Below are 60,787 nucleotides of genomic sequence, written 5' to 3'. Positions count from 1 at the left end.
ATCCAACCATATATACCCAATTCTGTATAAAAAGGCACAACTCCATTAACCCATTCAGAGTCTCGTACATTTCAAACAATTAAAGCCCGCATTGAATTCATACACAATCTTTTTTTTTCTTTTGAATTCCTACACAATCAAATAGTTGGTCTCAAATACAAATTACTTTCCTAATTCCTTATGAGACTTTACCATTGAGACACTACTAATTTAATCATGGAAGGCTTATGGACTAAAATTTCACCTCTTACATGCTTAGGAATTATGAATGAAGAACTTAATGGAGACTTGGTCCATCTATCTAGCACATTTTGTGACATGCTGTCTCAATTCTCAAACCATATATGCTTTCTCCTATGAACATATAAAATTTGAATTTGGCTTTTCCCTTCACGTTCAAGAAAGAAAACAAATTGTAGTTGTTTGGCTGCATCCAAATCAGCCAGGACAGATAATTAGAAATACAATAACAATGGATTATCCACCACCACGAGTTCAAACGGGTGAACGGGTGAACAAAAAAAGGTCGAGGTAAATTGTCCACTAATTGTTCAAGCCACAAATTTACCTGTGAAGGACTTGCAATTTCTTTATCTGTTTCACGTAAGATAGCTGGTGCTAGCACCTGTAACACATTGATTACAAGTTGTAACAATGCTACTGCTATGAAGGATCATTCTTCTTATCCTCGTTTCATCCCTGATTTTTCTGCAGGTGCAACACTTATTCCACCACTTGATGAAGTGCTGCCTACTGTAAAGCCACAGATGGAGGATAGTGTTACAAAAAGATTTGTGTTTGATGCTCCTAGAATTGCTCACCTCAAAACAATAGCCAAAAGGGCAGATGTATTGCATCCTAGTCGTGTTGAAGCTGTTTTTGCACTGACCTGGAAATGTGCAATTCGGGCATCAGGACATCAGAAAAAGGCTATCTGCTGTAAGACAACTAATTAGTACCTCCAATCCATTGCCTGAACATACCATTGGAAACTTCGAAATGTCCGAATATGAAGGCAATGATATCATGGATCTTCAGGGATTAGTGGTTTTGATGAGAAAAGGTCTGAATGAATTTGTTAACAAGTTGCAAGATCATCATGATTAGGCTGCCATAGCCATTTTGCGGTCCAAAAAAAAAACATTAAACAAGTTGATCCAAGATGATAAAGATTATTACTCATCAATTAGTTGGTGCAAGTTTCCAGGATGGGTAGGTCCTATATTGCATCCAATCCACTGTACTAATGGATATGGATGATGGGCATGGAATAGAAGCCTGGATGAGCTTAAGGGAAAAAGACATGGCAGTGTTTGATAGGGACCAAGAATTGTTGGCCTTTGCCAAGGTTCAGGAACATGCATATATCTATCCAGCTTGCCATTCATCCCATCAACTCTTGAATTCCCTTTCGCACATAAAAAAGAATGGGGTTGGATTTTGCTGCTTTTTTTGGCTCTATTCCTTATTTTATTTTAAGACAAGTGCAGAAATACATTTGATGGGTGCATAGGCACATATGCCAAAATCTTAAGAAAATTTTCAAAGCACCACCACAAGTGAATGTAGATTATAGATTTATTGTAATTTGTAAAAATGAAAGTTAACAGAAAGTTATTTTAGAACGTAAATATGTGGTCAAAGCTTGAGGTGTATAAATGTAGCATGATGTAAATTTGAAAAAAAAAAGGAAAAAGAAAATATAGTTTTCATGATCTTCTAAATCTGAAAATGGATGAAATTGAAAAGAAGATAATTGATTTGTAATTGACTAATTATATGATAAAAGAATATTTGGATTCTATATTTTCCTAATGTGGAGAGTGCAAGCCTAGATTTTCGGTAGGGATGAATCACAAAAATAAAATAGAATTTTAAAAGACAATTAGGGTGCGTTTGATAAAACTGAAATCTGAAAACTGGTCTAAAATTTGAAATCTGAAGTTTGAATCCATTAAGTCATTAAATTATTAAGTATTAAACCTAATACATTTGAGTACATATCACATTCAATGATAAGTGAATAGCTTATTACTTAATTTTGGAAGTAAATTTTGTCTAGAAAATTCAGTACCATTTAATCAATTCAGATGCTCAATTTTTTATTATAAAAATTTCTGAATATGTTAAGATCTGAACTCATTAACTTTAAGTGTTGAATTGGGTTATCAAATAGGGCCTTAGTGCCTAATCTCATCGATAAACGAAAAGTAATTGAGAGACAATTTTCAACTTATATTTTGATAAAGAATAATTAAGAAAAAAATCTAATGGATAATTTGTCCAATTCATTGGGATACATAATTTTGGCCTCATTTTTTCATATATGGATACCATAATTAAAAGAAAGTATCTAAAAAATACGTGTCACTTGCTATTGAAAATGTGGGAAACAAAGAATGGCAATGAAAAGAAAGGAAAGTGTATATTCTACCACGATTTAATAAAACAAGGATTCTACATATATGATAAAGATCTATACCAAGGTAATCATAAAAATTTCATACTATGTTTGCTAAAATTGATGCACAGATCAATGATTGTCTAAGGCACTATGGATAGTATTATTAGTGCATATTATCAATTGCTTTTTTCCATTTTCTTTTTTTTCCCTTATGGACATGCTTTGTATTTGATTTTTGGAAAAGTTGTCACACGATGTTCTCAACTGTTTTTCCTTTTAGTTTTTTTACCTTTTTAAATCTTAAAAAAAAAAAGAAACAAAAACTCAAATACCGAAATTGTATGAGAGTTGTATTTATGATTTTGATTTTGAACTTTTCTAAAATTAGCTTTTGTTACTCTAATCTCTGAAACAGTTTGACATTGATTGATCTGTCTTCGGAGAAGCATAATTGATTAAATTGAGCAGAATCATATAAAAAAAAAAAAATCAAATCATCGTAGTGCATCTACAACATGTTACTAAAACGTACTCGTTGCAAAAGTCCAAATAATTTACGAATAGAATAGGTAATAGTGTTTAGTTATACATATTTATACTAATATAGTTAACTATCAATTATGGTTGCGAATTATTTATAAATAATTATTTATTTATACACTTTATTTTGGTGAATTTTTTAATTTCTATTATCAAAAATATAAAACCAATTCTTTTGAAAATGATACAAACTTACTCAAAATTTTAATAATATTTTCTCATTAGTTGTACACGTATTAGTGTATGCTCTGAACACTAGTACATATTATTAGTGTATGCTCCAAATTGAAGCAAAAAAAAAAATTTGAGGGCCATTATAAAGATTTGAAATTTTCAATTAAAGGACTCGTTTGACATACTTTTATATGGTCACTCCCCATTCAAAAGGAATTCATAAGCGAGTCGGTCAAATTTCATCACCACCCTCTCTGTATGTATATGCCACACCGACTTCAAAGAAGAGCAAGAAATCTCGAAGGTTTCTTGGGAACCTTCTTGGCTTAGAACATAGGAAAACACTGCCTCTAAGTTAATACCTCTGAGCAATGGCTGCTGATCCAAGTTCAACTTCTTCTGCTGTTCCAGGTCACGGAGACATGTGAGTTTCTGTTAATTTATAGCTTTCTTTATTGTGTTGTCATCTGAAGCTGAGTTTTTTTTTTGTGGTTTTTTGTTTACGTGTTTGCATGTAATTCTTGTGGTGCAATCCTTTTGTGTCTGTGGAAAACCACATATTAGTTTTTAGGTGAAATGTTTTTTTTTCCCCTTTTTGATACTGGAAAGATAGATGTTCGTTTGCAGTTGTTGTTTGATGTTTTTGAATTTGATTATGATGTTTCATGGTGTACAGAGGGAACCCTTTTGGTGGTATTGTTTCTGTTGTTAGATTCTGGCATGGTTTCTCCTCCAAACTTGAACCTTTTCTTTTGGGTTGGAAGTCTGGGTTTAACTTCTGGGATCAGGTTTTTCTTTAAGCGTTCTTTTCAGAAAAATTTTTAGAAAATTAGTGGTGTAGCAATTTTTTGGATAAGGGTGTACATGCAGATTGAAAAAAGTTGGTTGAAAAACGTGTGTTTCGAAGAATTGACTAAAATTTGTTTTGTTTTGGGTGACACCTATAAGGTTTGGTTTCTGGTTTTGAAATTAGAATGCAGAATATACAAACTTGAAATTAGAATGCAGAATATACAAACCAATTTATGTTAAAATTAGAATGCAGGATAAGTTAAACTAGCTTATAACAAGAGATACAGGGGAATAGTGCTCGCAAGCATGTTAAACGATCAGAGGATTTTTAGTCCCAAGTTAAATTTTTTATCTATTGGTGTCAATGTGCTGAGGACTGCTAAGTTTCTAATGTGATTTCTACACTTGTACTCTGCAAAAACGATGTTAAAAATCTCTGTCACCTCTTATATGCTCAAGCACATGTCTATGGTTGTACAAACATGCCAGATTGCTTAGTGAAAATAGTGTGTTTCTCTTTTGTATGTATCCATTTTGTTTTTGGCTTCTTTTTTTGGGTACATGTCTCATTTATTCTTTTTCCATGTCATGATGTATAAGCTTGATGATTTGTGCTTCAGCTTTGTTAAAGATGACATGAGTTTGTGGTTTCATACTCAAAAAACAATTGGTTTACAAAATTTAGGAAAAGTAATAAAAAGGATTACTCTACTGCAATTCTGGAGCGAAAGAAGTCCCCTAACAGACTTATTGTTGATGAGGCCACAAATGATGATAATTCAGTGGTTACGATGCATCCTTCCAAGATGGAAGAACTGCAACTCTTCCGAGGTGATACCATTTTGATTAAGGTAGATTCCTTCTTGGACACTTCTAGAAAAGGTTTGGAATAATTTGCTTTGATTTCAGCATTTACAAAATTATGTTTCTGAACAGGGAAAGAAGCGGAAAAACACAGTGTGCATTGTTCTTGTTGATGAACAATGTGAAGAAGAGAAAATCCGAATGAACAAAGTTGTTCGAGCTAATCTCAGGGTCCGTTTATCTGATGTTGTTTCAGTCCACCAGTGCCCTGATATCAAGTATGGAAAGCGTGTCCACATCCTTCCATTTGATGACTCAGTTGAGGGCCTCACGGGAAACCTGTTTGATGCGTATTTGAAGCGTAAGTCTATAGTTGCATTTGTGGTTGGAATTTTTCCATGATACCTCTAGAGGATAACTTAAACCTGATTCTATTTTTTTACGATAGGACTAAGTTTATAACATTACCTTTGTTTTTTATGCACCAGCATACTTTCTTGAAGCCTATAGACCTGTCAGGAAGGGTGATTGTTTCCAAGTTAGAGGCATGCGTAGTGTTGAATTTAAGGTGGTAGAGACAGATCCTAGTGAATATTGTGTTGTTGCACCTGATACAGAGATATTTTGCGAGGGAGAGCCTGTCAGGCGTGAAGATGAGGAGAAACTGGATGAAGTCGGATATGATGATGTTGGTGGGGTGAGGAAGCAAATGGCCCAGATCCGTGAGCTTGTAGAGCTTCCTCTGAGACACCCTAAGCTTTTTAAAGCGATTGGTGTTAAGCCACCAAAGGGTATTTTGCTTTATGGACCTGCGGGGTCTGGAAAAACGCTAATTGCAAGAGCTGTAGCTAATGAGACTGGTGCATTTTTCTTCTTGATCAACGGACCTGAAATAATGTCAAAATTGGCTGGTGAAAGTGAAAGTAACTTGAGAAAGGCCTTTGAGGAGGCTGAAAATAATGCGCCGTCCATCATATTCATTGATGAGATAGATTCCATTGCACCAAAAAGAGAGAAGACGCATGGTGAAGTCGAAAGGAGGATAGTTTCTCAACTTCTGGCCCTGATGGATGGCCTTAAGTCTCGATCTCATGTCATTGTCATGGGGGCAACCAACAGACCTAATAGCATTGATCCTGCACTGAGGAGGTTTGGTAGATTTGATAGAGAAATTGACATTGGTGTACCTGATGAAGTTGGAAGACTGGAAGTTTTACGAATCCATACGAAGAAAATGAAACTTTCTGAAGATGTCAGACTTTATCCAGCTATTCATTCAGTGTTCTGTATGCAACTCCTTTTCTTTGAGCAATATCAGTAACTTTATTTTGTATTATTTGCAGGTTGACCTTGAAAGAGTTGCAAAAGATACACATGGATACGTAGGTGCTGATCTTGCTGCCCTGTGCACTGAGGCTGCTCTTCAGTGCATCAGGGAGAAAATGGATGTAATTGACCTGGAAGACGAGACAATTGATGCTGAGCTATTGAATTCAATGTCCGTTACCAACGACCACTTCCAAACTGCATTGGGAGCTTCAAATCCATCAGCCTTGCGTGAAACTGTAAGTGTTTCTTTTTTCCTTGTCAACCCCCTACTACTTTCTGTGCGTCAACTTATTGCATAGCACATATAGAGATAATAAGTTTATTCCTTATGACCTGCTTAATTATTTTTAATTAACTGCCTGGGATCGGTAAATTTTGGGATAGTTTTCTTGTTGTATAAACTTCTCTGCCTGTACCCAAGAATAATACAGATGCATTATGTTGATTTGGCAGGTTGTGGAGGTACCAAATGTCTCATGGGATGACATTGGTGGGTTGGACAATGTCAAGCAGGAGCTTCAGGAGGTATTTTGTTGTTCAAAAAAAATTGGGATCTATTATTCACATGTCTTAATCTTTTTGGATAAAAGATTAGTGTTCGGACTTATCTAAGCAAGGTTGTAAGCCATTCAAGACACAATTACCTGTAAAACATAGCAAGGGCTAAAAGTTGGCTTGGTGATTTCTCTGTGTTATTTTTTCCTCGTACAGACTGTTCAATATCCAGTGGAACATCCGGAGAAGTTTGAAAAGTTTGGCATGTCACCTTCTAAAGGCGTTCTATTTTATGGTCCTCCTGGTTGTGGCAAGACCTTGCTTGCTAAGGGCATTGCTAATGAATGTCAAGCCAATTTCGTTAGTGTCAAGGGTCCTGAGTTGCTGACCATGTGGTTTGGAGAAAGTGAGGCTAATGTACGTGAGATATTCGACAAGGCACGCCAGTCTGCTCCTTGTGTGCTTTTCTTCGATGAGCTTGATTCCATTGCTACTCAGGTATTGCCTCAATACTCAACTCTGATATCTATCAAACACAAGTTGGGGATTTTTTCATCTCTTATTCATATGATGTTTCATGGAACATTATCTTAATCCTTCGTCTACCTTTGACCTTTTCTCAGCGTGGCAGCCACATAGGAGATGCAGGTGGTGCTGCAGATAGAGTTCTGAACCAACTGCTGACTGAAATGGACGGCATGACAGCCAAGAAAACAGTTTTCATTATTGGAGCAACAAACAGGCCTGATATTATTGACCCTGCTTTGCTCAGACCCGGACGTTTGGATCAGTTGATCTATATCCCGCTTCCAGATGAAGCTTCACGTCTTCAGATATTTAAAGCATGTTTGAGGAAGTCTCCTGTTTCAAAGGATGTTAGTCTGTCAGCTCTTGCACGCCATACTCACGGATTCAGTGGTGCAGATATTACTGAAATTTGTCAGCGTGCTTGCAAATATGCTATCAGAGAAAATATTGAGAAGGTAAAGAGTCCCGATGACCTTTTGTTGAATTTCTGCTTATTTCTTTTGATTTTACAGACAACAAATTTATCTTCACCAACCTGTGAAAAAAAAATCAAATTTCCTTTATTGAGCTAGGACTTCTGAGCTTAATGACTAATGTTTCTTCATCTTCTGTTTTAACTTCTTTCACAAATCTATTAGGATCTTGAGAAGGAAAGAAAGAAGAGAGACAACCCTGAAGCCATGGAAGAAGACGACACAGATGAGGTCTCAGAGATTAAGCCTGCACACTTTGAGGAGTCGATGAAATTTGCCCGTAGAAGTGTCAGTGATGCAGACATCAGGAAGTACCAGAGCTTTGCACAGACATTGCAGCAGTCCCGCGGACTTGGTACTGAGTTTAAGTTTGCAGAACGACCTGCAGCAGCAACAGCTACTGGAGCTTCGGATCCATTCTCCAATGCCAATGCTGCTGATGATGATGACTTGTATAGCTGAGGCTTCTAATTTATTACAGCGGCTGTTCTGTTCCAACAGCCTTGAGTGGAATACTTGGCTTTCTTAGTTGTCTTCTGGTCTTTTAATCTGCTCTGTTGTTCTTTCCCTCTGTATAATGAGCTTTCATTGCTGGATTGTTTTCTCACATTTAGGCTGATGAATAATACCAGTAAGCTAAGTTTCTGAAATCTCAACTTATCCTTTATAAATAAACCTATTAGCAAATGTGGATTATTGCCCTCATCTGTAACTACATTTCTTCTTTGAATCAATTTGATTTCAAACCAAACGGCTAACCCTACAAAGGCCAAGTACGTAAAAGCTTACTTTAAATGGTTTAACCTTAGTGCAATCTTACTAAGCTTATAAATATTGCCTAGCTTAGATTTGGCAATTAACTGAAAGCCCAGTAAATCTAAAGCTATGACCAGAAAAATTTTGGACAGAAGCAATGTATGGTTAAAAATGAATAATTGGTCGAAAAATTTTCCCCCCAAACGGCAAAAATGCATTTCATTTCGCTGAACAGTGAAAAAACAAACAAGAGCAACTGCTCTTACAAGTCATTCGTAGCTGCTATACTCAGACAAGAGGGAAAGGACTCCTTCCACCAAGTTTCCTTACAAAGATTTGTGGCAAATTTTGCCAAGTTGTGTCTGACAATATTGTTAATCCTTCTAGTGAAGGAGGCTGCAAAGAGAGGAAAACGAAAGAGCTGCGCTATTGATTACTGATGAAGTGTTAGCTTTGGGTAAAATTTAAGGTTGAGATTTATCCGGTTTAACACTAAGTGACGGATTTAATTGACTTGTGTAGTAAATGTGGGGGTTGGGGCTATTGGACATAAATTAGATTGTAGTATTTTGAGTGATAGAATTATTGGAATTTATTTTGATTTAAAGTGGGGTGTTTGCTTGATTTTTGTGGTGGCGTTGCTTGGAAGAAAGCAATCATCATAGTTGAATTTTTTTCCCAAACTTTTATTTTTGGCAGAAAGAGTTTGTTGGCTTTGGTGTTGGAAGAAAGGCAATCGACAAAGCTCTTTTTATTTTTTATTTTTACCTTTTTGATAAAAAGGGTAGTTTAAGATATTTGAAAGAATTGGTAGCATATTGGGTCTATTTTTTTTTTTTTTTTGAAGCATAAATAGTGAAAATAAAGGAGGTGAGTACAATTTTTGAAACCTAAGAAGAGCTTCCTGAAATTGTTTACACCAAACCCTCTCGTGGGCTGGATATCAGATTGATAGGTATTTTGCACTTTATGATCCACAATCAAGTCTTCCCATAATCATGTGCGCGCGCGTGTGTGTGTGTTTGCATTTATTTTATTTCTTGTAATTATTTTGCTTTTTGGCAGGCTCAAACAAAATTTCCCATTTTGGCTGGAGTATCTAATGAAGCTGCTCTTACAGGACAGTCTAACTTTCAATTGCTACAATTTTCCCCTCTTTTCTTCTGCAAAAGAAGCTAGGAAATCATTGCTTTCCTAAAATTGTAGAATCTAAGGTACTATACCACGTGAACCCCTTCATTCATTCATGTGATGGGAGCCCTACAATTTCTGTGATCTTTATGGTGTACTTATGTCCCAAGTTGGGAATCTTTTCTGTATACTTTCTTAGCAACTGAACTAAAAATCCCTTCTTTTTGGTAATATTTTAGAACCCTAATTGCTCGATCTGAATCTAATCATGTGAGCATTACAGTACTATATATATATAGTTTATATTAACTCTTATATGTTAGGGTCACGTGCCTGGCTGCAACAAGTTTATTGTCAAACAAATACTATTATAGAGCCAAATTTTATGGATTGCATTTTCCGTCATTTTTTATGGAAAAATTACTGTAGCGATTTGATATATGTGAAGGAAAAAGGTGATAGGGAAATGTGATCACGGAAAATGATAATATTTTCCGACGAAAACAAGCAATCCAAACAAGGCCTTAGTTTTTAACTTCTTCCTATTTCCTTCACATGTATGAAAACACAAGCAATTTGATACCACAATCCATCCTTGCTTTGCTTCTACACTTGGGTTCCAGAGTACCTTAATGTCAATTTTTCATCAAGATTTTATGTGAACGCAAATGAGCGGAGCTGTAGTTTGCTGCATCAAATTAATTATCTGTAGTTAATATGAGGTAGGGATTAAAATCAAAGGTGAACATTAAAAATCAGACTAAATTAGTGTCTTCATTTCAATGAAAATTGAAAATGGTAGTTAGTGCATTTTGACACAATCATACTTTGTTCTCAATTTGGACAAATTTGTTAATATCCCTTCAACATGTTCTTCTTTCCTTGCTCTAGATAGCACTTCTAAAAGCACATCTGTGTATTTTAATTGTTTACAAAATTTTCATGTTTTCTCATCTCTCTTCATCCAAACTAAGCTTTAGAATGTAGGTCCCTGCCATCAAGAAGCTTGTGGTTGTGCTTTACTCTTCACTTAGCCATATAATTAAATTGGATAAAGCAAATGCACTATATCATTATCTTCCTATTATAGCCAACAGCCTAGCTCTTGGGCTGTTGGTACCACCAAAAAAAAGTCTTGGCGGGGTTCAGCTCTTATCCTCCTACCTTGCTATTTAATTGTGATTTTTTCTAATGGGATTCCGTTGGCTCCTTCTCTCATTAGACTAGATTAGAGTAGGTTATACAAACTTTATCGTTGTAACAAAAAAAAATATCTTCCTATTATAGAAATGCCGACTTGATGCTAATGTTTCATAAAGATAAAATCAACGTACATGTCTCAAGTCTCACTTGGGGTAACAAAAATAAGGCTCATATGTATTATTATGCCTACACAATAAACAATTATATGTAATTACCATTAACATACAAAAGCAATATGTTTTTTGAAACCAAGATGGCAAATTTTCAAAATAAAAACCCTTCATCTTTTCCTATTGGATATATACAATTCATTTACTTTTTTTTTGGGGGTAGAATATGACTTCCTGCATTTTGAAGCTTGGCAAAAATTTGTCGAATTTTCAAATTTAAGTATTGGGCTAGAGAAGACCTAATGACCAAAAAATTTACATGGTAATATAAAAATCGAAACAAATAATTCACAAGTTCAAAAATATATAGTATGAAAACACTTATTTTCCCTAATGATCGGATTTGTTGTTGTAACATAAGATAAGATCCTTGAAGGTTCTAATTATCATTCGACGACTATTTTTGTGGGAGCTCTCTCATTCTTCCAAAAGGAGAGAGAAAAATCATCCTCGAAAACCCTCTTTAACATTTTCTGTGTACAAGACAGATGCTTCTGTCCATCAACACATCCTCTCTGCTTTTCGTTGAAATGATAGAAAAGGGCCTCAATCCAAATAAACCAAACGAGAATTGAGATCAACCTATTTTTTCTGAAATACATGAATCCTAGCTAGACATGCACACATGAATGTTTTCCACTTTTCTCAGCGGATATGATCTCTACAAGATAATGATTAGTACTGGATAACCTATATGTTCACGTGCATAATCTCAAGGATTAAGTCTTTAACTAAACAGGTAGACGGTTGAATTGGATGGCAAAGCAAGAAGAATTGTAAGTAAAAGATCATGAATTCAAGACCTCCGCTTATCCAAAAAAAAAAAAAAAGTTTTTAACTAAATTTATATGAAAATCTTTTGCAATTCTTTTGTTAAAGTTTAATTCAAGCTCAATTGTTTGTGGCATTAATGGTGTTCCTGTATGAAACTCAACCCCAACATTAGTTAGCTATTGTCTTGTCATGTTTATTAAGACATGAAGGACTTAGATTAGATGTGAACATAGAAGATCCAATAATGAGGACAACAAAAGCAGATTCCCTAACTGAAAAGAAACATGTTAATAATTGCAATTTTGTTTCTTTCTGATGTTTGGTTTGATCTTTTAGTTTCATCAATAATAGAAGTTTGTTCAATTGAATCATACAACTCAAAGAACAGGAGAAAAGTTGAAAGCAAAAGCCCTCCAATAACATCCACATTCAAGAAATTAATATGCTGAAATTCACACGCACTTTCACAAATTTAGCCAGTTAGTTGACCCTCTAAATTATTGGAATTGCCAAAACTTTACCATGGAAACGTTCAATAGTACCAATATAATTTGTTTGTAAAGAAAAGGACAGAAACAAGAAATTTCCACTTGTGAAACATTTGCTATTTGATTTGACACCAAGATTGATAGCCCCGTCCACTAGGAACAATTAGAATAAATGCTAGGTGGCTATACATTCTGCTCATCTAATTGATCTCTTTGATCAAACTTAACAAAAATAGAAACTCTATTTCTTTTCAACTTTACATCAAATTATTAGATCAAGCATCATCAATCCTATTCTACACCTAATAAATTAGAAACTAAGCAGTAAAGAATTATTGGTTTCTTGAATTATAACTAGTTGATGAAGAAGAATAACCAAAGGAACAATTAGATGAGCCTTGTAGCTGCAACAACTGAGCTGGTGTAACTGATGAAGACGTAGTCGAAGAATTACACAAAGAAACTTCTCCAGGACTTCTACCAGATTTATTGGCCGGTTTCTGGACTTCGCCGGCAGCCGCCGCCGCCGAGGGATCATGATCTTGTCGGATTTCCTTCAATAGAGCCACTACATCTTTCATTGTTGGTCGATCTTCAGCTCGATTGCTGGTGCAAAGCAAGGCTATTCCCAGGGCTTGCAACATTTCTTGAATTTGTGTGTCTGGATGGCCTTGAAGCTTTTGATCAATGATGTCTACTGGATCTTTTTTGGATTTTAGATGGTCACGAACCCATTGGATTAGGTGTTGGTGTTCAGCTGGGAATGATGGGTCGACTGGCTTTTTACCAGTTATGATCTCTAGCAACACTACTCCATAGCTGAATACGTCGCTTTTCTCTGTGATTTTCAGCATGCAGCCATATTCTGCAATACATGAATAAAAATAGTTAATAAACTAAGACATATAACATATCCATAATCATTTGTTATCTCATTAGAAATAATAGTTTATTTATACAATTTGATACTTTATGACGTTTTACTATGTGATTGACAATTTATTGGGGAAGAGTCAAACAACTTGCTTCTTAAGGTTTATATTTGATATAATCTTGTATATTTCTACATTTCAGTTCTCATGCTATGATGCACAATTATTTTTAAATAAATGTTAGGCATGAAATAGAAATGAATAATTTCTTTTTTTTTTCTTATGAAGTTGCTTGAAAGAGAAATGATTAAATTACTTCTAAGGCCATGCAATAATCTCACAGAATTCAGCACAAATCAAATTTTTGCCCATATATTAATTTCCTTAAAGGCAATGACAAGACACAACCTAGTACACACTCTCAAACATCCAAAACCACACTACTGCAAGTGTGAGTTCTTTTTCTTATTTCTACTACCTTTTTCTTTTCTTGCAATTAATTAATCTGCTTAGAATTTAATTTTTATTACTACTTTTTTTTTTTGTTAGTATTTACTATATAACTAGAAGACATAAGAAAAGGCCAAATGAATTATCAATTATGGTGCTGCTGCAGTGTGGCCATCCATCCTGCCCTGCTCCTGCAATCTAGTGTGACTATTGGCTAATGTTTTAGGCCAACATATCAATCAGTCCTCTTATTGCTTAAGTTATTGTCATGCTTTGAAGACAACAACTTAGCGGTATGGCTATCAACTATTGCTGCCAAATATGTGTGGACAAAAACTCTTTGCCATTATGCTTTGAAGCTATCACATGACTTCACATGCTCAGCTCACAACACCCTATTTTTATCATCCAACTAATGATAGAATCAAGAATCAAGATAAAGATACAAATGTAGTTTTCAGGTTCCCAACAAGACCGTTGATTGCTCCTCTCACGTTTCTAACATTAAAGTTGTGCCCCCAATGCTAGGATTCATTGCTTAGACTTATCCCTTTTTTTTTTCAAGTCTTTCAAACTTTAACCAAGAAGGCATAAACATCTTCTTCCTTTTTTCTTTTTTACTTTCAACAAGCCTTATAAGGAATGTTGGAATAAAAAATATTACGCCTTCCAAGTCCTAATGTTTAATACCTACTTCACGTACAAATCTATCTAGTGCAATCCTCATTTTTAGCAAGAAATAACTCTTGTTGTATTAGTGTCACATAGTAAAGTACGTTGACGAGTAATAAAGTATACATAGTTCAGACTGATAAAATTACTAATTGATTACGTCGGAATTCAAAATAAATCTAGGTAATTTGCGAAATTGATACTCTGAAAAGTAAAGTAAAAAAGAGGGAGGAAATTAAATTTACCCGGAGCAAAGTAGCCGTAGGATCCAGCAAACTGAGGATGAGTTGAAAATGACCTATTTTCATCCTCAACAAGCCTAGCAAGGCCAAAATCTGCTAGACATGGCTCGTATCGATCCCCTAACAAAATATTGTGTGCCTTCACATCACGGTGGAGGATCGGGGGTCGACAGTCATGATGCAAGTAAGCTAATCCCTCAGCAACCCCTAATCCAATCTTGAAACGAGTCTCCCACTCGATCAACAATCCTCCTGCTCCGCTTGCACGACCGTCGTGTAACAATGTGCCTAATGTTCCATTAGGCAAATAATCATAGAACAAAAGCTTGGTCTTCCTATTAGCTGCCCAACCCAACAGTCTAACAATGTTCCTATGTCGAATTCGTGCCAAGGTTGCTATCTCCGATGAAAATGCCGATGCCGATAACTTGTCTGATGCTCGGAATCTCTTAACCGCCATTGATAGCCCTGATGGAAGGATTACCTGATATACAATTCCAGAATGGCCTCGACCAATAATGTTGCTGGGTACCAAGCTCTTAAGAACGTCCTTGATGGACAAGTCAAGTTTTTGGTACACCGTGACTTCCCACGGTGGGCCCATTTCAACATCGTCGCCGTCGCTGTCAACGTGGCACTCGTGGCCCAACAGGCCCCGCTTCTTGTTCCCTAGGATGATGAAAAGTGCAGCCAAGAGCAGCACACATGCGGTGCAAAGCAGCACCACCATGGCCACCCTTGCACCTTTGCTCCGCCTTGCTGCGCCACCCTTATCGGCGGAGCATTGGTTACCGGAGAAGCAAAGTTCTTGATTACCGGCTAAGACGCTGAGTGGGAGCTTTGAGAAGAAAGGAGTGTCTGGCACGCGGCCGGAGAAGTTGTTGTAGGAGATATTAAGCACCACCAGATTCTGGAGGTCGGCCAGAAAATGAAGGTCACCGGTGAGCTGGTTATGAGAAATATCCAGCACGCCAAGTTTATCTAATGCTGCAAATTCTGATGGAATGTTGCCGGAAAGACTATTCCAGCTCAAATTTAAAGCAATCTCCAGCGCTGGAATCTTGCCTAAACTAGCTGGAATCTCGCCGGAAAATCCATTGCTGCTTAAATCAAGTAACTGAAGCTTTAAACAAGAACCCAATTGGCTGGGAATTTTCCCAGAAAACTTATTTTTCCCAAGAACAAGTTTTGTGAGTGAATTCAAAGAGCCTAGACTCGGGCTCAAGAACCCCTCCAGAAGATTATTTGAAAAATCAACGAACTGGAGAGAAACTAGCCGAGTCAAATTCTCAGGCAAGTTCCCGCCAATTGAATTTGAATGTAAATCAAGAAATGTAAGATTCTGGCAGCCAGAGATCTCTGGGGGAATCAATCCAGTCAACCTGTTTGATCCCAGGTCAAGGAAATTCAAATTCTTCAACTTTCCAATGTCCGGAGGAATTGAACCTGTGAGTTGATTGTCACTCGCCCGAAATCGGATCAACGACCAGCATTTTCCGATCTCGGGAGGAATACTACTGGAGAGATTGTTGGATAAAAGGAGTAACTTGTTGAGATTCTGTAATTCAAAGATGCCTTTTGGAATAGTACCAGTCAATGAATTTTGTGACAAGTCAATGGCCTCAAGGTTGTGACATGAGGACAATGAAGATGGAATATCCCCATTCAAACGATTAGCCCAAAGAAATAATAAAGTTAGATTTGACAAGTTTCCAAATTCTGAGGGGATAGTACCTGTTATCTGATTGTTATCGAGCTCGATAAGGGTTAAAGCAGTACAGTTTCCGAGCTCTGATGGGATCTGGCCCGATATCTGGTTGACACTTAGCTGCAATTCTTGTAACAGGCTCAGATTCCCGAATGTCATTGGAATGCTGCCTGTTAAAGAATTCAACGAGGCATCAATGACGACCAATTGCTTGCAGTTTCCTAGCTCCGGAGGGATTGTACCGACTAAATTGTTCTGCCAGAGCAAAAGGTTCTGAAGATTCGGAAGATTTCCGAGCCTGGTCGGGATTGAGCCGGTGAGGGAGTTCTCGTAGAGGTAGATGCTTTGGAGAGCTGTGCAATCTCCGAGTTCTGGGGGGATTTGGCCAGATAAAAGGGAGGTGTAGATAGCAATGGTCTGGAGATTTTTCAAGAGGCCGAGGGAAGAAGGTAGAAATCCTGAAATGGAAGTCTCTGCCAAGCCTAGCATGACCAAATTGGTACAGTTTCCAATTTCCTCTGGGATTGAGCCTTGAAGATTCTTGTTACCACCAGCTCTGATCACTTCAAGTTTTTTTAAATTTCCAATACTCCTCGGAATTGTTCCACTGAGCTGATTGTCAAAGAGAGTCAGCGAAGTCAAGCTTGTCAGATTCCCAATTTCGTCGGGAATGGATCCTTCCAGCCTGTTTGAGTTCAGATGGAGTTCTTCAAGGTTGGGAAGATGGAAAATCTCACCTGGCAGTCCACCAGTCAATGCATTCTCACTCAGGACCAAGAGCCTTAATTCTTGAAGACTACCGATTTCTTTCGGAATTGAACCACTTAGATTAGTCCCAAATAAGACGAGCTTATTCAGGGACAACAATGAACTGAAATTATTCGGAACATTTCCAAATAAGTCCATGTTCTGCAAACTCACTTCTGTCACTTCCTTGTTGAAGTTGCATGTAATTCCAAACCATCCACATGGAGTTCCATCAGTTGAATCCCAGTTACTCAATGCCTGAAGGGGTCCATTTAAGCTTCTTTTCCAAGAAAGAAGTGCTTCGCCCTGTTGGTTAACGGCGAAAGCCTGTTTTGTAAGGTGAAAAACGGAGATGAAGAGGAAGAAGAGGAGCCATATATTACCAGGCATTAGAAACTATATGCTCCAAACTCCAATGTCAGGCAGCAAAGAAAGAAGGTTTGGTTTGAACCTAGGGAGGAACAATGTTGAGAGAACAACAACAACCAAATCATGTCTTGTAGGCTATGTTTTCAATTTAAATAGGTGGTTATTTAATATAATTAATAACAATAGTATATAAGAAAGACCCAGAATCTCCGGATCCAAGAACAGCTAGGCCGTTATATTTTATGCAGAGAAAGAGAGCTAGATGGAATTTTAGATGGGTGATTTTGGATTTGTTTTAAGGTGGTGGAGATGAGGTTGTTTGTGGGTGGGGGTGGAGATTGCAGATTGCTCAGAGCTTCTTTTTTATTGGTTAAGTTGCGGAAAGATTGCTCAGCAGTGACTAGTGACTTTGCCCATGAAATTGCTCAGCAGTGACCAGTGACTTTGCCCATGAATTCTTTATTGTGTACTTTTATCTCATCACATGCTACTGTTTGGCATTTGTATACATCCTGCGGTCATATATCTTGGATAGTTTCATCCCATCTTGGATTTATTCATAGCACGAAGCATCAGCAGTTTTGCATATATTGGACAGTCACGTCATTTTCAGCTGGTTAACACCTAGAAATCCAGTTGACTTGATCAATTTTGCCCACAGTTAGGAGGGCAGAGCATTTATAATACACACTCATAGCAAGATGTCATCAAAAACTGGGATATGCATCACCGAAAATTTGATTGGATAAATCTTTTAACTCAACTCGACCGATATATCGAGGGAAAAAAAAGAAGAAAAAGTTAGGAGCGGAAATAGTCCAATTTTCACCCGTATATGGTTGTTTTATGTGCTAACTTTTCTTTGTAAAACTTCCAAATTTTGGCAGTAGTTATATCCACCAAAGGAAAGAAAACATAGGAAGGGTACCGTCAATATGTGGAGGTAAAGTTGGATCTAATCTAGATCTAATGCCGAGCAGAATCTTTTGAAAAAATAGCAGTAAGTTCCAAACTTGATCCATAGAAAACGACCAGATCTATGACACAATTCGACTGATAAACCTTTGTAAAATAGCACTACTTAGCTTGAATGGAACAGCCATTGTATTGTCAGATCAGAGTGGAAACATTGTAGGAGCTTTATTGGTTAAAGGCATTTAATACAGGCCATAAGCATACAGATTTTGATCAGATTTTTTAATACTAGAGGCTAAAATCTGAATTGGACAGGTTTTGTAGTTGTTAAGATAGGAAATCTGTCTATTTCTGAGTGATTGGATATTGTCCAATTAATTGACTTCTTTGTATGAAAGCCACAAAATCAGAAAATCTTCATTAGTATGTCTAATACGTGGCCTAGTGTCCATGTACTAAGGTTTTTTTTCTAGTTGTACAACAAGGGCTCACATGATGTCGCGTGAGAATAGACTTTGTTGAGAATAATATCATTGGGATTTCTTCATGATAAGATTATATGTTTAGCCACATGTGTTGCTTCCCTGGTGACTGTAGCATGCATTCGTTGTAATTTTTTACTTAAATTATCTTACAAGGATGTCGATTAGGAATCTAAGCACACTAGGGGAGAAGAAGGGTTGCATGTGATGAGAGATAAAGAGAGGTGATGTTAGTTTAATAAGGTTCATTTTTAGACAGCTATTTTAGTATTAGACAATTTTGTAACCCTGTACTACATAAATTTGTATAACGGATGTCTAACGATCGCTCGTTTATTTAACGAGTGCCTAATGAACGTAAATGTGCAGTAATCAATGTTTACGATCACCCGTTAACCCAAAAAAAAAAAAAAAAACCCCATGCATGCTATGATTAGGAAATTACTTTTTTTTGGATGGCTTAAAGTGGATGAAATCAAGGGACAAGTACACGCTAATGAGAAGCAGAAAAGTTCCCAACTTGAATGCCATTTTCTGAGTTCTGGGCTTTAAACTTGACGTGGACACTAAGTTGTGTTGTGTTGCTAGTGGCAATCCTAGCTTCTATCATTGTTACCACTTAATGAGTTTCAGCACCCCAACCCCATGATCCCTTTCACAATTTTGTCATTCATGTACAAATTAAAGAAGTGCATAATTGGCACTGTCATTCTTCTTTATTTATCTAAGGCATGATGGTCTAGTGCAAAAAAAGTAATTATGGTTGAGGGAGGTTATGGGAGAGAACAGGTGCAGTCTGGCTAAGGTAGGTGGTACCTTAAACCAAAGGAGTACTCAAGTAATATCTAGGGTTCAGTCTGGTATCCTCATCATCAAAAAAAGAGGATTGGTGATGCCAAGTAACACAACAAAGGATATTGAAGTTCTTCTCACTTATTAATCCAAAGTTTGTGGCATATATAATTGTATGAGTATCGGATGGAAGACTTCTCATGTTAGCAAGGCAAAATTAATTCTGCATAATTAAGTCACCGATTGCAACATAAATATTTGCTAGAAAGTTGGAAGCAAGAAATCTTTATCTTGAAAAGTAAACTTTTGAAATGAATTACAGGTTTGTAAGGGGCAAGAACAGCAATTATTAGTTGACGGCATTAGGATAACTCTAATGATTGAATAATTTATTTCGTATGCTGATAGTGTGTACATTAATGGGTTTGAGTGTATACGCTTGCAAAGTTTATATTTCAAATTTAAATTTTATAAATGTATCATGTATCCAATGCCACTGATATATACATTAATAATATAAGAAAGATTAAACCATTATGATTTTCTATGCAAATACTCCATAGGTAAGAGCGTGATGCATTGGACTTGTGGCGTTGCGTGGTTGTAAACAAAACGATTCATATGATATCCAAATAAATTGGCTAGTGGCTATTTTCTAAAAAGGCATAATATAATTGGTCTATATATAGGTACTTGAAATATTTATTTCACTGAATGATAGCAGAAAGTTCCTTCATGAATGAAGTCTTTATATCTGTGTAGGTTATGAAAATTTTGGTGGATCATATCTCTAAGCATATGCCTATTGTACTTGAGGCATCAAACCAACACATTTTTGTTCTATTTCAATCTTCTTGGAGCACAAATTGTTATCTACTTTCAATTTGTTCCAATCAATATGATAACTAGTTTTAGGTTCATGATCCAGACAAGGTTTGGCAATTTGATACTGACATGATACGTCAAGTGAATGAGAAATTGGATTCAATCCATGACTAAAGCTTGGAACAAAGGGGCAGAAAAGAGATGCATGAAAGAGAGAATTTATATAGAGAAATTTGTTAGTTGTTGTGACTTTTTTTACTTTATCTTCTATACACTAATAGTGCCTACACTTTCACCATTAAATGCATGATACATAATCTAAGTTTGAATTTGAAATTCAAATTTTGCATATATATTATATATCCAACCGTGATAATATATATATTATCAGTATATATAGAATAACTCTATTTTAAAACATGTTCAATTTTGTAATACCTAATCAATTTTGATGGTTAATAGATGTCTAATGTCGAATATTCCAGATTTGTTCTATGGTTCTCTCTCTCTCTCTCTCTCTCTCTCTCTGAAATATATGAACTGAAACTTTTCAATTACATATTAAAAATAGCATAAAAATGATGAAACCAGAAATCGAAGAGGCCTTTCCAATTGATTATTAGATTTCTAATTCTGTTTTCCATGAAAAAGTGATAATATTGATAAATTATTCTTCTACTTTTCTTTAAAAGTTAGAAGGTTTGGTCTATATACTAATACATAGTATCTGTTTAGGGGCATTTTCAACAAATTATTGAATGTACATCACAGTCTTGGTGAATAGAATATTCAAAATTTTTTAAACTACTTACACGTAAATTCTTCAACTCTCCGAGCAAACAAGAAAAAAAAAATCTTCTTTTATGTACATTTTGTGCAATTAATTTCCCAAGCATGATATCCTAAGAAACTTCATCTCTTTGCCAACCAATGAAGCATAAGTGTAAAACCAACAGTAATACAAGAAAGAAAATTCAACTGGAAGCTTGTGCTTTCATGGTAGGTAGGTGCAGTTAAAATTTCTATAAATTCTAAGTCAAGGGTGATTAATTGCATTGCTTCTTACACAAAATATACTAAAACACTATTCACCTAACTTATCTGTAAAACCCAAAAAAAAAAAGAAAAAAGAAAGAAAAGTGACTTGTCACCCTAGAAAAGAAACAAATTGACAAGAAAGCATGTGTTTCGGGCTCTTCAAGTAATTGAGAGCTGATTGATCCTCATGACAAGTATTATGCTAATAGTATGCACATGCAAGTGCTATACCTAATCTTGATATTGATCAGAAGGAGAGTTTTCCTTATGTACCAATGATTACTCTAAAGTTCAATCTAAATATAAGCAGTGGTAGCTAGGTATCTAAGAATGCCACTAATCACTACCATTATGCATGGCATCACAACGTGTACCAAATCCAAGATTGAGGCCCTTCATTCCTAGAAATTAACAAGTCTTATGTTTTTTAAAGTATCATGACTAAAGATATAGCTACCTATATATCTAGTTTTCTTGTGTTTCACAAATATTAAGTCATTGACTTCAAATGGTTATATAGACTGTCGTTGAAATTAGTATTTCAAATGAAATTTTGTTCTAGAAAAATCTTACAAATTAGGCCAGGTTTTGGGACAATATATAGTTATCACGTAGAAACTCAAATTAATCATTTAATACTTAGAACGGAAAGGATGAAGAATTTGTTAGTTTTTGGTCAAAAAAAGTTGCGGGTCAAAATTTTAGTGGGATGATTTAATTAAAGAATCCTGCGAATAAAAAATTGGACTTCTTTTTGATGCATGGGTGCAATGGTGACAAATACTACAAGCTTTATATGTGGTTGGGATGAAGTTTAGAGGTTGGGAAAAAGCATAGCAACCCCAAGATTTCAGTAGGAAAGATGGAAAATGTGCTTTTAGACTAAACAGCTCCCATTTCTTTTGCTTTTAGGTTTTGGATGTGTGTAATTGACTTGTTCAACTACTGGGATGTTCTTATGAAGTGGAACATTTCTTATCAGTTCTCTTTTCTTGATTCCTCTAATCACTTTTGGAATACTTGGAATTGGTGATGAGGTGAAGAAATTTTATGAATATCAAATTTTTGTGTTTAGTTTTTGAGATACCAAGAAGGATATCTATTCCAAAATTAATTTGTGAAATGATCAGTTGCATTTAGACATTGGTCATCAGTCGGATATCATAATTGAAACTGAAATTGACAATCTTTCTACTCTTTTACTTAAATATTGTCAAAGAATATATGAGGGGAAATTTTTTTGTTTTTTCATATTTCTTTGACGCATTTTTTTAGACAAAGAATCCGTTTTTATCCTTTCCTTTTCTTCACCAAATCAAGTATCCAAGTGCTTCTCCCATTGAGAAGTTGAGAACAACATAAATCAGTCAAAGAAATCTGTCTTTAATTTGGAAATATAATAGTAGAAGAATAATGCTCTTTTGTTGTGATTTGTAGCTTTAGCTCTTCTTTTCCTTGCCAAATCTGTTTTAAAATGATTGAGTAAGAAACCTAAATGCAATATTATTTTACAGAATTCCACTTGTTACAGTGGCATCCATGATTCTTAGTGGAAGTGCTTTATTTTGATAAGATATAATGTTGAATAATTGGCTTTTGAATGCTTTTTCCCAGAAACTAAATCAGAGAAATTTGTTTATGAATGATGATTTTATCTTATTTTAGAACTTTGATTCTGGAAGCTGATTGTATCTTATGATAGCACTATCTGGGAAGTCAAAAGAGAAAAGAGAATGAAAGGAAGAAACGGTGTCATCCCTATATATATTTATGCCCAATAACAATAAGAGATAAATAAAAAGAAGAAAAAACTTAATAGGTGATGATGGTCCATGTCATTACGTGCGAGAACCTTTGTAACCCAAAAAGAATTCTGAGCTTCTAAAGAAAATTAATTTTTAGTCTACTTAGAAAAAATTTTGAAAATCACGACATTTCTAAATTATAGATACAAATATAGAAATCCTTAAAATAAATGAAGTGAGTCATTTTTTAGTTTATTTCTGTTGCTTAAATCGTACGTTGCTTAGTATAAATTTTTCTTTAAATTTTTATGGACTTCCTCTTAGTTCTCATCAGACACATAGAACTCAAATTTGTAACTTCTATAGTGACTTCTTTTCAGTATATACTGACTTCATTTTTTAAAAAATGCTACATTGTAGTATGTAGTAAATCACAACATACTCAACTTGGTTCTTCATATAAACATTTTCCACAAGTGTAAATTTACTACTGTAATTAGTTATAGTTTCTTGGCACCCTAATATCATTCACTCTACATATATAACTGAAGTATACTACCTTCAATTCCTGCGCTGTCCACACCATTCTTTTTGGTTGCCTGCGTTCATGTCATCAAACTCAACATGGTAAACCAATCAATATTCCATTAATTATTAGAAAACCAAAAAAATTTAAAAAAAAAAAACCCAACAAAAAAGAAAGAGAATACTGCACAAAGTGAAAGAAATTAATGGAGATCAAAGTTAGAAACTGATAAAAGCTTATATGATCAAAAACTCTTTTAACTTTTCTAATTTTTGGTCAATAATTGGAAGATCATTGCATGAATTGGCAAGGAAAGTTATTCGTTCAACATTGCTTTTGAGTAGTCCTTGACAGAACAAATAATAAATTCAAAAAAATCCCCATGCGAAAAGAGGAAAAGACCCCCTCCTTCAATGCAGATGTGTCAACTAATGTATAATTTGCAATTGACTAAATTTTCCATGCTTGTCCCTATGGGCTATGGCACCACAACCTGATGCTTCATATGTCTTAGCAATAGAGCGATGTCAATTTTTTTTTTTTTTTTTTGGCTTTTACTTCAGAAAATATACGATTTATTGTTTGAGAGCAATAAATATACAAAACTGAAAGTTTAAGGGTATGAAATTATTTACAAAAATTTTTTTACTTACATCATGAACACGTTTCTAAGATCCTATTTGATAATTTAATTTAGCACTTAAATTTAATGAATTCAGATCTTAACATATTCAGAGGCGTTTGATATCGAAAAATTAAACATCTTAATTAATTTAGTGATACTAAATTTTCTAGACAAAACTTACTCTAAAAAATAAGTGATAAACTATTCATTTATCACTTAATATGATATATACTAAAATATATCAGATTCAGTACTTAATAACTTAATAGCTTGATGGATTCAAAGTTCAGTTTTATCAAATGCACCCTAAGTCACATTTTTATACCTCATGATTATTTTTTATTTTACATATATTACACTATAAAAAGTACTACAGTATTATTTGAAATAACCTTCTATCCAAACACACTCTTTGATGTTTTGCCCTTAACTTTTCACTTGAATTAAAACCTATTTATATGTATACTATAAGCACAACATAAAAGGTATTCTTTTCTAGTGGGTTAGGTATCCTTTACTTTTTTTTTTCCGAAACGATATTAGAATTATATTGATCAACAACTAAACTTTACATTTGGGGCAAAGGCCCCTCATTTCTTTACAAAAGTGCTCAGCAGCACAGAGGATTGAACCATTCCTCATCATGAATAATGCCTAATGCATAGTCTCCAACTTTAATGCTAATATGATTATCCACTTTAGAAATTGCACAAAAAGAGCACATATGAAACAGAGCTTTCAGGCTAAGAATGTCATCAACTAGAGTATACAGTTTGATATTGGCAGCTCTTCCAGAACAGATTTGCTGAATGAGTTGCTTGTTGCAGCTCTGTATGATGACTTTCCTCCAGCCTTTGACTACTAATTTACTCATAGCTAGCTTGATGGCCTCAGCTTCGTCCAGTTGTGGACAATTGTAGCTTCTTTCATGCATTGCCCAAGCCGCTACCACCACATTTCCTTTTGTCATAGCAGTCACCCCTATTCCCACCTCGTTACTGTTCGGTTTCCTTAGGGCTGCAATCTTCACTTGGACCACCTCTGCATCCCCCACTTCTACTCTTTGAAACTGGTTTGCAGCTGTTTCTACTGTGCTCAACTGCTCTCTGTCTTTATACACTTCACAAAACTCTATCCACTCCTCTTGAGCTTTCTGAATTGTTTTCAGAGCATGCCTTTGGTTGTTGTTGAATTCCCACTCATTCCTGCTTTTCCATACTTGCCATAAGATATTAACCGTTAGACCCAGATGTTCATCACCAGCCTGTCTAGATCTGGCTTCTGCAATTTCATTCCACCAGTCCTTGAAACAGCCTTGTTTCTCCCTCGCCCCCTCCCATTGCACTGGAGCTATCTGCCATACTCGCTTAGCATGTCTGCAATTCAAGAGCGCATGGTCCACAGTTTCCACCCCCTCCCCACAGACTTTACAGATGGGATCTCCTTTTTTCGTTCTACTAAAGATTACTTCATTGACTGGGAGAGCATTGTTGATGCATTTCCACATGAAAGTCTTCAGTTTGTGCTTGATGTTTAATTTCCAAAGGCAAGACCACATCTGTTTTGATGAACTGTGTCGGCTAGTACCTGCCCCATCATAACCATTTCTTTCCTGGATTTCCTTTCCTTTCATAAGAACCTTGTAGCCCGTGTTCACTGTGTATTGCCCCGTTGGAGAATGTATCCAGAACTTGCTATCTTCCTTTCCTGCTAAGCTGATGGGAATGCTTAAGATCTTTTCTGCATCCCTGCCATTGAACGTTCGGAGCACTACCACTCTATTCCATCTCTTATGAGTGATTAAGTCCTGAACTTTCTGCACCTTGCATTCTGGAGGTTTAGTTGTTGAGGGTCTTCCCTCTTTGTTTCCTACTATCCACTTATCCTCCCAAATGTCAGTGCTAAGACCGTTTCCAATTTTCTTCCAGGTGCCTTCCTCCACCAGCTGCGTAGCTCCCTTTAGGCTCTGCCAGAACCAGGAAGCATTCTGAGGACACTTGCTCTTGAATATGGAACCAGTGGGATAGTATTTGGCTTTCAGGACCTTGGAGGCAAGCAGATTTGGGTTAACAAGCATTCTCCATATCTGTTTGCCTAGCAAAGCTCTGTTGAAGTTGACCAGATCCTTGAAACCAAGTCCTCCCTGATTCTTTGCTTGAGTAATTCTCTTCCATGAGCATAAATGCATCTTATCCTTTCCATCATGGTCTCCCCACCAGTACCTTGCCATCATTGCACTAAGTTCCTTACATAGTTTCAGAGGCAATTTGAAACAAGACATAGCATATGTAGGCATTGCTTGAGTCACTGCTTTTAACAGGACCTCCTTCCCTGCTTGGCTTAGTAACTTCTGCTTCCAGCTTCCCAAATTCTTTTTAAAATTGTCTCTGATGAAACCAAAGATTTGGTCCTTCGTTCTTGTTATCACCATTGGAAGACCCAGATACTTGCCTTGGTTGACCATTTGGATACTTCCCAATCTGCAGCATACTTCTAGTTTTTCGCTATGTTCCATGTTTTTGCTGAAAAAGACAGAAGATTTCTCTAGGTTGATCACCTGTCCCGAGCTCCTTTCATAGGCCTCCAGGATTCTCCTTAACTCCTCTGCATGCTTGGTGTCTGCCTTACAAAAAATTAACGAGTCATCTGCAAAAAATAAATGTGTTAGTCTAGGACCATTCCTGCTGATTTTGAGCCCAGTAATCTTCTTGTTCTCTTCAGCACTGTCCAGCAGGTTTGAGAATCCTTCTGAGCACAGGAGGAAGAGGTATGGAGAAAGGGGATCACCCTGTCTTATGCCTCTTTCTGGAACTACAAACTCTTTCACCTCACCATTTATATTGAAAGAATAACAGACAGATTCAACACATTTCATTATCCATCTAATCCATATACTGCTAAAGCCCATTTTTTGCATTATGTCTCTCAAAAAATTCCACTCCACTCTATCGTAAGCTTTCGACATGTCTAGCTTAACAGCCATGTATCCCTCCTTCCCATATCTTTTATTTTTCAGAAAATGCAAGTATTCATGGGCTATGATGACATTGTCTAGGATTTGTCTACCAGGAATGAAAGCAGATTGAGTTTTACTGATGCAGGAATTAAGCACCCCTTTTAGCCTATTAGCTAGTATTTTGGAAATCACTTTATAAAGAACGTTACACAAGCTAATAGGTCTGTAATGCTTCAGGTTTACAGGATCTCTAACTTTGGGTATCAGGGAGATTAGGGTATGATTCAGAGCTCTAGGCAAGGAATTGGAATGAAAAAAACTTTGAACAGCCAGGATAACATCATGTTTGACAATACCCCAGAATTTCTGGAAAAAAATGGGTGACATACCATCCATACCAGGTGCTGTATCAGGAGACATAGAGAAAAGAGCTGATCTGATTTCTTCTTCATTCACACCTCTAGTCAGTTGATCATTCATGCTTGCTGTAATGGTGAGTGGAATACCTCTAAGGATCTCCTCAGTACTACCATTCCCCTTGCTAGTGAACAGCTGTCTGTAGAAATCTGCAACTTCCTTGCCTAACTCCTGTTCATTCTCAGTCCAGGAACCATCCTCTTTCTGTAGATTCAGCATTCTATTTCTCCTCCTCCTTCCCTTCACATGCGCATGAAAGAATTTAGTGTTTTTATCCCCCTCCTTCATCCAGTTAATTCTTGCTTTCTGGAGCCAGAACAGTTCCTCCTCCTTGTACGCCACCTTCAGCTGATTCTTCAGGTCCACTAATTCTCTTCTGGTGTCCACATGCGTGTTATATTGAAGCTTTTCCAGCTGAGTTTTGAGCTGATCAATTTTCTTCTTGGCATTACAGTTGGAGTTGTTCTTCCACTTTAATAATTCAATCCTGCAATTTCTGATTTTGCACTTGATCCGGAACATTCTTGACCCCTCAAAATCTTGGTCCCATGCATTCCTGATCACATCCTGGACACCTTCTTTCTTTAACCATCTCCTGTCAAAGAAAAATCTTTTTTTCCTCTGCCTAGACTCTGGCTTTGTATCTATCATTAGCATACTATGATCTGACGCGAAGGTATCCACATGTGTGCATTTAACTTTGTCGAAAACTAAGGACCAGTCTACGCTACATAAGCCTCTATCCAGCCGCTCTCTTACCTCCCCTATCTCCTCCCAATTGTTGCTCCAGGTCCAGGGGTTCCCTTCAAAACCAATGTCCACCAGCTGGTTGTCATTTATGAACTTCTTGAAATCAGAGAAACTCTTCTCCTCCCTCAATCTACCCCCCCACTTCTCCTCATTTGAGAGGATATCATTGAAGTCTCCTGCTATAATCCATTTCCCTCCCCACAGCCTTTTCCTCTCCTGGATCACCTGCCATTGACTTTTTCTAATCAGATTATCGCAGCTTGCGTAAATTCCAATAAACCACCATGTTGTCTTAGTCTCAAAATCTTCCACCTGAGCTTCTATAGTGAAGGCAGTTTTGAGAATCTCTATGATTTTTACTTCATCTTTCCACATCAAAGACATGCCCCCCGACTTATTCATAGACTCAACTACACAGCTATTATCAAAGTTCAACTTCTCCCTTACTATATTCATGTACCTTTCTCTATTTTTCGTTTCACTCAAGAAGAGCATATTAGGGGAGAGGAGGTTGGAAACCTCCCTCAGATGGGGAATTGTCAAGGTGCTCCCAACACCTTGGCAATTCCACACCAGAACTTTCATTGGGGTTTGGGGGCCCAGAGTAGGCTGGTCCCCTCCTCCTCTTTTTCCTGGTCCATAGAACACACCTCCTCGCATCCTTTAATTCTCTTTCCCCCTATCTCCCTGCCTTCAGCATCTTCCATTTCCTCATCTCGTAACTGAAATTTCCTTTTTCCCTGACCTCCTGAGTCTTTGATATTGATACAGATCTCCTTTAGGGGAGTTCTTCTCTTCAAAGGGGATCTTAACTGTTTCTTCAATCTCCTATTGTGTCTTTTGACAGCTTCTTTCTGTTTGTCCTCAACCATGAGGTCCAGTAAGGTGATTTCACTTGTATTCTCCTCAATTATTCCCCCTGGACCCTGGTTCTCAATCCCTTTTCCTTCTTCCATCTTATCATCCTTTCCATCTATCAGTCCCTCTTGTTGAGTGGGTTCCTTCAGCTCCGTACTGGCATTGCCCTTCTTCTTGCTTGAGACCATGTTTATTCCCCTGGCCTCTGACGTCTCAGCCTCCATGTTCAGCTTATAGAGAGATGCAACAACCGTTACTTCCTTGCCCTGCCTGTTACCCATCACCTTAGGGGTTATAACTGGCTGATTAGTACCATAGTTGTCCTCTTTTCCTTGTTTGTTAACCTGTTCCTGCATCTCTAAAGCCTGACTTGGTGAGTCTACCTGAGTTGCAGATGGAGCATGACTGCTCAACCCAGGGTCCTGTTGTCTTTGATTCACTACTTCCACCCAGTTCTCATTGTGTAGCCGCCAGTGATGTTTGTCACTGGACCCTCTCTTAGCCAGAGGTTCTTTTGGAGGAGAAATTCTACCATTCCCAGCTCTCATCCACGTGCCATACTGATTTTCTAGATGACCTCTATCTATCAGGACCAGTCTCTTGCAATTTCTCTCGCTATGTCCCACGATTCCACAGTTATAACAGAAATCTGGACACCTCTCGTACTTAAAACTCACCCATTTTGTGGTCCCTTCCATCTTGACTATTGTCCCCCTCAGTAAGGGTTGAGAGATGTCCGCTACAACCCGTAGCTTAATGTGTCTTCCTTCTTTGCTACCTGTCTGGGGAATAATAACCTCATGAACTCGGTTGAACACAGCTCCAATTTTCCTTCCTACCTCCTTTGACATCCAATGGGCCGGCATGTTCCAAACTTGCACCCACAAAGGGGCCTCATTGAAGGCCTTTTCATCCTCTTCGATCCCTTCATACCACCTATTCAAAACTAGAAGCTGGCTATCCATCATCCATGGCCCTCCCTCTAGAATTCTTTCCCTTTCTTGCTCCCCATGAATGATAAACTGAAAGAAGTTAGGCCCTAGTTCCACAACTTTGAGGTCTCTAGGATAACCCCAAGCTGCTGTGGTAAAGCTTTTCACTCCCGTGTAGTTCACTATTTTTTCACCCTTAAACTTCCCAAAGAGGCTCGACTGGCATTCTGTCACCCCTAAGTTAACTTCCTCTCTGTCCAAACAGGCCCCTCCTAGCTCCTTACTCGAGAGCGCGAATTTTCCTAGGATCTCAGCCAGATCCTCAGCCATGGAGTCCCTAAGAGTTCCTTGGGTATTCCACCAACCAAGAGTAGCCGAGCACTATGTTACTGACTGGGGCTGTAAAAGAAAGCAGAAAAAGGCGAAACTACCGACGCCAAACAGAGACAGAAATAAAGAACGACGAAAAGCAGAAACGAAAAGCACAATGAAAGCTAAAAATAAGGCAAGTCGGATCCATACAGTTAAAACTAGAGAGTCTAAAGCTTACTCAACCCATAAGAAGAGACTCTTGAAACTGGTTCACACACCTGATCTTCGCTCTCATCTATATTTTTTTTTTTTTTTTTTTTTTTCCTCCCCTGCTGCCAGGTAGGAGACCCAGCCAAATTATCGCGCGTGTGTAAAGAAGATGTTGTTGCATGCATCAATGCTCCTTATGCGTAAATCCGACGACGAAAACTAGTTTAGGTTTGTGTTTGCTTCAGACATTGCAGTTTAGAGGTTTGGAGTTTTGGGATTTGAAGTTTGAAATTTTGAACAAGGTGTGATTTTTTCAGCGCTCCCACCAAAAGGGAGAGCAGCTCTCAATGAAGAGAGAGAGGCTCTCATAAGAGAGAGAATGATGTTCTCATCGCACTAGGTATCCTTTACATTCGTGCAAATAGTGATGTGTCTTCTCCCCGGGGTCTATGGTGGGTGTTTTAACACTTTTGCTTTCACTTACATTTTATTAAACCTAAAATTAGTAGAAGTTGCTTTCTATTGGTTACTAAGAATGTTCTTCCCTTCTTTCAAGGTAAATGTCCTATTACCTTTGCTTCTTTCGGCACTAAAGACCACACTAATTACTAGTATTAAAACAGCAAAAAGATGGTTTGTTACAAATTGTATACACCGTACATTATGCTTCTCTTTTGATACAAGCTTTTCTCTTAACCAAATTGTGCATATAAGTTCATGTTTTTGGATATCAATATCTCTTGCAAAATAGTAACATTTTTAGCTCTAATTTCTTGCAATTAATGCCACGAGAATAGTGGTGAAGAGAATCTGTCGGGCTATAAACTTGCATTTACATCAATTGACAATTGGCATGTGATTTATCTAACATTTATGCATTGCAACTTATCGTACACAAACTTAAGAACTTTTATCTACCCAAGTTTCCAACTCGATTTGCATTATACTATTTTGACTGCTATCACTAATTTCTTGCTGAAACTTTAATTTTAGACACTCTTGCACCCAGAGTTTTCAAAGCATCTGCAATCATCTTAGTTAACAACTAAGATGAGCTGAACACAAACTTGTGTACTTCAAGTTATTTTTTATTATTTTTCTACATTCAAGCTAAGAAAAAGAAATTTCTCCCAATTATCATGTTATGATTTTTCCAAAAACTAACGGCTCCGTTTGAATTCCTTGTTTTTGAGCCTGTTTTTAAAAAAAAACTGTTTTTCACATTCCAAATGCTACAGTAAATGTATATTTCAAAAACAACTCAAAAAACACATATCCAAACAATATATCAAAAACAACTCCAAATACATATTTACTATGTTTATTTCAATTAAATATACGATATATATATTATATTAATTTAAATATATTTATTCCATTATGTATAATATTATATATTATATCAATTGAAATAAATATTATATATTTATATAAATACATTTATTTATATATATATTTATATAAATTTATAAATATATTTATGCAATTTTGTTTTATAATATGTATATTTCAATTATGTATATTATATATAAATTATATTAATATTAATGTATATTATATATATTATATATTTGTAATATTATATATTTATATATTTATTTATACATTTTATAAATATTTTATTTTATATAAAATATATTTTTATATATTTATATAAATATTATATATTTAATAAATTATATATAATATAAATATGTAATTATACATTTATATAAATATTGTATATTATATACTATATATTTAATATATACATAATATATATTATATATATTATATATATTATACATTTATATAAATGTACATTTATACATAATATATATATTTATGTATATTTATAATATACATTTATATTATGTATTATGTATAATATAATACATTTATATTAATATACATAATATTAATTGTACATTTATACATAATATTAATACATTAATACATTTATATTAATTATATTAATACATTTATACATTTATTAATATATTCACATTATGTATTATATATAATATAATACATTTATAAATATTAATATAAATATATAAATATATTTATTTATAAATGTATTATAAATGCATAAATGTATATAAATATAAAAATTATAATTTATAAATTACAATTTATACATTTATATAATATTCATTTATAATTTATACATTTATAATAATATACATTTATACATTTATAAATATATTTATATTATGTATTATATATAATATAATACATTTATATATTTTTATGTAAATATATTTATTTATAAATATTTATAAATGTATTATAAATGCATAAATGTATATAAATATAAAAATATAAAAATATAAAATTTATAATTTATACATTTATATGATATTCATTTATAATTTATACATTTATAATAATATACAGTTATACATTTATAAATATATTTATATTATGTATTATATATAATATAATACATTTATATATTTATTTAAATATATAAATATATTTATTTATAAATGTATTATAAATGCATAAATGTATATAAATATAAAAATTATAAATTATAATAAACATTTATATAATATTCATTTATAATTTATACATTTATAAATATATTTATATTATGTATTATATATAATATAATGCATTTATATATTTTAATATAAATATATTTATTTATAAATAATTATAAATGTATAAATGTATATTATTATAAAAATATAAAAATTATAAATTATAAAAATATTAGAAAATATGTTTTAAAAATACATGTAAAAATAATCCATAAAACATCTACAGTAAAAGCTTTTCATATAGTTTTTGAAAAACAACTACAAAAACAACTAATCCAAACAGACTTGTATTTGAAAAACGAAATGCTACAGTGTTGTTTTTTAAAAACAACCTCAAAAACAGCTAATCCAAACGGACCCAACATTTATTTAGAATGTAACATTAATATTTTTCTCCTTTCTGAACCAACATATTTCTTTTCTTTATCTTCTTTAAAGAAAAAAAAAGTCTTTTCTCCCTTGAAAATTTTTAATTTTTCTATTAGTTACACTACCATCTACGAAGGAAAAAGAAATTGGAGCCATTGAATTTTGAATATCTACTATATCTCTAATTACATTTGCTCAATTTTCAACTTAAATATGAACTCATCTACTAGAAGAAAACTTATAGAGCATATCAAACTAAATTGCTGAATTAAATAAATGATGTCAAAGGATATAAAGGGAATGAGAGTATGGAAAAGACTGATTTTTAAGTGTAGATGTTCTATAAGATTATAATAGAGATAAAATTTTTGACGCCACGAATATATATGTTTCGGTGTTAGCATAATAGTATATTTCTTGAAAAATAAATTTTTTTTTGTTACTTTCCTATCATTGACTGTCAGACTCAAGATTTTTTTTGAATCATAAATCTGAAAACATGAAACACTCTGAGAATGCTCTTCTAACCACTAGATCAACCTCAGTAGAACTTGAAAAAAAAAAAAACTTGATCATACAAGAGTTTCTTTTGATTAATTATCCATAGTTATTGATTTTTTTTTAAACATAGCATGGTTTCTAGATCTAGTTCCAAAAGATAAACATTTCTTTTCTAATAGGAAAAGCAGAGCAAAAACAGAAAAAATCAAGGCAGGTTCCACGATTAGGGAAAGTTTTCTCCTGCATAGTTAGAACCATCAACAAGAGGCCCTAATGATAGACCTCGGCTCAACCTGCCAAATTTTGGGGCAGGGATTAGACAAGTCTAAGTCAGTAGTACATGGCTTTTAGGTGAGACTTTTACAGGCCCAAGATCCATCTAGCATCCTGCATATGACTGGAGAGTGGAGACCATGAGGACTTTAAATACAAGTTTTCAAAGTTTCACAGGGTTGAATGCGATTTTCAGAAAGTTAGGGACAACCACAATCCACAATGCCTATTCTGTTGTGTGATTTCTTTTTGTAACTTGCAACTTGAGGTTGGAAGACTTTAATCCAATCGAGCTTAGGTTACATAACAGATTGTTTGAAGTTGATTCCTAAACTAATTGTTGGCATTAAATGGAAATATTTGGATGAATTGGATCCAATTACTTGTCTCGAGTCAATTTAAGCAAATTCATCTCTTAAAAGAGATTTTAGCAACTATCATGTTTCCAATGAAAACTCTCAATTTTCATTGTCAAACTTCACTTGAAATTTCATTTGATAATTAATAGAATTTGCAAGCGACTTTTACACACAAAGAGGAACCTTAGCAAAGGACTTACATACACCATTAAACAAGGCAGAATAAAGCTCAATTAGGGAATTCATTCGATTTAGTAATAATCTTGAGTTCTCTTTTTTACTTTTGGCTCAATCTCTATTTTGACCTTCAAATTTAGATTTAACTGAGTGAATCACATAAATTTTTATCTCTATCTTTTGTTATTATTATTATTATTATTATTTTGTAGTCTAAATGTTTTGTTGACAAATTACCAAAAGTTAAATTCTAATGGTTGTCCCATTATATCCTTTGATGCTAAAGCTGTCCATGGAGTGATCTCTCTCTTTTTTTTTTTTTTCTTTTTAATCTTTCACCTCTCTCCACGCACTTCCTACCTCCAAATGTCGATTTGAATTCTGAATTAAACAATGTGGAGCCTTGGAGTGATCTTATACGTCTATATAAGTATTATAATTTTAACTTCCTTAACTCTTTTAACTTGATTTGATAAATATAAAATTTGATATTTACATACTAACAATTCAAGCTATTCAACCCCAATGCATTTAAGTCTATTCAAACAAAAAAAAAAAAAAGGCAAACAAACACTCAACATAAAAATTTATTATAATCAAACAAGTTTTTTTTTTCGGCATTGTATAATCAAGGGATAATTTTAGATACCTCCCCTGAGGTTTCTGACAATCTCACTCTCCTCCCTTGTGGTTTCAAAAATATCACAAACCTCCCCTGTCAAAATTTAGATTCCATTTCTTACATCATCATGGCAAAAAAGACTTAAATACCCTCACAAGTCAGCTAATATTTTGTGATTATCAGGACAAATACATTCTAACTCACGTAATTAATTTTTTCTATGTTATATTTAATCTCCTTTTTACATGTATACATAGTTAAATAACTAACACCTAACATGGTGTACATTTTTTTAACACCTAATCATTCCAAATTTATTCGTACCATTACACTACCTTTTATAGATATACACAGTCAAGTAACTAATATCTAATATAATGTATATATTTGTAAAATGATTGTACCTCATAGATCACCCCGTGTAGGGTGTTTATAGGCAAATTAGTATTAGTCATATAGATAAAATTACATACCCACTGCAGCTTGTAAGGAGATGCACAAGTGGGTCAAAGTATCAATAACCATTCCAAATGTATTCATATCATTGCACTATGCATATTACTGCGATGACTAATTGTAATATGCATGTGAACAAATAGCTGCATGTTCAACAATTTCTATGTATCGTACTTAGTCGATAACACGGTGTACATTATTTCAACCAGATTGTATATTCACTAAGTATTTATATACATGCTACTTATTGAAGTATTTTTTTTTTTCCAAAAGGGGAAAACTCCCCAACTTTTATTAATTGCAAACGCTAAAAATACGAAGGAGGGAAAAGTCCCAACCTTCAATACATGCCAGAGAACTAGGAGTACTATTCCTAAACATTAAAGTTGCGAATATATGGATAACCTATTGCATCCAAATTAATCAACGACCAAGCTCTACTTGGAAGTTGCTGATGAGATTGGAAAGTAACATATGGACTCTCCAAAGATAAAGCAGCTAAGTTGTCTGCCACGGCATTCGCCTCACGATAAATATGTGTAATGGTCCCCTTCACCTTGCATAGTAACAATCGAATTTGACTTAAGACGCTACACAACGGCCACTTACCAACAGATTGGCTAGTAACCAACCGTACCAACGCTAGTGAATCCACTTCCACCAAAATATCTGACAACCCTGTTCCAACACACCACTGTAGACCATTTAACAATGCTAAGCCCTCCGCATGTACCACCTCATATTCCCCGAATTCCTTATAAAAAGCACCAAGCATCTTCCCTTCAAAATCTCGTATCACTCCACTGCCTTTAGACAAACCATTTGACACACTTATTGAAGTAAACTACCTCTCTACTAAATATTTAATGCACTCTTATAAGCACTAATGGTTGATTTAATATGCAATTGGAACAAATAACCATCTAGTAAAAGCTTTTGATATAATATTATTGATGAATAACATATTGTATCTGAAATTATTCCTTTTTTCTAATTTATTTTTGGTTTTTATTAGTTTTCATTATTTCACTAATATAACTTGTACACTTACCTCAGGGGCATTCATGGAAACAAAATTCCCCCTCTTTCCCGAAAACATTTTTTTATGTTCACTTTTAACATCATGGGCTGATTTTGTTACAAAATCCTAAACCTCAGGGAGGTTTATGATTTTTTGAAACCACAAAAATTATCCCTATAATCAAACAAGTTTGAAGCGCAAAAATGTTTGGCATAATTAGGTTTGGTTACACTCCTAACTTAGGAGCTTGGTAACTAATTTGCAATTTACCTTTACATATTGCACCCTGAGCAATAACAATATTGAGCTGTAAGCCTCCAAAGTTTGCAAATTGTTTGTATTGGTCCCAATTTCCCAAATCAAATGATTTTCAAAAGACTAGTAATCCAAATGGCGGGCTAAAACAAAATCCCTACACTTTCTTCCTTACTTCACTCCTTTCAAATTCTCAAAAATCCCACATCCAAAATCCTATTTTACACTCCCAGAAAACCTCACAAAAAACAAACAAAGGTCTCATTTGTGGTATATACAACTCCCATAATTGAAAAACAGAGGGATGCAGAGCAGCAGAGGAGTGGAAGAAAGTGTACGGACCAGAATGGCAGAAGTGAGATTGGTTTGCGACAGAGAAATCCCAATTCAGCAACAGAGAATCGATTCATCCCATTTGTCCTTCACAAAATTTCTTCACTCTGCCAAGTCCAAAGAGCAAGAAACCCTTGAATTGCAAGGTCCGTCCTCGTTTTCTATTTTCTGTGAATTTTGAGTCTTTTTTTTCTGGGTTATGTTGAAAACCCAGATTTAATTTCGTGAAATAGAAGAAGGGTTTTCTTCAAAATGTGATCTTTTGGTTTGTGGTGCTTATTCTTAGTTTGTGGCTTGAAAATTTATTTATTTATTATTTTATGATTGTTGTTACAGAAAAGCTAAGGAAGCTAAAAGGTGAGTTGAGAGAGGCAGAAGATGGATTAGTGAAAGCTCTTGCAGGTAATTCACGTGTGTGAACCTCTATTAATTTATTGATGTACTCGCGAGTGCTAGTGATTTTTTAATGGTAGATAGAAGTTTTCAATAAGGTCAAGTGAGAAAAAAGATCCATTCGATCATTGCTTTGAGTTGAAAGGTGGAGTTTTTTTAAGTGGAAAACTAATGCTTAATTATGTATCTGTCATTGTTTAGGTTGGATTGGCCAGTAAGCACAAATATGAGAAGGGGAGAGCATTTCTTATTTTCCAATTTTTGTTTTGGGGGTGGGATGATAGCAAAAGATAATGATGCTAAACTTAGATTATGAAGGAGCTTGGTTGTTTCATTTGACTTTTGAAAACCATCTTATTGTGATTTGATCTGATCCCTTATGCATCTTGGATTATTAAAGGGATCAGAAAATTCTGATAGAAGAGTATGAGTTGGTAGTAAGATGTTGAAAGCTGCCATATTTTCTAATTTTCAACATGCCTCATGGAAGATACTAAATTAGCAGAACGGACTTTTGGAAGGAGGTGAGGCTGCCTTTAGATCAAATAGGTATAAGTGGCAAGATACGTATGCCTAAAGTAATGAATGGCATATTGTTGTTTGGCACTCAGAAAGATTAAGATGCTTAGAAGTTTAGGCATTAGCAGAGAGCTTGTTGCAGACTCTCTGGTTGCTCTTGAATGGTTGCAAGTCCTAAACTGTCACATACCAATCTCCATCTTTTTTGTTCAGTTTGATTAGCTAATTTCAATTGTTGACTTTTTCTGGCCTAACTGGAAATTCATGTATGTGATGGAACAGGTTAATGATGTTTTTTTTGTCCCTTTGCAGTAAAGACCCGAAAAGAGGCAAAACGGATGGCTACCATGGACTCAATATCTGCAACAAAAGCTAGACTTGAAGAACTTAAGGGTATTGTTGAAGATCAGAGAGCTAGGAAAGACGAATATGCAGCTATAATATCTCGACAAACTGATGGTAATTCTTTCATATAGATAAGTCTTGGCTTTGTTTCTCAGAATTGTAACACAATGTCATTTCTTAGTTTGTTGGCTTCTCAAATAAGTTTCACAAAGTAATGCCATTGTCAAATATCTTCCTTGTGCTGAATTGAAATAAAAGAGGATAATTATGTGTTTTGGCTATCAAAAGTGTCTGAGGGTCAATGAAAGGTGACTATGGACCTTGATGGTGAGTTGGAGAGAGGTGCAGTTTCTAGATATTGTTTTATTGTAGTTGTTTTAGGGAAAGGTACAGTATCTGTGGCATAGTTGCTTTTCTGTTTATATTCACATTGGTTGCTTAGTTTCTTTGGTTGTGTCTGGGTATTTTAACCTGCTTCCTTATTATGTAAACAAAAGAAAAGAAAAAGATCAAGGGAATGGAAGGGAAAGAAGGGTCTTTCTAGGACTTATATGTTGGCGTATCTCAAAAGACAGGTTGTATTTTCTCTTTACTTGCATCTGAGGAAATTTTGCTTTGTCTTGGGATGGAATTTACCACATAAGTGGTGAAATCTTGTAAAACAATAGGCATTACTATTTCCAGCTTCACCTGTGCTTACATTCTTTTCCCTCCTATTCTTTCATAGCTTTGACTGAGCTCGAGGAAACATGTACTAGGAACTGTGGACATATAGAAGAAACTGAAGAGGCTATCTCATGGTATAATAAGGTCCTTGGTTTTCATATTGAGTGTGGATATGGTATGTATGTTTTCCAACCAAAAAGAGGCTTACAGTTTATTTTTTTCTAAAGAATTTTCACTTCATGTTTTTATGGTAGATTTGAATTGTCTGAGTTACAGAGTTATGCTTTTCTTCCTCTTTATTTTCCTTTCCAGGAGTGAAGTTCATATTCACAAACATTGATGTGAAGAATCCTAGCCAGCATTATTCATTCACGATGCGCCATGAAAATGATGTATACAGTTGTAAGTAACATGTACTTTTAATTTCATTGTTTCTTGGGTCAATTACTCTGTTCACCAATATCATTAAACTGAAAAAGCTTTCATATAACATTTTTATGTTTTTATCTACAGTACTTGATTGTGACCCAGAAGTTAATGACACAAAAGAGCTGATCAATGAGTTAAATCAAAGCAATGGACTATTTAAATTTGTTAGAACTATGAGAGAGAAATTTCAAGAAGCTGCAACATGTGGTATGCTCCTTAGTCTTGGACATTTGCCATTATTATCGTATCCTGATGTCTGAGAAATTACAGAAGTTTGCCTTATAACTAATTCATGCATATGTGATGGGTTGTGGATGCTATGAAAATCCAGAGAAAATAAGTTTCTTAACATTGTATAGAATAGTTGGTGGTACTCTGCAACTATAAAATGTCAATGGTTCGCTATTACATCTGTTCATTCCATCATGGGAAGGTGACAAACGTTTCTGAGTATCTATATGATGACTTTACAGGATGTACTCCCCAAATTTCATCTTATCAGCAAGACCAGTCAACCATCTCAATGTCTGGTCCAGTTTCTTTAGTATCAACTGACAGTAGAAGTGAGTCTCCAGCCAAGAGAAAGGAGCTTCAACCTTTAGACTTTAATAGACACTCCAGGAGGGTCAATGCTAGTAAAGGTGGAAGGCAAGCAATTCTATCTCCTGGATCTGCTTCATCTCTTCGTCGTTCACCACGTTTTAAGGTATTTCATATGAACATGAAATGTCCTTTTGGATTTGGTTTTTTTCCTTTAATTTTTCATTTCTGTTTTTTCAACAACTCTGAGAGCGAACTCTCTCTCTCAGGCATAAATGCATATTCATATACTCAGGAAATAACTGGGAGAGTGAAATTGTTCTAGATTTATATTGTATTTTAAGTTCTTGGATGGAGATCTCAGGTCTAGATGTGAATGTTATGTGACCGAAGAACGAAAAATCCTAAGAGGGGAAACAGATTTTATGCTGATTTGTTCATTCACCACTGGGATACATGAGTTCGGGGTAGTTACCAATCAAGGGAGGAAAATTCTAAATTACAAGCTAATGCATTCAAGCTGGGAAGGAGGAAATGAATCTTTTGTGTTGAAAGGGATTTATGTTTGCGAAATTGTTTTATTTATAATTTAGCTTAATCGTGGACATGTTGAACTATGTTTAAAACATCACTTGAGTTTTTGAAGTGGACATTCATGCTTCCAAAATATCACTTGAGTTTTTGAAGTGGAAGTTCATGCTTCCAAAATATACCATAATCCCAAGGAGGCAAATGCTTGCTTGAAATTCCCAATGTATGTATTCCTTCATAGTGAAGGAAGTAGTGAATGCTGAGGGAAAACAAGAAAAGAATGAGTATTCTGATACATATACTTAGGGATGGCAACGGGGCGGGGGACCCCTCCCCCCCCCGCCCCGTTGCCTATTAGTTCCCCCCGTCCCCCGCCCCTCCCCCGCCTCCTGCTCCCCCGCCCCCGCCCCGCTTCCCCCGCGGGTGCCCCCGCGGGGTTAATAAAATTTTATTATATAATTTTATTATAATTAAATTTTAATAAATAATCAAGTACTAAAATATCAACACATCACCAAATTATTATTCATTGTAATTTTGCAATTGAAACTCATAAAAACAATCAAACAGAAGTTATTTGAATACAATCCAATATGATGAAATAAATATAACTAAAATAGTCAAGTTTTCACTTTTAGTACAAATGCAATCACTAATTCATTATTGTGTTTGTGGTTTTTTTTGAGAAAAAAGTGTTATTCTATTAAGTGTAATTAGAAATTTAGTATAAATATATTAGTAAATTTAGTATAACTAATTAATAAATTCTATTAGTAAACATGTAGAATTATTCATATAATTGATAATATCAATTATATTACATAAACTAATATACATTATATAATACATCTAACTAATAATATCATTATCATAAGTTTATAACTAATTAACTTACATGTTATATATAATTATATATATACTTTTTTTTGTTTTGCGGGGGGCGGGGCGGGGGATGGGGCGGGGGTATACTCCCCCGCCCCTCGCCCCGTTTCTAAGCGGGGGGAAAAAATTCCCCCCCGCCCCCGCCCCACCCCCCGCCCCATCCCCCGCCCCGAGAGCCCCCCGCGGGGCGGTTGCCCGCGGGCACCCGCCCCCATTGCCATCCCTACATATACTTGCATTTTTTGGCAAGGCCAAAATCATGCATTGGATTACCACATGTTTAGACCTAAGAGAATCAGAGTGGCATCTGAATCAGTTTGCTTGGATGTTTTGATGTTTGTTTTCTGAATTTTTGTCAAATTTGGACGGGGAATAGTTTCTCATTCAAGACATGTTGAAATTTTGGCAGGTAAAGAAATGAAAGAGAGGAGATTTAAGGGGCTATACATCGGCTTAAGATATTAACTGTGCATCTTATCTGGTCTCAAGCTTGTTTGCTGTAAAAAAGTTATCCCTCACAGTGTAAGCATGGAATGGAGTTAAAGTTTTGGTTGTCATATGTTGACAGTTTCACAGTGGGTTCTCAGTACCCACTTCATTTAGAATTGAAGGCATCTTCTTGCTGTAGACATTGACATATGATTTGTATTGTAGTAGCATGGTAGTAAGCGATGTCCAACAAACTGATGACTAAGTTGTTCATTCCCATGATTTTAGTTATTGACTTCTATAATTATAGCAACAATTCAACTGTTTTCTATGAAGTACAGAAGGTTCAAGTTCGTTTCTTCTGATGCTTCAGTGTTTGGACATGGAAACTTAAATTTACATTTGCCTTTTCAGTCAGATGTTCTATTGGCGCTTGTATAGTGATGATAAACTCAGCAGGTCCATAATGAATTACACCTTATATAACAATTCTTATTTTGTTGTCAATGGCTACCACATGTTATCTACGCATATTTACACAATGTATTCAGAAGATACCTGTTTAGAGATAGTTTTCCATAGCTGAGCTATTATGTGTAATTCTCTATGTCAGTTTGCTATTTTTATCTTTTTCGTGTCCCCATCAGAGTAATTATGACAATGGCTTTGTCTTTTGTCTGTTACACTTAGTCGTAGTCTCTTGTTTGCTAAATGATGCCTCAAGATGTAGGGTCATCTCACAGACTATAGTCACTCGATTCGACACTGATGTCCTGATGCAGAATTGAATATTCTCAATTTTTGGAACACAGTGAGGAAAATATTTACCAGATTGTCGCCCCAATTCCCAATTCCTGGGTTGAATTACCACATTGTTGACCCAGTTCCCAATTCCTCGGTTGAATTATGGAAAGTAGTTAAAGTATCGTTTCTGCTCTTTGGATCTGAGGTTATATGCTAGATGTGACATTTGCACCAGCTGCAGCAACATTGGAGCTGAAACTAAAGCTTAAGTTTTCAAAAACAGTTAAAATCAAGCACAATTCAGACATACAAACCTTCCTTATATGATCATGGAAAGTTGATGAATCTTGATATGCAACATGTGAATTGCCTAATTTGGTTGTATTCCATTGTGCTTAGTTTCAAACATCAGAGATTAAGCATAAAAGGTAATATGTGAAGAACCTTCCTTATCCTGATATAAAGCCCATTTACGAGATTACAACATTAATATACCTTACTAAATACCAAAATGAACAAGAGGTTCAAAGGCAATATAGATTGATGTATATTTGTGTGAGTCTCTGGCCAACTTTCCCTGGTACATAATATACGTGAACCACTTCCCTATCTGCATTCCGCTTGACCAGGTAAGCCTCTCAAAGTGGATACCTTTTTGTTTAGGCAAATCAATATTTGCTCATTTGTTGAACTCAGTGATTACCTTGATCGAGTTTGCTTCTGCTGATACTTGTCTGTAAAGTTATCGTATTTGGAGTACTTCATACGGTACTTCCTGTGGAAAGTGTGTTACCGTGCTGTATGTTGACGGCTTCTTTTTCTTCTTCTCGTTTATTGTCCTTTTTTTCCCTTAAAAGGAATGTCAAAGCACAAAGCCCTCCAACCCCCAAAACCCACCCCCCCCACCCCCTCCCCCGGGGGGGCGGCCCTTCTGAGGCCATTTTTGTTGCTAAGATTGCTAAAGATTGAAGTATCAACCTTGCCATTATATCAAAGTGTCTGAGGTGTTAGACAGACCTTCCTGTCAAGATTAAGTTCATGATCTCCTTTGATATTGGAATTGTGATTATTTGAGGCTAGGACTAGATGCAATACTTGTGTGGGTATATATGCTAGGGATATACATTGTATATGTACATATTTACATGACTAATATGTACTTATTTTCCTCAAGAAAAGAATAGAGGTTAGGCTAATGGTTGCTGTAATCGCCTGCTAATTAAAGATCTTGTCAATTTGCACAGCTCATGTGCTTCAGCTTCATCATTGGCTAGGTTTGAGCTGTGACTTTCATTGCAGTCTGAAAAGTATTTGCCACTCATGCCTTCTGTTTTTGGGCTAAGTGCCACATAACATGTTGTAGCTGCACCCTGAAATATCCATGTGGAAGAAAGAAAATGTTTTAATGAATTTTCCATCATGGAATCCTCTTCCTTAGGTAAAGGGACAGTCATGTATGGACAAACCTGTGCTATGGATTTTAGCAACTTTGATGCCACAAAATATAGAGATTCTGAAAGTTGTCAAAAACAAAAAGAAAAAAATGAGGAAGTGGCACAAGTTCTAGTTGTCTCAGTATGGGCAATGGGCTTGAGAGAAAAGGAAATGATGCAAAAAGAAAATGTGTCTGCAGTGAGGGAATGGTGATCCATGCCTGTGATAAAGCCTTTGTGATCCCTGATAATACCAGTCTTCACAATCCCTGGATGTACTGCATTGATGGTTACATTTGCTTTCCTTTCCTGCTAGATTCCAAGAAACATTACATTGAGGTGTAAAATATCATCACTAATGAGGACCCCCTACAACCAAGATAAACTTCTGAAACCATGAAGCTTTACCTTTGACTTGTCATTTTCCTCTTGAGTTTTTTTTTTTTTTTAATGTTAACTTCCTCTGAGTTTTGTTGTAACTCGTATCAGTTAGTTTAGAATTACATTTGATTTCCCCTCAACTGTTTAGTTTGACTAGTTTCATAAAACTTGAAAACACATGAATAGTGAAAGTTTGGATATATCCTGAAGGTACCTAAAGCAATTATGACAAAACTGAGAGAGTTTGGTACAAGTTAGATGTATATATACTTTTACCTTTAGCTGTCTTGCCAATTCCCTGGCATGCAAAATATTGGCCAACTTAGATTGCGCGTATGCACGGGTACCATTATAGCTGCATAAAGCAGAAGAAAAAAAGGTTAAGAGTCATGGAGGCTGAGAGAAAGGATGGATTTATGTATGATTGTTTTTGTCCATGTACTGTGTGTACATCCGTGTACTTGTGTGTGTATATGGGTATTTGTGATTATACTCATGTATAAATCTTTTTTCTAAATACATATATCCGTTTTACGTATATACATATATATATGTATACGTGTAGCGGAACTGTTGCATTTGTACGTATGTACATGTACATAGACATATACACGTAGAGCATGTAGAGTGTGTGTATGGATGTGTGTATACACTTGTATAGATACGTGTCACCTTTGGATAATTAATAATTAAGGTATCGTTTTATGTTAATCGATGAGATAATCGAGCAGAAAGGCAAATGATTTGACAACATTTAGGCACTAAAGAAAATTAAATAAAACAAAAGAAGAAAAGAGAATGAATGCTTTTATTGACACCAACCAGGTTTTCTAATTGTCAATGAAGAATTAGCTCATTATTAGCAGTCATGTCATTATCTTAATCTAATAATTTCCCTACTAGTAAACTGAATCTAGTCATATTTGAACATGAACTGATAATTTAAAATAATGATTCTGGAGTACCACCTACCATTGATGTCTCAATCTTAGATCTAAATTGCCCTCACTTGGTTGGTTTTCCGACATGATTAAGACTTGATGGTTGCATCAATTACATTAGCCAGTAATTAGTGGTGCATAACAACCATAACTGCTAAGAAGCTTCATATCCTCAAATGAATTAGGCAACATTTGATTTTTCTTCTCAGAAAGTCCTTCAATAGTAGTCAAATTTGACAATGCCAAAAACCAATCAGAACTTGCTAATTTTCTGCTTATTAGAAATGCCTAAGTTCATTTTTGGAGAGTTATTGATTTTGCACTTTTGGGCATTTATTTTTTTAGCTTTTCGGTATTACTCGGCTGTGCTAAAAGTACCCTTTTTAGCACTCAAGAATTTGCCATCTTTCTAATTTGCATGAATAGGAAAAAAACTATGCTAGATTTTCTTCTTTCAATTTCTTTTTTTTTTTTGAAAGAGCATGTGAAAATGAATCGAAAAATAGAAAATAAATTGGATATATGGGCTTACTCAAGAAATTGCTAAAGTTTACAGGATTACTAATCAAGATTTGATCACAAACTGATGACTCTAAGAGTGTGGAGTATATGTTTAAGAGAAGAAAGAAGAAAATGCATTTACTTGCGTGGGTTGAGCATGTGGTAGAAGGAGAAATCGTCTCTTTTCACCCAGTTGTGAATCACAGAAGAAACATTCACTATTCTTCCTTCAATGCCAGTTTCTGCAGCTGTCTCAACCATTCTCTCAAGCAGCATTTCTGTCAACAGAAAATGGCCTGCTAAACAGCAAAAGACGCCCCAAAAGGAAAAAAAAAAAGTGATTTACACAATTTTTGGTAATATGTTAATGAAATGATGCTTTATTCTTGTTTAATTGGAACCTTTTTACATTTTTTTTTCAACATAGAGAGTATCTCAGTTTTTGTCAGACTATCTCCCTGCACTTGTGCATTCCGCCTCCCAAGAATATTACAAGCGGTAGAGAGATGACTCGAATACGCGATCTTGGAACCTAATGAGGCTACCCGAGACCATCCAAGCCAACCCCAAAGCTAACCTTTTTACATTTTTACTTTGCAAGAAGTTTTGCAATGAGTGAATGAATAGTGTTTAGTGAGAAAAAAAAGGTAAAATGTATGTATCCAGTTTAAAAGGTCTCTGGCTTATGTCTAATACAGGAATTTTGAGATTGTATATTACCTAAGTAATTTGTGGCAAAGGTCATCTCAATTTTATCCTCAGAGAACTCCAAATTCTGTGAAAATTTCCCAGCATTGTTTCTGCAAAATAATTTCACTTTGACAATCAGTTTGATTTCTCTTTTTACCACAAAACTAGAAATAAAGACATCATGGAAAGCAAAAGTGAAAGAAAATATGTACTTTACATTAGGATATGAAGGGGCAATCCTAGAGACAGAAACTCAGTGCAAAATCTCTTGACGGATGCAAATGTACTGAGATCTATCTCCAATATGGTTATATCAGCCTCTGGACTCTCCTTTTGTATATTTTCCTTTACCAAAGCAGCCTTCTTTAAGTTCCTTGCTGGGATGATTATCCTTACTCCTCTCTTTGCCAGCACTCTTGCTGTTTCAGCACCTATGCCTGATGTTGCCCCTTCAATTATGTAGACAAAACAAAAAGAAATAAGGGGATTTGTCCATTGTTAATTAATTTGTAAAAGGATAATCTGATTAACAAATCTATTAAGCCTAGAATGGTGGGCAATTACAATGGAATAATTAATATACCTTAATGGAACTTTTGATATTAAAGGGGCATGATTAGTTTCTACCACTGGCCAGACAGTTGTGATAACAATCTTGCTAGCATGCACAAGTGAGGAAAAACTACTCATTCAAAATCAAAAGAGACAAAACCAAATCTTGCTTCAAACAAAAAGAGCAGATAATAGAATATTGAGTACTTTTCTGACCAAAGATTCAGAGAAGAATAGTACATAGGATCATCCATAATAAAACACATGTATGTTGGCTTGAGACTAGCTACAGCATATTGACTTGTGGAAAAGGAAGCAGAAAACACCTCAGCTTGAAGTTTCACTATTTGATGTTGCTGCCCAGAAAAAGTGAAAAAGTAATGACAGATCTTGTTTTCATTTGATTGAGCACTATACAAAGACTTTGTAATAAGAGCTGATGCTGAGATGGGCTATGAAAAACAACGTGAATGACGCAAGAATCCGCTGCAAAACCAAATTTAATTCATTGCTAGTTTCTTGAATTTGTTTGGAAAAAAGATGCAGAAAGAGAGTGCTCCAAACGATCCGGTTTTTTCGCAATCTTCACCTACCTAGGCATGAATCTGCAGATGGATTTACTGATATCGCAAAACAAGGATTCCGAGCAAATTCTTCCAAAGTACAAGAAAGAGATGTGAGAATGAAAAGGGAGAAGGAAGAAAAGGAGAGAAATGAATACTGAAGTACACAAGTACCAAAATGATTCCAAAAGCAAGAAGAAAGGCAACAAGAATCTTTCCCCCATGCCACCACCGAAAGAGAAGAAACAAAATCATCAGTCAAACACCAAAATATTCAACTTTCAATCCTTTGTTCCCAACATGGTAAACCACCTCAACAGATCAACAAAAACATCTGGAAAAGTTTGTTCAGAAATGCTTCTTCTTGAAGATCAAAGGAAGTTCAACTAAAAAATATGCAATTTTTATTGCATGTCAATGTAACAAAGAAACTTAATTCATTGCTCCTTAGCAGTTATCACCGAGGATGTATTGAATGCTGCTCATGTTAGAGACAAATCAGTACTTACCAGTGATTATTGCCGTAAGATGAGAAGAAGGAAGAAAAGTTGAAGAAGAAGAACAATCTCGAGTAACTTGCTCAGCTGTAGATTTTGAGCCATAGCCACTTGGGCCAGCAAGACCTGCCAAGTACTTGATAATAGCCTTCATGAGAGCACAGCTTAGAACCTTAAACTGCAAGACTGAAGCAATGGTGGAGAACCACGTATATATAAGGGACTCAGAGACTTTGTGGTACTCCATGCACACACACAACACACACTTCTTGTTGAGTCTTTGAGGAAGTCAGTGAAGTGAAGCCAAGCCAATTAGTATAGATCCAATTGGCTCTTGTCAGAAAGTCAGACATTTCTCATCAGCAATGAGATAAAATTTTAGTGGTCCAATATTGACTGTTCAGCTGAGAATTTCAGCAACTAATGTTGTGAGAAAGTCCACTAATAATACTAGCTACCATTAATAATTGTCTTTTATCTTTTGCTAATTATTATTGTCTGCCCTCATTAGATGTCTTTTGCCTTTTTTGTGGTCTAAGAAATTAATATGCTTTTTTTTTTCCCAATTAAAGGGTGCATTTGGGTATCTCACACTAATCTCTGGTTGCTTTGTCTAAAGTGTATTGCATGATATATTCAATGGTCACATTAGGTTTTCTTGCATCATTTTATATTACTCGTTATTACTTTTCTGTATCTTCACAGATTATCTACCTAATTATTCATTTAATTTTCCAACACATTGGGATAAGTAAACAGGACAAGAAGTAACGTATTCAACCGATCGTAAAGGTTGAGATTGCAGTTGCAACTACACTTGCGGGCTACAATGTGTAATTCAGGTTTGTACTTGTGATGTTTGTGCTAGGACAATGTAGACCACAAAATCCATATCCCTAATTCAGGATTGTACGTACAATCATAGGGTTACAATTCATGATCAAGATTGAGTCGACCTAATATAGCACTGTTTTTCTCTGGGTTTTTCATTTTAAAAATATTTTTTTATTTTTTATTTTATTTCTGAAGATCAAAATTGGACGTTTCAAATTGAGCTTACTTGATGTGATCCGATTGGGGCCATCAATTGTTTGGTGTGATTGCCACTGTAAATGCAGAAGTCTTGCATGTCGATAGATATCAAATACGGTTTGGGATATTTTACAGATTAATTAATCGTTTCACTAAGTTTACATTCTCATGAGTAAGTAACAAGTTGAAGGATTTACTTCCTATTTGACAAATGACATTTAATGAATTAGTATTAATGTAAACAAGAGATTTTGATATTAGTTAAGACCATGTTTGATAATTCAATTCAGCACTTAAGCTTAATAAATTTAAATCTTAACGTGTTTAGACGCGTTTGATAACCAAAAATTGAACATCTGAATTAATTAAATGACACTGAATTTCTTAATCAAAACTTACTCCCAAAATAAGTGATAAGTGATAAGTTATTCACTTATCACTGAATGTGATATACACTCAAATATATTAGATATAATACTTAACAATTCAATCACTTAATGGATTCAGATTTTAAATTTTAAATTTTAGTTTTCAGATTTCAATTTTATCAAACGCACCCTAAGTCTCCCCATCATCTAATAAAAATAGGATTAATCTTTCCTACACTGACAGTGTATACACTATCAGCGTTGGATGATTGACAACTATGCATAATTTGAATTTGAAATTCAACTTTTGCACACATGTCATGAATCTAACGATGATAGTGTATACACCGTCAATGTAGGAAAGATTTACTCATAAAAATATGGGGTAGATTGTTGTTAGAATTGTTAGTTTTTCTTCTGAAATCTGTGGTTTCAACGAGTTATCATGGCTAGAATTCCCTCGTATTTACCTTGTCCCTTTTCCATGTACTGTGAAAATTTTATTCTCCCTTCTTACCTCATCATAACCCAGTAAAATTATTGGGAAATGTAGCAAAACGAAATGTATGAATAAGACGAATAAGGGTAGATTGGTAGGGCAATGGCGTGGAGACAAGGAATAAGAAACAAAAAAAAAAAAATTTTGAATGGCCTTAAAGTCCAATGAACATATAGGATCTTTACTTGTTACTGTCTTGTACCACCCCGACATGCCGTCGGCCGCCTGCAGCCGCCGTCCTGCCGCCACACTTATACTAGTGAACATAATTTCATTCTCTACAGTGAATCCAGAAACAACAATAGTAGAATGCCAAACAAGGCTAGTGTCACAAGATTAAAGTTGAGAGATGGATTAATTAGTTTGTCTTATGCCTAATTTGGTTGGAAATAAATACCAAAGTTTCTTAAGCTACCTATATTATGGACATTCTTTAACATCTTAGGAGACAAAAGATAATAAATTAGAATTCTATATGTGTCTGTAATTCTTAAAATCATAACGGAATCAGTCATAACACCAAATTGTTTGAATAAGCATTTCTAACTTGTAGAAAAGTCACTATTGTTGTCACTTTTGTATTGAAGTTTATGGTTTTGAATGAGAATCGTGGCCGCAAATTCCCTCATAAGTAGTCATTTTCCCATCCATTTGCCTTTACATGTGAGAAATGCACTATTTTCTTGTCAAAAAAAGATTTTTTTAAAAAAAACGAGATGAAGATAAAAGACAAAGATGATAAATGAAAAGAAATTAATAGCTAAAAAAACTCGATATTTCCTGAGCTTTTAATTCAAGTACTGTATTTTCCACTAGTTTAATTTGATTATTTCATATTCCAATTTACAAACATGTATGAAAAGCACGAATTTGGTTATCAATTTTCCAAAAATTATCAGATGAGAGAAAAAAAAAAAAAAACCCCCAACAAGCAGTGATTTTAAGTATTGGCTTTTGAGGCATTAAATTTCAACAGCCAAAAGTGCAAAAGGGAAGGCAGAAATCATCCAACCAACTAAACCATAGTCTAAAGTGCAAAAAAGGGCAACAAAAACCACCCACCCAATTACTGCAGAACTGTATACTTATTTTACTCCATTAAATTGTCCATTTACCAAGGAAAAAAATAAGGAAAAAAAGCACTAATTAAAGTCCCTTTAATAAGTGAAAGTAAAGAACAGGAGTGCATAACACTCAACAGAAATGGGAATTCAAGTGTCTCTCACACGTGTTCATCTAAACAAACCATAATTAAAGGTAGCCTGTCAAAATCCCCCCTCAAGAAAAGGGAAAATTTTTTGAAGAATCAGCATATACAAATAATTGCCAGAAGAAAAATTACAAAATGGGCAAATAGTGAAATTGCTTTTTTGCGGACACAAAAGTGCTTTTGCTGCATGCTTTTGTTGCGTGCAACCGTGTAATTCTAGTGTCCTTTTCTACAATCCTTGAGGTCCCTTCCATCCCATTTTTTCACATTCTTTTTTGACATTGAAAAATGATGGCCTTTGTTGGAGGTTTGAAGGGCTGGAAAAGAACATTGAGGTTGACTCCTCAACAATGGAGTTGTGAACTGGCTGTGCAAATCGGACCCATTGGTTCCCTAATTGGTGTGCAACTTTCATTAACCTGCTCTAAGTTTTGTAACCACTTACTCTTATGGTTTCACATGTGATCTTCTTCTTCTTGTTTTTTTCTTGGTTGTTTTCATTCTTTTTTCTCAATGCATGTCCCATAAAGTTTGGGAAAGAGGGAATCAAACGAAAGTTGTTATTGATAAGACAGCATTTCTATGATAATTATTACTTTCATACACATAATTAATCTATATCTTGTCTACTTCGCAAGATTTTAGGATTGTTTTTCACCAATTAATGGATTTGGTTGGTGCACATTTCAGATTAACATAGAGAAATTTCACCATCATAAAAAACCAAAAAAAAAAAAAGATTATGATATATATTGTACTACTTGTTCATTAGGGTTTTGATAATATTATTGTGAATCTCATGCAACCAAAATTGTGCATCTCTTACAAGATCCTGCTTTTGATTTCACATGTTCGAGTATAGCATCTTTGAATACCTAATATGCAAAGCAAATAGTTCAAAGTCAAGCAAAACTTGGCAAAATGTATGGGAGAAAAAGGAGCAAACAAGACTAAAATCATAAGACAAAGAAAAAGCCTAAAGTTTATGCTGCCTCACTTTTTGGAAGTTCTTAGGAAATAGACAAATTTTGTATGCCAATTTAAAAGTCAGTGGAAAACATTCACATTGAAAGTCTAGAGTGAGGAATTAGCTTATGAGTTTGAAAAAAAAAATCATAACTCTACAAAATTTCCAGTAGCTTTCTTCATCAACTTTGACAATAGTCGATTTGCACTAATGCTCTAATTATATTCCATGGATGCCGACATGACAGCCCACATCAAAGGATTAAACATGAAGCTAAACAAGGTCTTTAGCATGATTATCGGTTTACCTAACCAATGTACCCAATGGTTGTCTAAATCATAAGAAATTAGGGACGTCATTAAGCAAGCTGAAGACGCAATGGAATTTAAAGATTAAATCAGTATCCGTTTGCATTTTCATGTTGAACTAATTGAGCTCGAAAGAGTTAGCACTTTGAATTAACTTGAATGTTTTCTTTTTTGTATTTATTTACAATAATATAACTCGGGCTGGTTATTGAAATATTTTTAACTTGGATGATTAGATGAGTGACTTCAATATTCTTATTGCAAGGACCTATTTGGTTTAATATTTTATGTCTAATACTCAATAAGTTAATGTGTAAGTCGTTAGAGTACAACAGCAGTTGCTATTTAGTCCCTTATGGCTTATATTTTGCGTGATGAATATAAATTGAAAAAAAAATCCACAAATTGAAAAGAAAATTTCTCCAAGGATGTCAAAAACCTCAGTGAATTGGTCAAAATTGGAAAGCCAAGGACTAAATTAGTTGTTTTTGTAAATTTAAGATATCAAATTGGTTGCATATGGAAGTATGATGGACTAAATTTCAATAGTTTGTTTGGATAGGAAATTATTTGACAATATTATTTAGAATAACACTATAAAATTTTTTTATGATGTGATATATGTGAGATGAAAATCTGATTGGGAATATGAAAAAGTCGTTGAAAATTGTATTTGTGATGCAAATAAAATATTGTTATTAAAAAAATTGTATCTAGCAAACCCTAATTTTTTTTAATATAAATTTTTCAACTTAAATTACTTAAATCTCAGTAGAAGCAATATAAGGTGCTAGCATACCATATATACGTGTCATTTGCTAACAACACACATTTGTGTATGCATGGACACAGTGTACATCAAATCAAAGTACATCCTCGTTTTGCGAATGGACGTACTCTTTTTGCATTGTTAACAGCAATATGAGAATGTTAAAGGATTGGAAAATGAACTGGCAAAGTGAAATTTGGTGAAAGCATTATAAGCGCAGAGGTGCTGAGGATTAGTCGGGCCCGTACGAATTGACTCGAACATCCTCTGTGTTGACAGAAAAAAAAGAAATTATAAGTGCAAACTGGCATTATTCCTTAACAACTTTGAATAAACTTATAGGATTTACCTCTTAAGCTCAACTTATACTGAAACTAATTAATCATAGACATGTTTGAAAATTGCTTATTCATTGTCTGACAACATAAAGCTAATGCCAGACATCAATATTTTGGTAACTACATTTTGCTCATTGTTCATTATGAACTTCCAATTAATAATGGTAACAACAATTAAAACCTCATTATCTTTGTCATGTCATGAAATAAGTATCATTCGATCAAACAAGAAAACCTTAATCGAGTTTAAAACTACTTGAACAATCCCCTAATCCCAAGTGGAAGGAATGAAAACCAGGTTCAAAAGTACACTATTACCAACTAACCATGAGGGGCCTAGGAAGCATGAGGGCCCTAGATTGTACAATTGTGTCCCCCTCTATGAGTGATTTTACTACCTGAATTGATGAATCCAACAAAAATTAAAACACCATTGTCGACAAAAGTTAAAAGGTCTTTTGCATCAATCAAATGCACCTATAATTAGCAATCTATGAAGATCAAGAAATGTTTTGCTTAGTGAAAAGCCTGAATTATTGCCATTACTAGTAGCCTCACGTGCTATGTACAATTAACCCTTAAACATTTGTCTCATGTAGGATTGTCCTCCAAGCCAATTACGGCAAAATTGTGGGATGCTGATTGTAGTTTTCATCTCACACAAATACCCCCCTACAAAGTCAATATTAAGATACTAAGTTTTCCCTTTTTTTTTTCTTTTCTAGTTAAATTTAAGACGGATTCTGAACCTTACAAGTACGAAGGGAAAAGGGAAAAGATTTAAGAGTCACACAAGGATTTTATGATCATTTAACTAATACGAAGTACTAAGTTGAACTGATTCCTTTATCAGCGTAAAATATAAAGCTTTGTCGAGAATGGATTGAAGCTTATCAAAACTGATACAAGAATAATAAACAGGGCAACTTGACTGGATTGCTTCTGACGTAGAATACAGATTGATTTATGCACTACTTTAATCTTTAATCCAATTTAATATTTTGTAAATTTACCAAATAGGAAAGATCCGCGCAAACAAAACCAAAAGCTAAAATAAAGCTTGCGTGGTCCTGCATTTGTCACCAAATTTTTGAATTATGTTTATGTGGTCCTGCATGTTGTTCTTTGATAGTATTCTAATTAATGGAAGGATGCTAGTAAAGTTTTCTTGTCTTCATGTTCTTGTGCATCTTATCTAGTAGCCAAAAAGAATAGTGAATTCATAATTTAACAATAAAAATCAGTGTAAACAAATGAGCAGAAGATGCTAGTGGGATTTCATGTAGACATAGACCTGATTGAGGACATACCACCTTGTGGCCAGCACTAGTTAAAAAACACAGAAACAAAAACTATTCTATCATGTGATAAAGAAATCACATTACAACCTATTGGAGATTGAATGGTGGGAAAGGAGACACTACTGATACTGCAATATGGGCAATTTCTTATCAAAAAATCAACATTATTATGTGTTTGCCAATTCAGTGGTGGACACAAACACACACCAAACGGGAATTTACACACAGAAGCATGATTCATGTTACTGAAGTTGGACGCTCCAAGGTCCTTATATGGAGCAAAAAGAATGGTTTAAGTCTGCAACCTGCTTGGCTCCTAAGTCCTACCTACTGCCTACTAACCTCAGGGGACAAACTTAAGATGGCCTAAACATGAATTGTTTCCTTGATTCAGAAGTAGTGGGCAATATCTTTTTTGACTTCTGCATGAAAATCGGATTTGCTAAATTTTCCTCGAATGGTTACAACACTTTCTTCTTTCTTTTAGTCAAATCAATAGGGGAAGCAATTAAATCTGACCATGGAAAGTGGAAACAGTTTTGGGCACTAGTTTTTCTTACAAGTTGTAGCACCTAGTTGTGTAAGCTAACTTATGCCTGCTGAACATATATCAAAGGGACAATGCGATATTACTACTTAAAACTTCCAAGGCTACCCTGCTCCATTGATTAACACTCTAGAATTTTATTTTATTTTTTTTTATTAAATGCACTAAACTACCTTAAACTTTACTCTAAGTTGGGCTTTACGGTCCTTAACTCGTTAAATAACTACTTTGCCCCTATTTATTGAGTTGAGGGTGGTAAAGTGCGACTAAACATAAAATTCACAAGGGTTTAGTGCTTTTAACCCTTTTTTTGGGTGTAAGATAATAAAACATCTATCAAAGGGGAATATGATATTATTGCTACTTACAACTTCCTAGACTACTTTGATCCACTGATTAGCACTCCATCTGAGGCTAATTTGGTTTAGGGCTTAGTCTTGATTGATTCTTTTATCTAATTATAGATTCTTATTTTGAATAATTAAATTTTGTAATGTTCTCGTTTACTTTTATGTTCGAATTATAGATTTTTTTAATAATCAAAATAGCTAAAATCTATAATCAATCAAGAGTAGCTTCTGCTAATTCTAATTTTTCTCTATAATCATTTTCATAATTAGATTTTACAAAATCTAAAGCAACAAAGAATTAATCTAGCTGTACATCTCAAATATTAACTTTAAATATAAAAAAGAAAATAAGTTTGTGCGATTTAGATTAGGCCACTTTAGTTGCAGTTGCAACCTAATCTAAGCCGCTAATTGCTTTGTAAAGTTTCAATTCCTTGACTTCCAAGATTTACCCGGTGGTTGTATATCACTTGTCCCCAGAGTCTAACTAAACTTCCCCGTCAACTAAAGTTGAAAAAAAAAAATTACATATGCTCCTAATTTTTTTTAAGACTCGTCAAAGAATGAAACAAATATCTAAGCATCGAAAATGAAAAACCATTACAAGAAAACATTATTTGTGATTAGGGTTATTTGAAACGAGTTATTAATTTTATATATAAATTATCCATAACAGAATTTCAAAATGCAAATTGATGATAATCGATAACGTTTAAGTGTGAAAAGAGTTTAAACAAATGCAAATTGGCTTGGGAGTCAAATTAAAGATTTCATGGTCACCTACTAATCTATATATATATATCATATTTGTTTCTCACTCTTACGTGGCATGTCTAATTGAAGAGAATCAACGAATTATGAGTCACTTGAGTCTACCCATATTAAATCCTAATTGGATTATATTATATGTTCAAAAATTATCTCTAATTTTAAAGCAACTTTAAAAAATAACTAATTTTATCTTAAAGATATTGTTTTAAAAAACAACTAATCTTATCTTAATGATTTTGCTTTCTATCAAATTATTACATATAGAACTATAGTAAAATCTTTTTCAAATCACAATTATTGAAATCTTACATATCCCAAATTACTTTTTTATTCACAATTATTGAAATCTTACATATCCCAAATTACTTTTATAATCACAATGATTGAAATCTTACATATCCCAAATTACTTTCTTTCAGCACCATATCATTGATTAGTATTCAAATTGTTCATCATTTCTTCCTTAATTTTGAATTAATTTAGTATAAAAAAGAGAATTAACTGTTACACCGATAAATTTACCAATATTGTTGGAAACTGAATATTTATTGATGAAGAAAAATGAATTGCTAGATTTTGTCTACTTAATTAAATATGAATATATAGTTCTAAATTTATGGTCATTACAAAAATTTAAATTATCTAAAAGAATATCTGTAAAAAAAGAATATCTACCAAATTCTTGATATGGGGTATATGATTTAATGTATACTATCATATTATAGTAAAAGTCTATAAACAAATATTTGAAAATTAGTAAATAATTGAATATTTAGAACACATCAGTTATTTGAAGTTAATATAGATGAACATGTAGGATTGTTGTTAATTTTTGTATTTTAAATTATTTATATTTGTATAAGTTTGCAATAAATAAAAAAAATAACCGTGCTAAGGCACGGGCAAAATTCTAGTATCCCTGAAGAGCCTATCTCAAATTACAGTATTTTTGCTAAAAATTTACTTTTGGGGTGATAAAAGTACTTTTGAAATGATTGGTGAGTATCATTCCATAAATTTAGGAGTAAACTTGTGATATCAAAAGCACTTTTAGCAAAATCTCTAAATTGGTACTTTTAGAATAACTTTGGTAGTTCAAAAAGTAAAACATAAACTTTGATCATTTTATCATAAATTCTAATTTGAATAAGAAGATAAATACATTCCAAAAATTCAAAATCATACATTATCTAACACAATAAGCACTTTCATGTATGCATTAAGCACTTAAGCGAGCGTTTTAATTGAAAGTTCTACAAGATAAGCTGTCACAAATGGGCACCCATAACATAAAGTTCTTCAGATACTTTTTGATAAGCTACCACAAATCTAAATAGAAACTAGGGGTGCGTTTGATAAAACTAAAATCTGAAATCTGAAATTTGAATCCATTAACTTATTGAATTGTTAAGTAGTATTAAATTTGACACATTTGACTGTATATCACATTCACTATTAAGTGAATAACTTATCATTTATTTTTGGGAGTAAGTTTTGCTTAGGAAATTCAGTACCACTTAATTAATTCAGATTTTTGGTTATCAAATGCATTCGAACATGTTAAAATCTGAATCCATTAAGTTTAAATTCTAAATTAGATTATCAAACAGGGCCTAAATTGGTCCTGGGATTAGGGGTGCAAACAAATCAAGTTTAATCGAGTAGCTCGCGAGCATGCTCGGCCCAAACTCAAGTGCGAACTCGCACTCAAGTTCCGAGTTTGAACTCAAGTTCAAGCAGCTCGAGCTACTTGACGAATTGAGTTCGAGTTTAATATATGAAGCTCGAAAGCTCATCGAACTTAATCAAGCTTCACATATATATGATTTTTTTATTTTTTGTACTTATTAGTATGAAATGTCTAATTTGTCCCTTGTTTAAAATTATATGAAATATGAATTTATATTTCTTAAACTCAATTAGGCTCGATTGGACTCAATAAAAATAAGTTCGAGTTTGAACTCGAGTAATGCAAAATAAAATCGAGATCGAGTAATACAAAAAAAAAAATCGACCTCAAGGTCGAGCTTAATTTTCAATAGCTCGATGAGCTCAAACTCGAGTTCGAGTCCAAGTTTATTAACTCGAGTAGAGATTGAATATTGCACTACTCGAACTCAACTCGACTCAATTACACCCCTAGATAGTAGGAGATCGAGTACTCTCAAGAATTCCTCTTAACAAATCATAATTTGCATATTTAAATCTTTTACCAAACCCTATTAGGTGCCCGTATGGGTTTTAACTCTCATTACCAAACTCTCTAGTTTCAGTTTTGGAATTACTCATTGGGTACCCTCTACCCGCTAATTTGAATAATTCAAAAAAAAAAAAGAATTAGTTTTCCTCAAACTAAAATCAGTACACATCATGTTAAGTCAACACACTATGTTAAATTTTAAACTTGGGTAGAGCCATAGAGAAATTCAACATTTTATGAAGGGTAAATTTAACAATCTTCTAAAGAAGATTTAAATAATTATCCCATATTTTCCAACAAAGAGTTATGTAAAATGCATGATGAATAATAGTCTATAAGACAAACATATGTGCCAACTAAATACAAACTAAAGAGAATAAACATATTTTATAGAGGTATTAATTCCTCAACATATATGTGTGTCTGTGTCTATGTCGGGTATTACTTTTTAGAATTCTCTCACTAAATCTACTGTATTATTGACAAGTATATATTTTATGTGTATTTAGTGTGTTTTATTATTTAGTTTTGGTGTGTTTTAGTCATGTTTTTAGCTAATTAACTAAGATTCTAGTGAAAATATGCATTTTGTGGTTTAAAGTGTGAAAATTGCATTTCTATGGATTTTTATGGGAAAACTTCATGTTTTTATAGGTTTAAGAATTCAATCATCAAATGGATTGTATTGAGAAGATAATTGGATGATTGATGATGATTTGAAGTGGTTTAAAGAGAATATGAAGTGCAAAAGAGGAAATGCAATCAAGAACAAAAGGAAGCAAGTTTCACAGCTTTGGCACCTTGTGATATTTTGGCAATATCTTGAGCTACAATGACTAGATTGAGGTGATTCTTAAACCAGTTTGAAACTAAGAGATAGATGTACATTTGGTATGAAGATAATCGAAGTCCAGTTCAGTTGTTTTCCTTGTCAAAAAGTTGAAATACAGAAGCACAAACTCTATTGTTGAAAGCTGAAATAGAGCTCTGATTAGTCTTTGGTATTTTGATAATATATCAGTTCACAGAGTTCCAAATTAGATAATTCTTGAGGCATTGGAAAGCTATCTCAAAGAGCTACAACTTTCATGTTTTGCACAAGAGTTAATTCGGCCTCTATCATTGAGAAAATAGTAGTTGAATTGGTACCAAGTGCATAGGAGGGAAAACACGACTACATGAATACGTGGCTTGAAGTCGCGTATTCCTCAATTTCACCTGCAACTTGCTCAGCAATTTGTGTTTTATTCACACAATCTTTTTGACCCATTTTCCTACAAGAATATCAGTGGAAACAGCTCAAGACAGCTACAAAAGAAGCTTTGCAACTCATTTCTAGCTTGTTTATGGGTTCAAAACATGATTTAACACTTTGTCTCTTGCAAGAAGTTCCTCTATATATAGAGGCCTTTTGATGGTATTTTTACAACTTTGGAAAGCTAGAGAAACTCACCAAAAATATAACTTTCACTAGAGTTTCCTTAGTTCATTAGTTAGAGTAGTATAGTATAGGTAGTGTAGTTTATCCTTCTTGTATTGGTAGTTAGATTTGGATGAAAATTGAGGAGCAAAGATGGAGAGGTTGATCTCATGTGACAATGGTGATATCTCTTCTACTACTTTTTCTCTTGTATTAGATTTCATGTTTAGCTATTATACGAGTTTGGAATTGTGTTTTTATATGTGTTTCTAA

The 60,787-nt window shown here is 34.6% G+C and overlaps 4 protein-coding genes across 4 annotated transcripts; 2 read left to right on the top strand and 2 right to left on the bottom strand.

Annotated features, from left to right (window-relative positions):
• Nucleotides 1–1,246: 1,246 nt before the first annotated feature.
• On the top strand, nt 1,247–8,163 carry LOC113769050 (cell division cycle protein 48 homolog). The gene is made up of 10 exons (XM_027313534.1): nt 1,247–1,348; nt 3,746–3,906; nt 4,596–4,761; nt 4,847–5,075; nt 5,203–5,966; nt 6,058–6,279; nt 6,497–6,568; nt 6,755–7,036; nt 7,162–7,521; nt 7,705–8,163. Exons 1-10 carry the CDS (start codon nt 1,247–1,249, stop codon nt 7,999–8,001), a joined length of 2,655 nt encoding a protein of 884 aa, XP_027169335.1. The 3' UTR covers nt 8,002–8,163.
• A 4,028-nt stretch (nt 8,164–12,191) lies between these two features.
• LOC113767548 (LRR receptor-like serine/threonine-protein kinase) lies at nt 12,192–17,498 on the bottom strand. The gene is made up of 2 exons (XM_027311679.1): nt 14,301–17,498; nt 12,192–12,926 (listed from the first exon to the last, which is right to left on the bottom strand). The coding sequence occupies exons 1-2, from the start codon at nt 17,140–17,142 to the stop codon at nt 12,394–12,396; spliced, it is 3,375 nt and encodes a 1,124-aa protein (XP_027167480.1). The 5' UTR covers nt 17,143–17,498; the 3' UTR covers nt 12,192–12,393.
• A 19,726-nt stretch (nt 17,499–37,224) lies between these two features.
• LOC113768362 (kinetochore protein SPC25 homolog) lies at nt 37,225–42,490 on the top strand. Its single transcript, XM_027312688.1, has 8 exons — nt 37,225–37,544; nt 37,735–37,800; nt 38,623–38,769; nt 39,383–39,496; nt 39,634–39,723; nt 39,835–39,957; nt 40,224–40,456; nt 42,113–42,490. Exons 1-8 carry the CDS (start codon nt 37,370–37,372, stop codon nt 42,122–42,124), a joined length of 960 nt encoding a protein of 319 aa, XP_027168489.1. The 5' UTR covers nt 37,225–37,369; the 3' UTR covers nt 42,125–42,490.
• A 1,469-nt stretch (nt 42,491–43,959) lies between these two features.
• Nucleotides 43,960–48,651, bottom strand: LOC113768688 (short-chain dehydrogenase TIC 32, chloroplastic). Its single transcript, XM_027313141.1, has 8 exons — nt 48,447–48,651; nt 47,040–47,271; nt 46,853–46,932; nt 46,275–46,428; nt 44,967–45,045; nt 44,531–44,618; nt 44,343–44,389; nt 43,960–44,246 (listed from the first exon to the last, which is right to left on the bottom strand). The coding sequence occupies exons 1-8, from the start codon at nt 48,586–48,588 to the stop codon at nt 44,064–44,066; spliced, it is 1,005 nt and encodes a 334-aa protein (XP_027168942.1). The 5' UTR covers nt 48,589–48,651; the 3' UTR covers nt 43,960–44,063.
• Nucleotides 48,652–60,787: the final 12,136 nt, after the last annotated feature.

Source organism: Coffea eugenioides, chromosome 4 (genome assembly GCF_003713205.1).
Source record: "Coffea eugenioides isolate CCC68of chromosome 4, Ceug_1.0, whole genome shotgun sequence".
NCBI lineage: Eukaryota > Viridiplantae > Streptophyta > Magnoliopsida > Gentianales > Rubiaceae > Coffea > Coffea eugenioides.
The sequence above is the reverse complement of the archived record's forward strand: the minus strand, read 5'-3'. Positions and strand labels throughout refer to the sequence as shown.

Excerpts from the sequence above, each read along its gene's own strand:
- LOC113769050 (XM_027313534.1), top strand. The coding sequence starts at position 1,247 with ATGGATATGGATGATGGGCATGGAATAGAAGCCTGGATGAGCTTAAGG. Across the intron at positions 6,280-6,496 it reads CATCAGCCTTGCGTGAAACT|GTTGTGGAGGTACCAAATGT; the intron begins GTAAGTGTTTCT and ends TTGATTTGGCAG. Across the intron at positions 7,037-7,161 it reads TTGATTCCATTGCTACTCAG|CGTGGCAGCCACATAGGAGA; the intron begins GTATTGCCTCAA and ends ACCTTTTCTCAG.
- LOC113767548 (XM_027311679.1), bottom strand. The coding sequence starts at position 17,142 with ATGCCTGGTAATATATGGCTCCTCTTCTTCCTCTTCATCTCCGTTTTT. Across the intron at positions 12,927-14,300 it reads CTACGGCTACTTTGCTCCGG|AATATGGCTGCATGCTGAAA; the intron begins GTAAATTTAATT and ends CATGTATTGCAG.
- LOC113768362 (XM_027312688.1), top strand. The coding sequence starts at position 37,370 with ATGCAGAGCAGCAGAGGAGTGGAAGAAAGTGTACGGACCAGAATGGCA. Across the intron at positions 37,801-38,622 it reads ATTAGTGAAAGCTCTTGCAG|TAAAGACCCGAAAAGAGGCA; the intron begins GTAATTCACGTG and ends GTCCCTTTGCAG. Across the intron at positions 39,497-39,633 it reads TCATATTGAGTGTGGATATG|GAGTGAAGTTCATATTCACA; the intron begins GTATGTATGTTT and ends TTTCCTTTCCAG.
- LOC113768688 (XM_027313141.1), bottom strand. The coding sequence starts at position 48,588 with ATGAAGGCTATTATCAAGTACTTGGCAGGTCTTGCTGGCCCAAGTGGC. Across the intron at positions 44,390-44,530 it reads TCACAAAGGCTTTATCACAG|AATCTCTATATTTTGTGGCA; the intron begins GCATGGATCACC and ends GACAACTTTCAG. Across the intron at positions 44,247-44,342 it reads TGCTAAAATCCATAGCACAG|GGTGCAGCTACAACATGTTA; the intron begins GTTTGTCCATAC and ends TGGATATTTCAG.